Source organism: Cryptotermes secundus, unplaced genomic scaffold (assembly GCF_002891405.2).
Source record: "Cryptotermes secundus unplaced genomic scaffold, Csec_1.0 scaffold1904, whole genome shotgun sequence".
In the NCBI taxonomy this organism is placed as follows: Eukaryota; Metazoa; Arthropoda; class Insecta; order Blattodea; family Kalotermitidae; genus Cryptotermes; species Cryptotermes secundus.
Genome location: NW_019733871.1, coordinates 43,038 through 115,126, shown reverse-complemented (window position 1 = coordinate 115,126; position 72,089 = coordinate 43,038). Strand labels below are relative to the sequence as shown.

The 72,089-nt window shown below is 40.8% G+C and overlaps 1 long non-coding RNA gene across 3 annotated transcripts; it reads left to right on the top strand.

The window, feature by feature from the left end:
• The first annotated feature begins 17,014 nt into the window (after positions 1-17,014).
• LOC111868343 lies at positions 17,015-56,147 on the top strand. Of its 3 annotated transcripts, XR_004513426.1 has the most exons (5): positions 17,015-17,718; positions 17,987-18,098; positions 31,835-32,542; positions 32,647-32,745; positions 56,046-56,147. It is a non-coding gene; the product is annotated as an uncharacterized LOC111868343 (long non-coding RNA). The 3 variants fall into 3 exon arrangements; XR_004513425.1 differs by lacking the exon at positions 56,046-56,147 and having other exon boundaries at positions 17,015-17,650; positions 32,647-32,770; XR_002843494.2 differs by lacking the exon at positions 56,046-56,147 and having other exon boundaries at positions 32,647-32,770.
• The last annotated feature ends 15,942 nt before the right edge of the window (positions 56,148-72,089 follow it).

The following is a 72,089-nucleotide window of genomic DNA, read 5'->3' as shown; positions in this document are numbered from 1 at the left end:
TGATAAAATTCTATGTGAAAGATAGGTACCAAAGGGCAAGTCTATTTTACTCATTGGAGGAATAATTTAACTCCAATATTAATTAATGATCTTGGTCTGTTATATGCTGGATGCCTAGTAGTATACTTTTATGTTTCATTATTGTAGTCTTGTGTCATCAGTGTGCTGCATTCTTTCACATATATGTTTTAAAACTGTGTTAATGATTTACTCACTATGATTTGTCTTTGATAATATGTGTAATTGTTATGGGTTAAATATAATTAATTTATATTGTCACGTGTTGGGTGTATAACGTGACAAATAACTTCACGCCTTACTGGATATAGCGAATTTTATTTCACATTCGTACTTACAATCACCCAAATTACAGATTCACAATTACTGCTATCTGCAGTATCACAAATACTACACTGCAAATGCCAGAATACAACTGACTGGTTGCTGGCTAACTTGTTACTCTCCGCTGGCTAGATGGAGAACTGTTGATCACACACTGACTATGAATAGTCTTCGCTGATCCGTATCTAGCCTCGTTCCGGACAACTCAGAAAACAGCCACCTAATAGGCACCATTGTTGTCTGGCGCCGTGTTTACCGGTGTTACTGGTAATGCTATCGGGAGTTGTCTCTTGCAACCACTCCTTACCCGCATTGCATAGCGACCAGTGTGCTGGGACTCGGCTAACTTCGGCTCCTCTCGGCGCGTCACGGCTGGCGGGGGGGGGGGGGGGGGGGGCGTCATCCCTAGCGCAACACGTCACAATATCATTTATGGGACTTGGCCTGTTGCCTTAGACTATTACTATATCCACTGTTCCTCCAGCCGTGTAAGGATTAATGGAAAGTAAATAAATGAATGAATATCTGTTTTAGTACATGATGTAATGTAGCACCTACACCATGTTTGTAACGTTTACTGATGAATTATTTCAAGCTTTTGAGACAATATGTATTACTCTTACAGGGCTATGGTATGGGCAGGAAGAGTTGGGTTATCCTGTACTACTGATTCTGCTAGAATGCTGCACAATAAAGTTCTGTGCAGCAGACATTTCTCTGAAATTGATTTCACAACAGCTGAATGGGTACACCTTAACAGATGTGCAGTTCCATATGGCACAGATTCTGCTGCACAGTCACTCCCACAACCTCCTGATCATTCATTAAACACCCCTTCCTTTGATCCCTTGCCTTCAGGTTTAACTCCTGAATGTGAGCTTAATGTCCTACCACCCACCAGAACCTACAGCAAGAGACCTGTGCCCTCTGCTGTAGCACCTGTTCCTCTCCATGCAGACAGTCCTTCCACTTCCTTTCAGATGTCTGCAATCCAATCATCACCAACAGCAGGCAACGCTTCTTCAGCGAAAGAAACCTCCTATCTCTTAGGCTCTGGAAATATATATGCTTCTGATGGGGCACTCGGGCATATCAGTTGTCAAAGTTCCTCCTCAAAGCCGAGAGCAAGGCGTTCTCTGCTGAAAGAACTTAATTTGGCTTCGCTTTCTGAATTGACACCGAGGAAAAGGAAATTATATGCACAAATTCGGAATAAGGAGAGTGCACTCTGCAAACTGAAAAAGAAATACAAAGGAAAGAAGTTGGAAAATCTCTGTGATGTGGACAGTGATCCACTCATGGAGAGACTTTCATCCTCTCAGAGTAGAGGCTGCCAGATTATTGGCAGCAATTATTAGGAACAGCAGGCAGAGACCTCAGGGGAGGAGGTGCGATTTCGAAGAGAAAGTGTTGGCTCTGTCTCTCCTTAGGCGTAGTACCAAATCCTATATCCTTCTCCGCACACTACTCCCCCTCCCATCCAGACGATCCTTGCAGTCTGTCCTCGATACTGTTCCATTTAGGACAGGCATCAATGCTCATGTGTTTCATGCACTCGAACAGTCTCTGCAGAAAATGTCTGGTAGAGATCGATATTGTTGTCTCATGTTTGATGAAATGTCAATCAGAGAGAACTTGCATTTCAATCAGAAGTTTGACTGCATTGAGGGTTTTGAGGATTGTGGAAGTCAGGGCAGGACTTGCAGCATTGCAAATCATTCTCTGCTCTTCATGATCCGTGGCCTGCGGAGAAAATGGAAGCAGCCAGTGGCTTACTACTTTACTCGTGGAAGCACAAAGGCAGAGATGATTGTGCAATACTTCAAGGAGGTTCTTGACGCCTGTCAGAATGCTGGCCTGAAGGTGGTTGCCATTGTGTGTGACATGGGTGCCAACAATATCAAGGCCTTGAAACTGTTGTGTGCTTCCAAAAGGAAACCACTCTTCAGAGTTCGCAATCAAGAAATTGCAACAGTGTATGATCTACCCCACCTTCTGAAGTGCACCCAGAACTTTTTCCTGAAACATGATGTGCAGTTGAAGTCTGAACATGTGGGCACCCAACTTCCTATTATTGCTAAGTGGGTCCACATATTGAAACTGTATGAAATCGACAAAACCAGACCGTTTCTCCTGTTGTATAGGCTGACAGACACCCACCTGAACCCCACAGCACAGGGCTCAATGAATGTGTGCTTGGCTGCACAGGTCATGAGCCATACTGTTGCAGTAAGCCTCAATGCTCTAGTGGCTACAGGTAAACACTTGTATGTTTCTTTTATGAATGAAGTGACTAATAATGAGGACTACTTTTCAAAGTTACTGCCCCAGAACGTAGTTGTAATCAAACAAACGTCATTATCATCTGACTTGAATTGACTTCTGAAACTGTATATCAGTATACAAGTTATGTAGAATATGTCGCAAATACTGTTTTTAGGATAATTAAGAAATATTTGAAAAGCAGATGACACTATCAGTGATATAATTAAGGTGAATTAGGTGGCTAAGATTTTAATATGAGGAATAATGTAATGAAATATACAAGTTTTGTATAACATTAGGCCATTGTAAAGTAATGTGTTATTTTCCAATATAAAGAAACTGTAATTCACCACATAAGGAGACGCACTAACTTCTGTCCCTCCCCCCCTCCCCTATTCAGGTGGGTGCAGCAGCGAATACATGGTAACAGCTGTGTTTGTTGAGGAGGTTGACAACCTCTTTGATAGTTTCAGTGGTGGAACAAGTGTTGGCCAAGGGAAAACACTGCATTGCCCACTCAGTGACAACAGTCCCCAGTCTGGAAAAAGGCAAGTATGGGGATAAAGAGTTGGATCTTCCTTAAGGATGGTAAGCCTGCCTTTCTTCATCCTCCTCCTTCACAGAATGGGTGGCTGATTGACATCACTGCTGCCCAGAATGTGTGGAGGACACTGAAAGAGGCGGGTTTTGAGTACCTTCCACAAGTCATGACAAGGAAACCCCTGCTGGTGTGCCTGAGAGTTTCCATGTTGCTCAGTAAATACAGATGGACATGAGTCCTGCAGTACCTGCTGGTGACATGGAAGTGTTCTCAGTAGCTTACGTCAGTGGTTCCATTGCCAGACAGGTGCTTCATGGTGTCAGCTGTGATGCATGCAAGACATGCCTGACATCTTAGGTGCTGCTATCAGCCAATGTCTTAATATATTTCAAGGAGTGCAGTGATACAGAACAGTCTCTCACATATCCTTCTGAGAAGCTGGTGGAGACTATTGGTACTGCTGTAACTCTGATGGAGTCTATAATGACAGAGGCTGCCCACTTGAATTCAGTGGAGCAGCATATCACAGCTGCCATCAAGAGCACCATTGACTTCGAGTGGATTAGGTGTTCTGGCTGTTCGCTTCACCACCAACAAATAGTAGATAGTACTGTGAGATGTCTCACACGAATTTACATTCCTTGGTGGTGTAAACGAAGAAACAGGTTGATGACTGAAGCATCCAGGCAGAGGGCCACAGAGAGGATGATGAAGATACTGTCTGATCAGTAAGTCATTAGGAAAGTAATGCTTCTTCATTTTTCCCTTATAATGTCTTGCCCATACCAACCCTGGAAATTGACAGAAGTTATGAAATTACTGGAAGAATATCTGTGCCAACTAGTCACATGAGCATCATTAAATGTTTCATAAGTTGGAGAAAGTATCCCTGGTGACAAGCAGTTGCAGTGCAGCAACAGAAACTACTGTGCAGTGAATGATAACATCGGCATCCACAGTTCAGTTGCACACAAGAAACCTACCTTGAACTTGAACTCCATCTCTTTCCCACTTTGCAAACATGTTGCAGTGAATGATAACATGGGCAACCACAGTTTGATTACATACATGAAACTTATTTTGAACTTGAGCTTCATCTATTCCCCTCTTTGCAAACATGTTTCCTTTGTCTCAGAATATTAGAACTTCACTTGGTCAGAGTTCATTCTGGCCTTTATCTTAAGCAAATTATGTTTCAACCGAGAATTGTATGGGAAATTGTTTTCTGACACACATGGGTCTTGTTTATGTGTAGGTAAGAATGAAGAGGCATTACTTTATAATTGACTTGAAAATTCAGGTTATCCACCTCAGTGTGAAACTCTGAGAAGCAGAATCAGTATCAGGATTGAATGTGGGTAGGACTATTTATGTAATTTCTTTACTTGCTTCATTAAATGTATCCAATACTGAAGTGGAAAGGTTTATATCTTTCTATTACTGACCTGGAATATGAATAGATACCAGATTGTCAGTATTCATTACATTTTTTGTAAGCTATTTTACTTTTGCCATATAAACCTTTCCATTACTGAACTGGAATATGAACAGATACCAGATTGTCAGTATTCATTACATTTTTTGTAAGCTATTTTACTTTTGCCATATAAACCTTTCCATTACTGAACTGGAATATGAATGTATACCAGATTGTCAGTATTTATTACATTTATTTAAGATATGTTATTATTTCTGCCATTTTCAGTAAGCTATTGTGACTCTATTGTGACAGCATTCTGGCTGTTGTCCTCGTAGTGAACAGACGTGTTTTTGGTGAGCGAGGGAAATGGGTTGCTGCCTGGAAGGATACCGTTTTCAGGTGGGTACCTGGGCCGCGAGGTTCTCAGGGTGGTCAGCTGTAGGCCACGTTGATACAAGAGGAGGAAAGGCCTATATGGGGAAAATGATGCTATGTGCAACAGTGATAGCAACTTTATTAATAATTGGAGGAGTGGAGCTAAACCTTGGACTTGTAGACAACATTGTGCAAGTCACATGTAATGGCTGCAATAGAACTTTAAAGTCGGGAACTCAATGCGCCATGTGTGGCCAGTGGTATCACAACAGCTGTGGTAATGTTAAGTTCCAAGTTGCGGAGAGTGGAAAATGGAATTGTGCTAGCTGTAGTTTCGAGAGACTTCGAGTTCTGGAAGACAAACTGAAAGACGTTCAAATTCAAATCGAAGAGCTGAAACTGAAAAACGAGGTCGGGAGGAACAGCTACTACTGAGGAAAAACGGGAAGGATGCTGGTAAGCTGGACACCGAGAAGGTGGAGCCTGGAGATACAAAGTGTTTAGTGCTGGGTGACTCCATAGTAACGAACGTTGGAGCAGACAAAACAAATATGAGGGTTGAGTGTTTTCCGGGAATAAGAGCGAACCAGCTGCGTAGAGTAATAGAAAACAGAAATTTTGGATGCTCAGATACTGTTGTTATTCATGTGGGGACAAATGAACTCAGAAGATCTAGAAATTTGGACTACGTTATGGGAGAAGTGTACGACCTTGTGAACACGATAAAGGCAAAATTTAGGAACTCCAGATTAGTGCTCAGTGGTGTTTTGCGATGCAAGGGCGTGTCATGGCGACGTGTCGGTGCGGCAAATGACAGATTTGAATGGATTGCTAGAAATCTAGGAACTACCTTCATAGACCCGAACAGTTGGATTAGAGATGGCGACTTCAGTAGGGACGGACTGCACCTAAACAGAGGTGGAGCGAGACAACTTGGAGACCTCTACTGCAGAGTTTGTGGAAAAGGCGGCGAAGGTGAAAAGGTGAGAGGAAACTGACTACACAGTGCTGGGAGCGAGTTCAATGAGGAGACACCAGAGGGATCCGAAATCGAGACAAATCGACAGAATTCTACGTGTGATCTACGGGCGGAGAGGGCAAGAGAAAATGCGGAAGTAGGGGTGACGGATATTGCAGATAACTTGAGAAAAGGCAGTGCAAGGGACAAAATCCAAACGGTGGCACCCGAGTACATAAACGAGGCTAAGTCTCTGGTTTTGCTACAGGTAAATTGCAGAAGTATTTACAATAAAGCTTTAGATTTTTGGAATTTAGTTGATACCTATAATCCTGACATTATAATAGGCACGGAGTCATGGCTCAGGGAGGAAATAGGCAACAGCGAAATATTTAGGGCAGACTTCACGACTTTTAGAAGAGATAGGAATACCCGGGGTGGGGGAGTGTTTATCTGTGTTAAAAACAATATTACCTGCTCGGAACTATGGGTGGACGATGAGTTCGAGATATTAACAGTTAAGGTAAAAGGCAGAGACCCTAAATACGCTTGGGAAATCATAGGTATTTATAGAGCTCCAAATGAGGACATATGGGTAATTGAAAAGTTGGTAGCCAGAACCGGTTGTTCCATGAAGCAGAGCATTATAGGAGGCGATTTAAATTTACCCCAAGTGGACTGGAAGGGTGTCACGGAAGGCATGAGCGTCGCTCAGGCTTACATAAACAGATTGGTGTGGGATAACGGTTACACTCAGGTGGTTGAAAAACCGACCCGAGGTGATTCATTACTGGACGTTTACCTTGTTAGACCTGAAAGTGAACTTATATCTTGCGATACTATACATGGGATCAGTGATCATTAANCATCCAGTATCCTGCGTGCAGGTGTCCCAATAGCTTTTAAAAAATCACCCAGCAAAGCGAGTCGTTAATTAAAATTAAATTTAAAACCGTCCAAGTAAAATATTCAGGTTCCTTTTAGTGGATAGTCCCAATGGGGGAGGCGTCAGCACGGGGTTCCGTGGGCTTGTGGTCGGCTGTGTCCGACACGTAGTGTATAGTGTAGTGTAAAAAATAGTGACAAGAATATACTTTGTTACACTCGACGGAGGTTATATTGATAAGTGGTGATTGATAGTGTAACGGACCAAAATGAAACAATTCAAGATCAGTACCTGCTTACCACAAAACAAATGTAGGGCTACAAAGTTTTCTCTGGGATAAATTACCAATATGGGCAAGTAATGGTAGCTGCATAGAGGACATATGGAACAATTTCAAGGGCATAGTTTTTGAGGGTATCGAAAGTTTTGTTCCACATAAAATTCTGAAACAAAATCCTGATCCAGAATACTACAACAAGGAAGTAAAGCGTCTAAAATTTAAGGTCAGAAGAGCTTACAACAGGAGGAAATTAGGCGAGCGGTACCAAATGGAATGAAAAAGTCTATCGAAGAAATTGCTGACAGTGAAAAGAAGTGCACAGGAAATATTCTTGAGCTCAGTATTACAAAATGAAAGTAAATCCTGGACAGAGTTTTACAGATATGTAAATAGACGTAAACAAAACAAGGAAAATATTCCAACGATCAAAGACTGTAACGGAGGGCACATCAAAGATCCCGTAAGGAAGGCAAATCATTTAAACTATTATGCTTCTGTCTTCAGCTGCGAGCGGGACATCCCAGAAATTCATCCAACTTACTCGGAAAACCCTTTCACCATTAAAATTAGCATTAGTAGGATGCGGTTGGCAATGACAGGGAGGAAGAAATCAGTGGGGCCAGACTGTATTCCTGGTGAAATTCTGAAAATGGCTGGGGAAGCCATGATTCCGTACCTGGCACGATTGCTAGACGTAACGATTAGCAACGGAATTATACCAAGTGACTGGGAAAAGGCCATAGTGGTTCCTATTTACAAGGGAGGCGATCGTTCCATAGTCAAAAATTACAGGCCGGTCAGTTTAACCTCAGTGGTGTGCAAACAAATGGAACACATCATAGTGGGATATTTAAGAAAAGTGTGGGTAGAGAGTGATTGGCTGTACGAGGGGCAACACGGCTTCAGACCGGGATATTCGTGCGAGAGTCAAATAATCACAGTCTGTCAGGACATATCAGACACCCTAGATGAAACAGTTAGGCTGGACGCGATTATAATAGATTTTTTGAAAGCATTTGATGTTGTTCCTCATGACCGGCTTCTAAATAAAATTGCAGCATCGGGCGTGGACTCAAGGGTAGTCGTATGGATTAGGGAATTTCTGATAGGTCGTTGCCAGAGAGTTAAGAGTAGGGAGGCAATACTCAGAGCAAGTTAGAGTGACATCAGGTGTACCTCAAGGGAGCGTTCTGGGCCCACTTTTGTTCCTAGCTTATATAAACGATATATGGAGGAACATTGAATAAAAAATTAGACTTTTCGCAGATGACTGTATAGTATATAGGAAAATATTAAATGTCAAGGATACAGAAAAATTACAGACAGATCTGGATAGATTGGGAAACTGGGCAGTAGAAAATGAAATGAAAATAAATCCAAATAAAAGTAAGGCAGTAAGCTTCACGAGAGCACGGACGAAGGATCCATTAAATTACTTTCTTGGGGACCAAAATATTCCTGAAGCTAGCTTTTGCAAATATTTGGGAATTATCATACGAAGTGATTTAAGCTGGGCTGACCAGGTAAATTACACGGTCCGAAAAGCCTGGAGGGCACTACATTTCATAATGCGTATTATGAAAAGGGGTATTAAAAATACCAAAAGTTTAGCCTACACGTTGCTAGTACGTCCCATTCTCGAATATGGGGCGGCGTGCTGGGATCCATACAGGGAATGTCAGATCACTGCTTTAGACCGCGTTCAAAATGAAACTGCTAAATTTGCCCATTATACAGATGGCTCGGTCTGGGAATCTTTGGCGCAGCGTAGGATGATAGCACGGATGAGCTCACTTTATAAAGCATATAACGGTGACAGGGCATGGAAAGATATAAGGGACAGATTGCAGGCGCCATACTACATGAGTAGAGTCGATCACCTTAGGAAAATAAGAGCCAGAAAAATAAGAACATGTCGGGAAGTTTTCCTTTGTGAACAGGACCATTGCTGACTGGAACCAGTTACCTGAAGGGGTGATTGGGACTCACCCCGTTAAAGCGCATATATTTAGAAAGAAGGTTAGGAAAGCAAAATCAGTAGAGCAAGTGAAGTGAAGAGAAGAGAATGAAGTGTACTTGTATTAGGTCGTTGTACTTGTACTGTACTGTGAAAATTATTTCTTGAGACGTATGTGATGTATCTTTGTTGAATGTATGTCCGCTTTTGTAAACACTGCCACCGGGCATAAGCCCAATTGCAGTAAATAATAAATATATATATATTATTCTGCCCAGTACTGAACTAGTGAAGATGGATATATCACATTTTCTTATATCTTTAAATGCAGTCTTAATTTTGTTGACAAGGGTGTATTTCGCATTCCCGAATTCCATCATTCTAATGAAAATAATAATAAATGGGAACGTGAGTATTGTTGCTTGCAATATATGATTTTTAATACTCAAATGTGACCGGAAAAGTATGTTCTGTATGGCTCTCAAGTGTATGTTATGAGAAATTATGAGGTTTAATATATGTATCTCTGATGAAAACAGAATTTTCTTTCAAGTTTCCCCACCTTCAGCTTTGTTAAATACAACTATTCCATGTTTGTCACAGTTCACGATGTTCAGTGCCTTAGGTTAGAGAGGTGTTTCATGTGAAAGAAAGGTTATGATTTTCCAGGCACTGGTGAGAAACTTTCTCCAGATTTGCAACCTAATCTCTTGTACTCCAGAGCTTGCAGAGGCTCGTATTCTGCTGCTGCTGTTGTTTTTTTTTTTGGAAAGGTGGTGGGGTCCAAGTTTAATAGAACTTCACTCAAATCCAACCGAAAGGACGTGGGTGAAGTGATGTTAATCTTCCTTATGGAGCTGAGCCCTTCTTGAGAAGCTGCAAATTGTGCAGCCACTGAAAAATTTTCCAGCCTTTTGTAGAACCCAAAGTTCATTACTGTGTTCACAAGGGCCCTCCACTGGTCCCTATCCTGAGCCAGATCAATCCAATCCATACCATACCATCCTATCTCACTAGGATATATTTTAATATTGTCCACCCACCTACATTTTGGTCCTTCCAGCAGTCTCTTTCCTTCTGGCGTTCCCAGCAGTATCCTAAATGCATTCCTCGCCTCCCCCATTCGTGCTACATGCCCTGCCAACCTCATCCTCGACTAGTTATATTGAACACAATATCACTAGTCCGGGAGGATGAGGTTGGTAGGCCATGTACCACGAATGGGGGAAGCGAGGAATGCATATAGGATATTGGTGGGAAAGCCAGAAGGAAAGGGACTCGACAGTACAAGAGGTCTGGTTGTAAAAGTATTTAATGCTAGTAGCGAAAAAAGCATTTGAAAGGGCAGAGGGTGGAGCACTCAAAATAGTAAAGTAGCATACCTTCTTACCGATTGTGCTCTCGGCCCAAGAGGCCATTTTAAATTTAGTTCCTGTATGATAAACATAGATGGCAGTAGCATTGCACCGAGGTGTCATGGCGGCCATGTTGCCAACCAATAACATGGGAGTTTCAAGGGGCTGCCACAAAGGGCAGGGTTTGGCAACTGTAATAAAGGAAAGGGAAACACGGTAACTATTTAAGATTTGAGGCTTTCACGGCGGTGACTATGAAGAGAGTAGTCTTCTGGGATTTGGCACCGTGTATATGTGGTGTTAACCTCACATATACACGGTGCCAAATCCCAGTAGACTGCTTTCTTCACGGTAACTATTGCCTCTGCGAATGACTGCAGAAACTTCATGCAGGTCTCGACCAATCAGAGAACGTGCAGCTGGTTAATAAGGCTGACAACCTCACCGCCATCTGTGAGCCGACTCTCTATAACAATGGTCTACAAACTACGGCCCACGAAAGAATGCTGCAGAAATGCGCCAGTCGAACTGATTTTCCAATAAGTACTGGTAAATGTGATTCCGAGCTTATTGACCTGACATATTATACTGCAGTTAGCTGTGGAAAGGTTCTTATGCGCTTCTTTCACCTCAGGAATGAAATTGATATATTTCTTACCGAGATAAACCATCACGAACCACTTTTATCAGATACCGAGTCGCCTTGGAAATTAGCATTTTTGCTGATCTGGTGAACCATATGAACCATTTGAATTTAAAGTTGCAGGGTGAAAATAACTTAGTCTGTGATTTATTTGCACTTATCAAGGCATTCAGAGCAAACTACTTCTGGAAAGGCAAGTGAAAAGTGTAAATTTGTTCATATGATATACTGTGCAGAGTTGCATAAAAAGGGTGAAGCAGAATTTCCTTCCTCGTTTGCAAATTCAGTGATTTTAGATTTGAAAGAACAATTTCGGAAGCTATTTGCTGATTTGGATTCCAGTGCTCAGGAAATTAGATTGTTTCAAAAGAAACGTTTGACTGTGATGCTGCAGATGTCCCAAGTCAAATTCAAATGGAAATTATTGAACTTCAGGAAAATTATCATATTAAAGACAAATGCAAGGAAGGAAATTTGATCAAATTTTATAAATTTCTGAACTTTGAGCAATTTCCAAATTTAAAGAAATTTGCTTGTAAATTTATCTCCATTTTTGGGACGACATATCTGTGTGAACAAACTTTTTTCCCAAATGAAATCTATCAAGTTGACATACAGGGCAAATTGATCCAATGAACATTTAAAGTTGCTACTTGTGATTAGTGTTTCAAAATTTGAACCTCAATTTAATCAGATTTCAAGAATGCAAAAAGAGTTCCACCATTCACATTAATTTTTTTTATTATAATTTGTGTTGAAAATATGAGCATTTGCTGCCACTGTCTGTTGTAATTAATATATGATAATTTATTCTTGTGTACTTTGTATTTAGTTTATGAAATTCTGTGCTTTCAATAAAACTCATATACCTAGAGTTATGAATTTCTCATTTTATCCGGCCCGTTGAAAGTGCTGAATTATCTAATGTGGCCTGCGGCTCGAAAAGTTTGGAGACCCCTGCTCTAGAAGATGTGGGAGCCTCGACCTCTCATAACCCTATGGGCCTCCACAGCATGTTAACGGGGATACATTTACAGGAAATATCTGAAGGACAAAATTGATGAGCTTGTAACGAACAGTAAGAAGAAGAACATTATAGGCTTTTATAATGGAATAAATTAATTTAGGAGGGGTTTCCAATCTAGAAGTAACTTAGTGAAGGGTGAGATTTGTGATCTGCTTGCAAATTCCTACATCATTTTGAATAGGTGGAAGAAATAATTCTCTCAGTTATTGAATGTACATAGGGTGAGTGAAGTTCGGCAGATAGAAATACATACATCTGAGTTATTAGTGCCTGATCGTAGCCCTTTTGAGGTTGAAAAGATATAAATTTCCAGGTATTGATCAAATTCCAGCAGAACTGATTTAAGCGGCAGGTGAAATATTACATTCTGAGATCCATTAGCTAATTAATTCTATTTGGAATGAGGTAAAATTGCCTCATCACTGTAAGGAATCGATTATTGTACTAGTTCACAAGAAGGTTGTACTGGTTGTAGTAATTATCGTGGGATGTCACTGCTATTAACTTCATACTAGGCTGCACCATAGCCTAAGCAGTTAGTCGCTGGCTTCCCACCACTGTGGCCCGGGTTCAAACCCGTGTCTGATCAAGTGGGATTTGTGGTGGACAAAGTGGCGCTGAGGTAGGTTTTCTCCGAGTACTTCGGTTTCCCCTGCCAATCTTCATTCCACCAAATTTTCCATCATAATCACCCGGGGCAGGCTCAATAGGCTGATCAGTGACCGCCATGCCGAGTGGACCCAACTGGACTCCACCCCCTACAGTGCGAATTAAAATTTTTAATTTAACTTCATACAAAATTTTATCCAATAGTCTTCTCCCAGCATTTGTACAGATGAAATTTTGGGGGATCGTTGGTGTGGACAATATTGAGATGGATCTTGTAGAGATAGAATAGGATGGGATGTTATGGACTGGATTGATTTGGCTCAGGATAGGGACCAATGGATGGATCTTACAAACATGGTAATGACCCTTTGTGTTCCATAAAATGCTGGGAAGTTCTTGAGTAGCTGTTTCTCAAGAAGGGCTCAGCTTCATGAATGAGTGAGTGCATATGGATCTTCAGTGATTTATGTATTTACCGTGGTGTACCGCCCGAAAGCCAGATTGGTTGAAGAGCTCATGGTTAATTTCTAGGCAACGAGCAAAGTTCCCGCTACAACCCTACAATTGGAATGCATCCATTTCTATCCAGCGGCTGGCAATCTCACAGTGGAGTTTCCACCATTACACGCGAATTGTTGGAAACAGCTTTTGCATAGCAGCGGCCGATGTTAACCTGAGGTGGCACAACGAGGAGATGTCCCTAAGAAGGATGCTGAAATAATGCCTGTTGGAGGACTGAAGAAGAGGCGTAGGCACCGAAACCGCCAAAAGAAGAAGGAGCTCATCCACGGCAAAGGTGGGTGCCAAAGGAAGTTGGCTGTCACCTGCAGAGGGATGAGCCACCATGAGAAAGTGGCACCGCTCAAGAGACACAGGCTTCAGGGAAGCAGTCAAGAAGGACTGCCAGTTGAACAAGGACAGCAGAAGAATCGGACCAGAAACCAATCTGCAAGATGAATCCGGAAAGGACGGACTCCTGGATGGAGACCAGTGGTGTGTCAGGAAGGCACCAAGGAAACCAGGGATCAAGACTTCCAGAACCAGCTACGGCTTAGAAGCAAGAGGGAATTCAACGAGACACTCAGGAAGGCAAATTGATTGGAAATTGTAAAGCACCTTGCTGGATTTCCTTTCCAGTTGCAAAGAAGTAAACACCGGACACTTTGGAGACGGTGGACCACTTCCAAAATGAAAGAGATTTTTAAATAGTGCATAGAAGAGGAACTGGTAATGCAGAAGCACCTGCCTCACTGGCAGGAATTGAAAGCGAAAGATGACGAGAACATGGAGCTGCTCAGGACAAGCAACCTTGAAGGGGGTGGATGAAAGGAAGGGAAGTACCGTTAGGCTGTTTGGAACCACCACCTTTGGAAGGGAGAAATGTGGCATGCCACCAGAGAGCTAGAATGGCTGAGGAAATCCTGGTTGATTTCCTAGGCAATGAGCAATGTTCCAGCTACAATTGGAATGCATCCATTGCTATACAGCAGCTATCATTCTAAGAGTGAAGTTTCCACCATTACACACGAATTGTTGGAAACAGCTTTTGCATAGCAGCAGTTGAGGTTAACCCTTCGACATGGTATTCTTTATTGAGTTCGCATGCAAATTATAAAGGTCCAGCTTAGACGAGATGAGTAAAGTTCTTAGTGTAGCTCCAACTAGAGCAGAAGGAAGCTTGCAAGTTGGCAAATTGATAGCTCATTGGAGAACAAATCTAATATTTCTTGTTCTCCAATAGAACACTTTGCCTGCAACTGCTTTCGTCTCTCATCCATGTTGCACTGGTAACTTCCTGGTTCATACGTGGAAGCTTGGACTCGAACAAAGGCTTTTTTCTTTAGGGTGTGACAGGAAATGAGTGTGATCATGTTACTGGCTGAGCTAGCAAACATTCCTGAGGTCAGCTACGCAGTAGTTATGATGCAACGTGGCCACATAGCGAGATATAGTCGGTTGCAACATAACGCGTCAGAAAAGGGCCAATTGGCCCGCCAGTCCGCAATGCTATAGAAACGTAGAGGGCCAATTGGCCCCTCCGGTCCTGAATGTGTTAAGTACTATTTTCCATGCATTTTAATCTCCTTTTGTTGTTATAAAAACAGTGTGCTATATTATATATCAACACTAGATAACTCAACTTGAATATTCTCAGGTAATGTCTTTTTGTTTCCTGATGCTATTGAATTATTCTTACGTACTGTCTTGTCCATGATACTGTTATGCTGTTTTTCTGTCATTGTTACCTGAAACATAGTTTATCTTTTTAATTCAGTTGTACATGCATTGCTCAGATATATCCTAAATTTGTATTTTATTATTTATTAATGATATATTTTAACTATACCCCTTGATTTGTTAGTTGATATTACCATTTATAAGTTAAGTTTAATGTTTTGTAGGTGGCTTGTGATCTGGTGGGGCTAATTTTTATCGGCCAGGGCTGAGTTACATGCACATGAGAATTGTCTGTATAAGATTTTGGCACCACATGAAGTCATGAGGCTGAAACTGTTCAGAATTGTCAAGTCTGAGAGGTTCAGTTCCATGTTTGGCATAGTATCAAGTAGTTGTGTGTCATATTGTCCTCTTTATCAGTATGGCCAATAAGTCAGTTGTAGTCTTATATGTGATTCTTTCCTTAATAGCTCTTCCATTCCTGCTACAGAAGTAGTCCCTTATTGCTAATATTTTATCTCAGAATCCTGTTGTATTGGAGTATCACTCGTGCTTTCTCTTCTCTCTATAATGAAAAAGACTTCTTTATTTCAGATGATATCAAACTGACATTCACCTCACTAAGATGTCAGATAAATCATCTTGTTTGCTATGGCCCTCTTTACCAAGAAATGGAGAATATTTAGCACTGCCTTAATTTTGTCATGAATGATATGACTCTTGGGCAGGTGAAGATAAAATTTTCCCTTTGTTTAATTAAGCACCTTGCATGGAGATGTCCTGGGGATTGGAGGTATAGGTCCATTTTGGAAGTGGTTGGCTTTGCCTTAAGGGATAAGACCCCAGTGCCTACTGACTAGGGGGCTCCGTGGGCCCCAGAACTGGTCTGGATGCTGTGGAGCAGAAAAATCTGGAACTGAACCACAGCTGTCAGTCCCTCAGCCATCTGCTATTCTGGCTCCCATGGAATGTAGGATAAAGTATGCTTTTTACCATGTATCGGCAAAAATGTTGTACCATGTGATGAACATTCACCTGATCCCTTCATCTGTGGCAGTTCTACTGCAAGCAAACTGAGCAGCCCTAATTGGCTTGTGGCATGCAAAGGGTTGAATCAGGTGAAGAAAGATATAACATTGAGATGCAGATGCTGGGGTAACAGGAACTGAATTCAAGACTAAATGTGAGAAAATTTTAAATCAAGAATTATTGAAGTGGAGATTCCACTGTAGTTGACTTTTCTAAAGCCACAATCAAATTATTCTGAATGCACAGTACATAAAACTAAATTTTGCCAAGATTTTTAAGATACTGCCATATCTTCTGGGATATAGCACCATGTAGTACATTGAAAGTCTGCCGAAGTTTCAGAGGAACATTTGCCTCCATCTACATGGTCTGAGAATAGACCAAGCAAGAACCCTGCATCAAGCAGGCGGAGGCAACATATTCCTCTGAGACGTCAATTGAATTTCAACAGACTGCACAGTCTTATTATATTCCAGAAGACATAAGTCTTCTTAACCACCCTTGTGAGAACCTCAAATCCTTTACAAGAGACAACTTGGGCCATTACACTTCTTGATACATGAAGGAGTAGAAACGTCCATCAGTAGTGGCTGCAAGATGTAAAGGCAATCATTTGTGTTCTCGTATTAAATTTGTTGCACTAGATGGACCTTGCTACTTGTTCATGTTATGCAGTAAGTTTGTCCTTCTGTGATGCACATATTCTGTAGATTCGGCGTCTCCTGATTATTGCCTCTTCCAAAGACTAAAAGGCATCTTGGTTGGGTGTAGATTGTAGCCAGCAGAAAAGATTAATTGGCCTAAGATGACTACAGTTATGTGGCCGTTTTGTTTGTCACCTTAAAGCAATAATTGTATTCGATTTGTAAAGCGTGGTACTTAAGTCTAAGTTGCATTCAGAAGGCTGTCTTCGACCGCGTGAATAGAGATGTTTGCAAATTCCGGGGTTGACAGAGACAGAAGATGTCTCGTGATTATGAGTGTTGAGAATTTAGCCAATGGTGGCGTTCGCGCCTCTTTTTAATTTGAAGCTTTCCTGGCGAACAATTTTATTGGTTCAAAATTAACATAAGGATTTAGAGTGACCAATTGTGGTTTATTAAGAAAAAGCCTCCTGCCGGGTGCCACGGTCAGACGAGTGGGTGACGCTGTGGTGGTTGCGAAGAATGTGTTCCGTGTTAGTGACTGCGTGACTAGTTCGGTCATACTCCTGTACAGAGTGTTAAGTGCCACTCGGTTATATACTCCGAGATTTGGTGAAAATAGAGAATCGAACGCTGATTTGTAATAAAAATGAATAAATAACCTGTGTACAAAGGTGTTATATTGGTGTGTCAGTTGTATGCTCCAGTCTAAGAGAGGCCTGTGAAGACCTTGAGGTTTCTCATGCTCCAAAAAAAAAATCTTTAAGGCTGATAGGGCATTATTAACCTAGTGCCCAGTTACCAAGTGAGGACGGCGTAGGCCTGGCCGGTGAGCAGCAGAGCGCGGCGTGAGAGTATAACCGCAAAGGGTAACCAGCCGAACGAGTCGACACGAAGCGACACCGAGCAGAGCCGAAGTTGAGGACCAGAGACAAAACGACAATAGTTAAGAAAGTAATATGAGAATGCCTGCAGACATACTTGTAAGTGTGGCGTCTCCTAGGGTAGAAGTTTCTCAAAGAAGCTAACTGACATGACCCACTCCGACAGCAGGATGAAGTTCACAAACACTGACGAATTTTGGACAGTCAAAATATTCGATAAGTGAATGTTGAATGATTTGGAATGAAGCTGAAATGTGGTAATTACGGCTATCCTTGCACTTGCCTGGAGGGACTATAGAAAACCACAAGAGACTTGTTCAGAATGGTGGGTGTCTTGAGCACCCGAATGCAGTACTTGAGCATTCAAGCTACCCAAACCCCCTCAATACAGGCTACAAAAAAGTCTTAAGCATTCATTGTTAAAATGAAGGCAATAGAGAGACCGTTATTGGCAGATGGAAGTAGAGGCAGAATTAGTACTGTTTGCAGTCATGATCTTATTACTCTAAAGTTGCTTTTATAATGAATATGGATCCTCAGAGTGAAATGATTTGCTGACTGCTGTCGCCAATGGACTGCTGTGCTGTTCTCAGGTGCAGGAGGAAAGATTCTCCATCCACTGAATACCTTAATCATCTTTAGTAATGAATGGTGCAAGAAGTTGGCGACACTGGATCCCAAGGATGGGAATGAAGACACCTTGCGGTAATTAGCAACATTCGATGCAATTACATATGATAAGGAGCCAGGATAGCTTAGTTCTTGTAATGACAGGCTAATGGCTGAATGGCCAGGGTTTGATGCTGGGCAGGGGCAGCAGGTTTTTCTCTACTCCAAAATGTCCTGACTGCCTCTGGGGCCCACCACTTCCTCCTATCCAATGTGTAGTGGGGACTGTTTCCCCAGGAGGTAAAGCGGCCAGTGCGTGGAGCTGAACACTCACCTCTATCTAGTGCCAAGGCACTAGATAGAGGTGAGTGTAGAGGCAGTGTAGACCAACAGCTGAAATGTCCCTTTTAATTTCAGTTTTCTGGACCTTCCTAATGGCATATTCTACAGCAAAGTGAAAAGGAGTGGCACTAAAGCATCTCTCTGTTTTAGACAATTCTGGAGATGAAATTTATCAGACAAATGTTTACCGATACGGACTTTGCTATATGTTTCATTTAAACATATTTTAATCAGCCTAACCAGTTCCATGGGTATCTTAAACTCTATGAATCGCTGATGTACTGTCTCATTATACTCCCATTTTTTCTCCAGTATATGACAAATGCAAAAGATCTGATCTGTAGTTGATGTGTTACGTCCAAACACACACTGACGATCCCTAATAATTTCATCTGTATATGGACTTAACCATGGGAGAGGAATATTGGATAAAACACTGATATCCCCCCATAAACACTAGAGTCAGTTTTATCACCCTTCTTATGCACTGGTACAATAATAGGCTCCTTCCACTGATCAGGCAATTTTTCTTTATGCCAAATAGAAGTAATTAGCTTATGGATCTTAGAACATAATATTTCACCTCCTGCTTGAATAAGTTCTGGCGGAATTTGATCACTAACTGGCGATTCATACCATTTCGGTTTTGCAGTAGCACTTTCACCTTCAGAAGGACTAGGATCACATACTAATGGCTCAGATGTATGGTTTTCTGCATGCCTAACATCACTTACCCTATGTACATTCAATAACAGAGAGTAGGACGTCCTCCACCTTTTCAGTATGTTGTGAGAATCTGCAAGCAGATCACCATTCTAATCCTTCACTAAGTTTGTTTAGATCAGGCATGTCCAACTTCAAACAGGTTGTGGTCGACGTTTTAGTGTCAAAACTGCCAGTGATCTAGGACCCCCTCCTGTCATCGCACCTCGCTTTAAGCAAAAATGTTGGTAAAAGTAACACAACACATGATGTTTGTTGTAAAAGCAACATACATTGTAAGTACAGACTAAACTTGTTCGTTAGTGAGATGTCTGGGCCTGCATTTGGTCCACCAGCTGTTGGAAGTCAGGTGAGTATTGGGTGACAGCCAGTTTCAGGCAATCCTGGAGATGTTCATCTGTCATGTTGGAACATTGTTTACTCTTTATCATTTTTAGGTAAGAAAACACAGATTCGTATAAAATAAGTTGAAGCAAAACAGGAGTGTACAATATCACTGCATTTTCTTATGTTGGGAAATTTGTGTCTAGGCACTAACTTCCAAAACGATTCTTGTACAGCACAAGTCTTGAGAGAAATGTTATTTGAAGGGTTAATATTTCATTTTCAAGAGATGCCATGCTCAGTGGGTAATTTTCACAGATAATAGCTGCAGTTTCTTTAATGTTTAATTTTGATTTTTAACAGGAATGACAAGTCCTCTACAACTGTTCTAATTTTTTGGAAATTGCAGAATCTATTTCAGAGATCTTGGATAATAGAACAGATATTTGTCACGTACTTCTCTGTCTGAAAAACAAAATTAGGATATTTTTCAAGATGGTCCTGTATATTAGGAAAGTGATCAAAAGTATTGTTTGTAAGGTCAGTCGTCATCAGCTCGAATTTGCTTCTGTAGGATGAAACTGTACTCATCATCTCAGCAATGCATTTGTTTTTACCTTGTAGTTCAAGGTTCATATCACTTAGGTTACCTGTAAAATCAGCGAGAAATGCCAGATCAAATAACCACTTATTGTATTCTAACTCTGCTTCCTCATCTCCCCTCTCCTTCAAAAAACTGTTTATTTCACTCAGCAAACTACGAAATGTCTGCAAAAATTTGTACCTACTCAGCCACCTTACATCTGTGTGCAAAATGCTATGCGGTGTCCCTTCCTCAGGAGTTTGATTGAAAAACCGTTTTGAAGTGATTTTCCACAAACTGAATTTACAATATTAAAGTCTTATGTCCAGAACAGTCTTTGTATTGAGTCTCTTGCTTGCCAAAACTTGCTGGTGAATGATGCAGTGGTAAGAAAGGAAATCAGGGAAGTCGTCATGCTGTCTACAGAGGGCAATAAAATCATTAACCTGACCTGTCATTGATTTTGCCCCATCAGTAGTAATGGAAACAATTTTATGTAATGGAACATTAGACTTTGTGACAAAGGAATAAAATATTTCCTGACCCATAGTTCTCCCTTGTAAAGAAATCATACCAAGTAGTTCTTCTCTGATGCTGAAATCTTCAAAAACCATAAAAACTAGTAACTGGGCTGCCTCTCTGATGTCTATAGATTCATCCAGTTCGAGGGAGAAAGCAACACAATTCAAAACATCTTTCAACAACTGTTTGTTTCTACACATCATTTCTGTTTGCCGCACAGTGGTGTTTCTTGATAATTGAAGATCTTGAATAGTAGCTATGATCTCTTTCTTATGTCCATGATTTATTCCAGCCATCTTACAGTGCATACACTCAACCACTTCACTCTTCACTCCCGCACAAAGGTGCCATCTTCAGGTGCTTTTTGATTTACGTTAAACTACTTCACTGCATGCCTTGCCGTCATCATACTAAAATAACTAAAATATATGTTCATCATATATATTGATAAATATTAAATATTAAAAATATTAAAACTGTTCAGGATTTTTTATCCCTACGTCGAATCTCAATACGCTAGTCACACCTATCCTCTTCTCTCGGAGCACTCTTCCTATTTTCGTGTGTGTATTGTGCTTTGTGTTGTGTCTTGCTCTTGTGACTGCGTGTGTTACACTCTTTCTTATTTTTAAAGCGTTCAAAATGATTATCAGCTATTTCAAGAAGTAGAGAATAAGAATATCAATAAAGAATAAAGAATATCAAAAGAATTTCTTTTACAAATTCTCCTTCAGTGAAAGGTTTGCATTTTTTAACAATCAGATTGATGACCTTTGAGGATGATTTGGTTGCAGTGTTAGAAAGTGACCTGGGTTTTGCCGTCAGCTGTTGTTGAGCAGCTAATTTAGATTTAAGTCCTTTCAGATTAAGTTTATGAATTTCACCTTTGAGTGGAAAATCGGCATCATACTTACTGCTATGGAGAGCATTATAATGACATTCCAGATTACCCTTTTTTGGCAAGGATACTGAGGTGTTGCATTTTCCACTATATTGAGGTAACTGTTTTGTCTGCCACGCGCACAGAGATGCTTTCGAAATTAATAAAATAACGTGGGCAGAGCACTTACTGCCCCTCTGATTACACTGAGCTCATCACCAAACTGTTTCTTTAATGCAGTTAGTTCAACGTACAGGGATTCACAGTTGACTGGAGGGAGAGAACGAAGTGAATCACATGTTGTCTGTCACTCTTGCATCAGAACACGCAGCTGACGACGAGTGATGAAATAAGTTCACGTGATGAGAATGGAGTAGGGCAGTGGTTCCCAAACTGTGCGCCGCGAAATATTTTTTGGGCGCCTCGAAATATTAAAATATTATCACTGAAATGACACTGAGCCCATGTGGTTTTAGAATCGGACCATCGATGTGTTAATGTGATGATAGGATGGACATCTAACGTGCACTGTAAAAACCACTAAATGTTTTATTTTTCAATAGCAATACTAGATGGCGCTCGATGTCAGAATTTTAATAGAGTCTAATTAAACCCTGGATTGTTCTAGTGACTGCAGTGCTGAAGGCAGTTATTGCTCTGTGATCTCCAATGAAGTTGATTTCTCTTACACCGTAAAATCTGTTTTTGAAGAGCACCTATCACAGCTTATCAACTGGTTTGAAAAATACTTTCAAGAAGATAATATCGACAAGTTCGCATGGATTCAAGACCCATTCAGGGCCAAAGCTCCATCTGAATTTACTTCTGTAGAAGAAGAAAATCTTATTGAGCTGTCTTGCGACAATACACTGAAGACAAAATTTGGCAGCATGGAACTAACTGACTTTTGGATATCAGTAAAAGATGAATATCTGCTGCTAAGTGGTAAAGCTCAGTGAATCTTAATTCCATTTGCGACGTCATATTTGTGCGAAGCTGGGTTTTTGGTGGTCACTGTGATAAAAAGCAAGTATCGTGCGAAAATAAATGTGGGACAGGAAATGAGGGTGGCTGTGTCCAGTTTGATCCCAAGATTTGAGAAGATGTGCAGTGAACAACAGGCTCATCCGTCTCCTAATTATGATTTATTTATTCAATGATATGATTGTTCAAAATGAGTACTTATTTAATACTTTTTACATAAATTGTTTGTGAATTTGAAATACATGATTCATATATTTTTTTAACTTAACCAACCTAACTGCACACTGCAACTGTTAGGTAGGCCTATGTTCTGACTTTTGGCGCCTTGGAAAAATCCTGATACACTTAAGGGCATTGTGAACCGAAAAAGTTCGGGAACCACTGGAGTACGGACTTCCCCACAGTTCACTTAACACAAGTGTAAAGCAATTTTATCATAAGCTACATAAGAAAAGAAAACTAGTAATGACTAATATGTATTTTCCCTTAAAAGTCTGAATATAATCATATTATATTACAAGTGAATTTACATGATTTTCATGTATAATTTCCTTATAGGCCTATGAGGTCGACAAAAAATTGTCCTGCGATCAACACGTTGGACATGCCTGGTTTAGATTATACCCATTTATTTCTCTTGGATCTTGTAACCATTGCACTTTGGCTTGTTTTCTTTGGTCTAATAATTTTGAGCATCCTTCTTTGAACCATGGCTTATGCTTCTTCAATTCATAATAACCTGGACTTTCCTTGGCAGAAATTTTGGTATTCTGTCTAATAGTTTCCCGGGCTTTATTAACATCCAGCTCTGTATCCAAGTTTTCCACACAATACTGCTCCTTACCCTCTACCTTATTTAATTTCATGAGATTGAATCTCTCCATATGAACTCTGTGCATTTTCCTTTTTCCCCTCACTGCCAGTCTTTCCCTGACCGTTGCCACCACCAGGTAGTTGTCAGTATTACAGTCTGCTGCCCTGAATGATCAGACATCAAGTATACTTGAATGTCATCTCCTGTCTATCAAAATATGGTCTATTTGATTGTGTATCCTCCCATTAGTAGATGTCCAAGTGGTAACATTGTACTTTTGACAGTAAGATTTTTTGATGTGGCTAAGTTTACTACTCTAACTCCATTATCATTACTAATTTCATGCAGACTCTATTCCCAGTCTTGGTTTGAAAATGTCTTCTCTCCCTACTTTGCCATTGAAATCTCCTAGCAAAATTTACATAGCGTTCTTCAGGAATTTATCAAACACATGTTCTAGTTCTGTCTAGAACCTGTCCTTTATGTCATCAGTTTTATCTTCTGTTGGGGCGTGAACATGCATAATGATGGTATCACATCAGCGACCTTTTAGTATAATATAAGATATCCTATCACTAACGAACTCTACCCTCTTAACTGCTGATAAGATGCTCTTATGTATGAAAAAACTTTTACCTAATTCATGATTTTCATTCCCTTTTCCATAGAAAAATGTATAGTCTCCTGCTGGTTCAATGCCACCTCCATCCCATCTGACCTCCTGTACTCCTGCTAAATCTGACTTATATTTTAAGATTTATTCTGCCACTGCCCTGAGCGAACCTGCCCTATACATACATCTGACATTCCACGTACCTAATATGTCGCCACGGCATGGTGAGTCCTCAGGTTGTGGATGGAAGAGACACCCTCCATGTATGGAGGGAAGCTGAGAAAATATTGAATAAGCAGTCGTGGACAGCCGACAATGGGTGTTCCTCCAGCTTGCTGGTTGGGTGTGGGGCTAACAACGCCTCACCGTAAAATATAACTCTTTTATGAAAATGAACATAAAGCCTTGGACCTGGATAAATGACCTAGGCCAAAGAAAATGGACATTATGAGACTAATATGAGCTGGAAACCTGAATAAGCACAATGATATTTAGTGAAGGTCAGTCAGTCTCTCTATCTCCCTCCCACCCACTCACCTTCCCACTGGCTCTCAACTCTGCAGTACCCTGATTTGTCCAAGGAATTTAATATAGTCACTGATGCGTCAGACGAAGGTGCAGGGGTGATTCTGTCTTGGAGAGATAGGTAAAGACCAATTGCATATGGAAGTGACAGCTTCAACAGAGCCAGGAACTACATTATGGTAGCGTAGGAATTAGCAACATTTGCCTGAGGAATGAAATATTTCAGGCCCTATTTGTATGGTAGGAAGTTCAAGGCTGTGAGTGATCACAAACCCCTAACCTGGATCACAAGCATGAAAGACCCAGGTTTGAGGGTGGGACTCCGACTCTAAGAATAGGGCTGTGACAGTCTCTTCCAAAACAGTTCCTCCACTTAATGCGATCTAGAGCTTTCTCGTTCAAATGAGAATATCCTCTTCTGTCCCCAAGGTCATCTAGCATCTTCTTATGTCTTCTGGTCACTTCTATCTGCCCCTCTATCTTTCCTTCAATAACTTCTTTTACAAGGTCGTTACTGCGTAAGATGTGACCAATCCAATTAGCCTTCCGTTTTCTTATTTCGTGTAGTATATTCCTCTGCTCACTGACTCTAAATAACACTTCTTCATTTCTCACATAATTCGTTCAACTGATCTCCATCCTTCACCAACACCACATTTCGAAGCTTTCGAGGTGTTTCTGATCTACTGCCCTAAGTGTCCAAGTTTCAGCCCCATACAAAGCAATGCTCCAAATGTAGCATTTCACTAGTTTCTCAAATTCAAGTCCATTGGCCCAATATGAAAGAAAAAATTGAAGAGTAAATGAGAAAGTGTACTAAAAATATCAGTTGAGTAAAGAACTCAGAGAAAAAAAGGAAGTGCCTTTGGAAATAACCAAAACAGCCAGCCATACCTTTGAGAAGTGTTCCCAGGATATTGTGGGGCTGTTGGTAGAGAGTGAATCAGGAAATAATCAGGAATCAGGAACTAATGTTCCAGGATTAATTCAGCACACCTCTTCCTGCAGCATGATGGAGAAACTGTCGCTGAGGTGTTTGTATTGAATATTGTTTTGAAATTTGTGGTCCCTGCCAAAATTCTCACTGACCAAGGGTCAGACTTTCTTAGCAGAGTTTTCAAGAACATTTGTAAGTTAATAAGGACCAGAAAGATGAAGACCACAGCATCTCACCCAGAGTGCAATGTTGGTTTAGAGCAGCCATGTCAAACATGCAGCCCCCATAGCCACAAAGTGCGGTCCCTCAACTTTTAGAGCTAATTGATATTAAAATTTTAGTAGAAATATGTTTTGTAAAGATAATTTTCTAACAGACCAGAAGACAAGAAGTCTCATGCAGACATAAATTAGCAGGCTGCAGGAAAAGTGATTCTGAGAATTGCAGAAGGGTTGGTCCAACTAACGGTTTGTAACTTTCGTGAAGGACAAACTATTGTATTTCAGAAGGTTAATGCACTAAACTGCGCACAGCCTCACCACCCCAAGTATTTCCAAGAATCCCTTTTGGAGGCATACTAAGAATGCAAAGAGGGTGGCAACTGACAGACAAGTGCAAGGGATTTCTACCTTCAAAACTAGCTTGCAAACCCCAGCCATTGTATAATGGGCTGCTAGCAAACTTTGTCATTCAGTTCATTTTCAAACGGCGACAGGTGCTGATGTTACATTGTGATGAACGTGTATAAAGGTTATAATTAAACAGTAACAATGTCGCTTTCAAAAAATTCAAGTAGTAAAAGAGGAACTATTGAAAGTGAGCACTGTGTTTTTCAAGAAAAATGGGAAATTGCTTATTTTTGTTGTGAAATAGAAGGTAAAATTACATGTTTGATTTGTGGCCAAAATATGTGTTCCAAAAGAGTACAATGTAAGACGGCATTACGAAACCCATCGTGAAAAAATGACCAGTATAAAGAAAAGTCAAGGGAAGAAAAATTACGGGATTTTAAGGCTGCACTCGTCAAGCAACAGTCTTTGTTTACAAACGTGAAACGAGACAATGAAGCCGTTGTTAAAGCAGGCTATGTAATTGCAGAACTTATAGCAAAGAATTCTAAATGTTTTAGCGAAAGTGAATTTGTAAAAGAGTGTCTCGTAAAAACCGCAGAAATTGTATGTCCCGATAAGGTTCAAATTTTCAAAAACATTTCCTTGTCATGAAACACTGTTGTCGAAAGAGTTGATGATATTGCGACTAATTTAAGTGAACAGTTGTTGGAAAAAGTTAAAAGATTCACGGCATTTTCTATTGCAGTTGATGAAAGTGCAGATGTTAGTGGTGTGGCACAATTAGCTGTGTTTATCCAGGCCTGTGATACTTACTTACTTATAACTGAGGAGTTACTAGACATAATTTCTCTTAAAAACACAACAACTGGTGAGGATATCTTTAACGAAGTGTATGGGCTCTTAGAAAAGTACAATCTTCCGTTATCGAAACTTGTGTGTGTAGCAACGGATGGGGCTCCTATGATGGGGAAACAGAACAGATTTGTTGCTAAGTTAATGGCCAAGCAGAAAGAAGTCTGTCCTAGTTGTAAGTTTCACCATATTCACTGCATCATTCACCAAGAAGTTCTGTGCTCAAAAATCATAAAAATGAATCATGTGTTGCAATTTGTGAAGAAAGTAGTAAATTTTATTCGATCTCGGGGACTGAATCAATGTCAGTTTTCTTCTTTACTTAGTGACATTGGATGTGAATTTGAGAGTCTACCGTACTATGCAAAGTTCGCTGGCTTTCGTGTTATAGTGTTTTAAATCACCCTGCGGACCTGCATTTTTATACCTACTACCCTAACTTGTGCACTGTTCACTTTAAAAATTAATATAAAATCTCCTAATTAATTTTATGAGAACACTTACCAATGCTCCTAGAAGTGCTTGAGGGTGTGATATTTCTCGAAACATTCCCCTCTGTGAAGTGGCATTACACAAAACTTGCAAATGTAGGCAGTCCTCCTTTTCTTGTGAATTGCACAAACATGGCATTGCCTAGAAGGCTGCTTCCTTTTGAAATGTTCACTCTTCACAATTTTCGCGAGGGTATGTTTCCGCATATCACCCGAGAGTCGCCCAGGGGGGTCAAAATGAGGCCTGCGTGGGGTGGGAGTAGACGGCCCCGGTCGTACTAAGACTGTGCCTGCAGCCAGTTCTGCCCTGTATTTCAATTTTGAATGAGGGTTTAGATTTTTGAAAACCAAAAATGAATTGAAAATGTCACTATTTATATGCCACAAGGCAACTTTCTTTATCCACTTTACTGCTTTCTGAGGAAGAGAATAATGGGCCAAGTACTGATCGGCTCTATCAACTCCCTTCATGAACATAGTGTGACATGTTGACCCCTACCTCCCCAGCGGCACGTAGCGGTAACGTAGCGCTTGCGTAATAGGCGAGTCATCACTCCGCCACTCTCCCCACGGTGACGTCACGAGCGGAGCCGAAGTTAGCCTAGCCCCCGCAACCTGGTAGCTATGCAACGTGCAACATGCGGTGATGCAACACAGTGACGCGGAACCGCTTCCTACTGTGACGTGGCACGCAACAGGCAACACTGTGGCTATATAAGTGAGCTGCACAGCGGCTGCGAGTTAGTTGTAATGTGACAGTCGCCGAGTGTGTTATCAACAGTTCTCCAGTCAGCCGACTACAAGTTGTAGTATAGCAGCTGNAACAGTCTTCTTTACCTGTCCATGTCTCCTTTGAACATCAACCATGCTCGAATTGTGAATTGTGGAAATCATATTCACAACACAAGTATCCCTCCAGGACTGAAGAAGAATATCCCCCTTCCTCCTGAATGTGGTTTCACCACGTTTCAGGGATTTACATTCCTCTTTCAGATCTGGAGGAAGGCCTCTGTTTACCCTAATTGTTCCACAAACACGTACTTTTCTCGAAAATAGGTGTTCTGCAGTTGCCACAGTGTTATAATAATTGTCTTGATGGACATGGTAATTTTGATCAAGATAGGGTTCCAAAACGGAAAGAATAGTTTCTTGTAATTTCTTTCCTTCACCAGAATACATTTCTAAATTTCCAATATAGCCTGAAGTGCTTTCAGTAACTACACGAAAAAGTAGGCCGTACGTTGTAAGTTTCCCAGGATTATATGTTCGCATACGAAGCCTTCCCCTCCAAGGAATCACAGATTCATCCGAAGACAGTTGTTGGTTTGGCTTATAAACTGTCTGAAATTTCTGAATGAAAGAGTTCAATAAGGGCTGAATTTTGAAAAGCCTGCTTGTTGATTGTGGTTGCAGTTCATTATCATTGAAATGCAAACACCACCAAATTTGCTCAAATCTCTTACGGCTCATTAGTTTGCCGAAAATTGGAATTTCTAAAAATGGATCTGTTGACCAGTACTCTTTCAGATTATCCCTCCTTGTATGGCCCATTAGAAAGATAATTGCAAAAAATTTTCTCATTTCTGCTGAAGTGACATCCACCCACCTCAACGCCTTATAACTTCTGTCATAATGTTCACAGTGTTGGAGATAATATCTGTTTTAGTTTCCTGAAATAGCATGTCAGAAACTATCTCCAAAAAACAGTTCCGCTACTTCAGACACTTGCATTCGGTCCGATGGAATTTGCTTTGCCCCTGGATTTCCAGTAAACTGTCCCAAAGCAGGCATTTTGTCTACTACCTGCACATTCGTCGGAGCTACGGTCACTCTCACTTTCACTTTCACTGTCTGTGGTCACAATTTTTTGTTCGCCGCTACCACACCCACTATCAGATTGTGAGTCGCTATCACTAGCAGACTATCACTATCACGAGGGACGTCAGATAGCTCATCGGAGAAGAAGTCAGATATTTCTTGTTCTCCAAGAAATTGCTTGGGTGTCAACTGCTTTGGTCTTTGATCCATATTGAACTACTGACTGACAGCTTGCTACGTAAAGCTTGAAGAAATACATTTATTTTCCTTTGCAGGGGCATAGAGTTACAGCGAGGTCTAGTAACTGATTGGTGAGCAGACATTCCAGAGCCTTATAACGCAGCTGCAAGCAGCTATGTGCTAACTAGGTGGAGCCAGAGAGATGTATAGTGTGTTGCAACTTATTGTGTTTTAAAAACGTGTTAACACGCAAATGGTCCGCCATGTTTAAAAGCGAAAAACCTTTTAAAGGGTGCGTGGTCCGCAAAGTGTTTACATATCGGCATCAAAATATCAGGACTCGGAGAGTAGACACGATGCACTGATACAAGAGGCTTGCTGTTCCTATGTGATGAACTATGTCATGTGTCAGTGCCTGACAGTTTGTTTCTACATTAAACCCAAGTTTCATAATTGCTTATAAGTCTAATACCTGCAAAACTTTCTATATATAGGGAGAATGAATCAGATATTGAATTTCTCTTGCATAGCCCAAATTAAGTGAGACACAATAGCTTAGGTCTGTCTAGGAGTTTGGGTAAAACTGCATAATGAGGAGTTCCATTACTTACATTCCCCTAGCATAATTAGGATGGGTTAGTAAGAGCTTGAACATGCAGGGGAGAAAGGAGTAGTGCATATAGAATTTTTTTTGGAAAGCCAGAGGGCAAGAGACCACTAGAAAGACATTGACATTTTTGGGAGGATGCTATTAAATTTAATCTTAGGTAGAAAGGAGTGCTATAGACTGGGCCAATATGAGTCAGGTTAGCAACAAGTGAAGGGCTCTTGTGAACACTGTAATGAACCGTTGGGTTCCACGAAATGTTTGGAAATTCTTGAGTAGCTGAGTGACGGGCCTCTTGCCAAGGACCCAGCTCCAGTCTAAGAATACTTGCTTATCGGGTTGAGATTCAAAGCAGAATAATGAGTGAGATTGATCAGTTTTGATGCCAGATGGCAGCATATAATGCCGTTAATCAGATTTCTAACTCAAAGTTACATGAATTACCTAGGTAAGTAGTCAGTAAGTAAGTTACAAATGGATATACGATAGAACTTAAATAAGTAAGAGTACTGATTTGAGAAATGCTTTTATTTCTCAGCGTAATCTCCCTGTACATTGAGACACTTGTCCCATCATTTCACAAGCCCCTGAAAACCCCACAACACAAAATGCAAAGAATGGGTCTGACATTGCAGCATCTCAATCGCTACCACGATGAAGGACACATTGTGCTAGCCCGAGTTGTCACAAGTGATGAGTCAATGTTCACCATTACCAGCCCGAGACAAAGTGTGCGTCAATGCAGTGGAAACATCCTACATCGCCTGCCAAAATTGTTTAAGGTGACACCATCCTCCAAGATAGTGATGCTCACTGTTGTCTGGGATCACGAAGGCATACTGCTCACCACATTCCAGCCTCAAGAACAAACTGTAAATGCCGATTCCTACTGTAACATTCTCAGGAAACTTTGTAAGGCCATTCAACGGAAGTGCCCAGGACTCCTCAGCAAAGGCGTGTTGCTCTTGCATGACGTGTGTCCCCATACTACCAAGAAGACAAATGAGGTGCTGTGAAATTTCAAGTGGGAAGTCCTCGACCATCCTCCATATAGCCCCAACGTTGCTCCAAGTGACTTCTCTTTGTTCGGGCCTCTTAAAAATCTTTTCTCTGAACATTTTCCCGACAATGAAGCTGTAGAAAGGGAAGTCCCCGCCTGGTTCCGACAGCAGCCCAATGAATTTTATGCTGCTGGTTTTCAGGGGCTTGTGAAATGATGGGACAATTGCCTCAGTGTACAAGTAGATTATGTTGAGAAATAAAAGCATTTTTTAAATCAGCACTCTTATTTCTTTAAGTTCTATATCCATCTGTAGCTTGCTTATTGACTTGCCCTCGTACTTCGTATGGATTCTGGTTTTACTCTCATACACACATGAGAGGTCTCGAAGTGCTGGAAGTAAATGTTATGACTCTCTAAATGTTTATGATGACAGCTGATTTATTATATTACTGCTATATTAGTTGTTGTCCATTCAAATATATTATATAAATTGGAAGTTTCAGGAGTTTCCTGTGCTCCCATCTTCAGGTAATTGTCATTATAGGTCTAGAAACATATTTGTTATTAGCTTACTTTTTTTTTGGGGGGGGGCCTGTCAGACCTCCATGATGTCTGTGTGTGTCTGCCCCAGTTTGAGTACTGAACTAGCCATGTGGCATGCACAAGAGAGGTGAGATATGTTTACAGAATTTTAGTTGAAAAACATAAAGCAGAGACCTAACCTTAGATGAAATGTGGGAAATTTTGGCTGTCTGATTTGCTGCACGCTTCTCAAGATGGACTTGGCAATGCCATAGCTCAGGCGGTTAGTTATCGCCTTCAGAACTTGGCGTCATGGGTTTGATCCAAGGTCAGGTCATGTGGGATTTCTGGTGGACAATTGAGGGGGCGGGATTTTCTCTGGGCACTTAGTTTCTCCTGCCAATCTGTATTCCATCAGCCGCTCAGTATTGAGGGAGTACTGTGCTGTACATAGTTATCAAGTACCTAACTAATGATTAACAGGATGCTGTAATTCAGTTTTCTTTCCCCACATAATAGTAAATGGTGGATGTATTTCAGGTCTACAGTGTGGACAGGATGACCAACATTAACCATTAGATGAACTGTTCAGAAGCGGTCCATTTATTTCATGAGGAAGTCCCAGAAGCTGGTGCTCTGATAAACTATGGTGATTGTGTGGCCAGTAAGTCATCTCACATGCAATGGCCACTAAGGATTGGACCGTGGGCTGTGGCAGGATAATTCCTGATAATATGTTCACCTCCAGAGCAGAGTCTACATTTCACACCTTGTCCAGTTGTGGGCAGAGCCAGAAGACAACATATCATCACCTTCTGAGGATCCAACAACTACAAAATGAAGGAAACACAGGCTCACGAATTGGTTCTCCAAGCGATTACTATGGTCTCTTGAAGGTGTGGTGTAGCTGCTTTGCCAAATATACCTTTTAGAACAGCTATACACTGGCCCACTGTGACATCATCAGTGACCATTTCTGTGATGGCAGCAACCTTGTCTGCCACTAACACAAGAAGAATTGGAGCAAGATACAATTTCCAGAACAGCAACAGCTGACCCCTGCTTGGTGTTGTGCTGTCATTTCCAAATTAACTTTATTATTTATCTGATGTTGACTGTGTTCTTTCGTGAAGATGACATCAAATTGAAATCTTTTATACAGTTCTTGGGTATTCAAGCATGGGGACAGTCCTTGCCATTTCTCCAGCTGCCTCTCAAATAAGCTACAGATCAAAGATAATTTTTGAGGTAAGCTTTTGACAATATGATTTGAACGATACTTAGGATGATATAGGAATAGCAATTTGTTGCATGGTAATCAAAGGTAATTTTTTTTCCATGCATTGTTCCAGGGAAACTTCTGGGAAAAGTAATGGAAGCTGTGGTTAAAGCTTTACCATCCATAGCAGTGGTGTTGTGACAGTTGGGAGACATCTTGAATTTAACTAATGGTGAGTAGCGTATTGTCTTGTGTTAGTGACTAGACGTGTTTTCTTTGCTTATTGGATTAGTCTAATTTAATTTACATGCTTTAGAAGCAAATACGGCATGCACTAAATCTCAGTTTGTTATAGTCTTCACTGGTTGTTGATAGGTTACTTCAAAGTCACATTACGACCAATGGCCAATCAGTCTGTCTTGATGTCTAGTTAATATCCGACAGTTACAATTTTTTTCAATATAGGTAAGGTTACCATATTTTGAAACTTAAAAATGAGGACACCATACGAGGGTTACCATATTTTGAAACTTAAAAGTGAGGATACCATACATAAAAATCGAGCCATACCAGCGTCTATGTACTTTCTAACACATACAGTACACACAATGGTCAATGATACAAAGTCATTTACTTTCAAACAATTAATGTAAAGTCACTTACTTCATTATTTGATATAATAAACTTAATGCATAAAAACTTTAACAATACACTTAATTGTGCAATCAGATTTCAGTCACTACAATACATTTAGGCTTATAATTGTTCAATTGAAATCCAGTCACTATGTTCCAATCTTAAGAGACCATGAATATTTTTCTGTTGACTTAATTTCTTTTAAAATGTTAGGATATTTCAGCAAGTATGAATGAAATGCAACACAATTGAAATGATGAAAGTTTTATTTCACAATAGCTAGTCCTTTCACTGACTCCACAGCAAGACGATTCCTCTCCTTAGACCACTGCATTTGAATTAAAGAGAACAGCCTTTCCACATTAGCATTATGTGTGGGAATAGCAAAGGAGAGCTGTGCTATTTTCAGGAGCTCAGCATGACACTCAACACTTTTTGATGATTTGAAGTGCTGAGACCATTTTTCATGATATGGTGCTGACTTCGTTCCCTCATTATTATATGTAGCTATGAATGTTTTCAGATTGCAGAATTGGTTGAAACACTTGCTATATCAATGTCAGTTCTTTTATCCATCAGGTACTTGATGGATGATTCAATTTCTGTCCATGAAAAATGTTCAAGTTGCATCGATTTGAAACACGAAAACTCCTTATATGGTCAATCCACATATCCAAGTATTCCAAGCAACCATTGTACAGATTTCTGACGTCATTTAGAAAATGTTTACACTCTGCTTCCAAGCCTTCATTCTCTCTCTCTCTCTCTTGAAATAGAGCTTTCACCTTCAGTGACCTATAGTTTTGCATTTTTCTTTCTTGTAGGATGTTGTGCATATCAGATAAGATATTGAGGATTAAAAGCACAATTCTTTTCCCTTTCAATAGACTTATTTAATGGAATTATAATTATTACTATGGACTAGTTCCACATTTACCAATCATGGTGGCCGCACAGTCTGGGGCGTGGGCCATCTTTGCCCGCTTGAGTATTGGGATCGTGGGTTTGGGTCCCGCTCGCGGCATGGACATCTGTGTGCATTTATTCTGTGTTGCCCCTGTCGGAGGATTCGGGATGAAATGTATCCAAAATAAAAATTTATATACCGGAAAATAATTTTCATACTCAGTAGCAATGTCGACACCACAGTAACAGGTTCAATGCTTGTTGAGGCTAGCAGAGTTGCAATTTCCTACGGCCGTCCAGCGTTGTTTTATAACGTAATATGTAAGTCAACATCCTACATGGAAGAGCATTCGGTTCTGGGCCAAAAAAAAAAACTGAGGACTATAGGTTGTCTGTTGCGTGTAAAATCTCCCGGAAAGACATGGAACTCTGAAGAAAATGTCAGTTGCATTAAAGAGCCATTCCAGCGAAGTCCACGCAAATCAATTCATGCTGCTAGCTTGCAGTTACAAATTCCACGTTCAACGCTGCACGATGTGCTAGACAAAAGTCTGGCTCCTCCTAGGAGCGTAGGGTAAAGGTAAAGTTGTCCTACGCCATGAAGGCGTGTGGGGGAGTGGATGTATAGACTCAGGTTTTCTTGATCTCGGCGCTAGTTGGAGGTGAGTGGTTAGCTTCACGCCCCCGCCGCTTTACCCCCGGGGAATAAGCCCTTGGTTCCCATTGGATAGGAGGTTGGGTGGGCCCCGCACCCAGTCTGGACGCTGTAGAGAAGAGAACACTCTTGACCCTGCCGAGACTCATACTCTGACCGTCGGTCGTCCAGCCCGTAGAAAGTCGCTATATCCACTACGCTATCGCGGCACTTTCCTTGAAGGTAAACTGCAACTATTTAAAGTGGATAGGTCAGAAAGTGAAATCCCCCAAAAGGAGACTTGACCTTGCCTGACTGAACTACATTTTTTCTTTAATTCTGCCCACTGTCTAGCGACAGTAATGCTTGGTAAGTGAAGAGTTAGCTGTCAAGAAACTTACCGCTATTAAAACGATTACAATTGAAATGCCCGCCCAGGTCCATATGTGGCCGTGCTTTTCCTGCAACACATCAATATAAGAGTCACATAAGATTTGATCCTATTTGAAACTCGTCTACTGACTTGAGTTTCTGAAATTTACCTCTATATATTATTTACCAAATCCTGTTCAGGAAATTTGAGTGAATCTCTCTCTCTTAGAAAAAATTTCAGTACATCATTTAGATGAAAATATAATTCATGTTAAGGAGGGGGAATTTCTTTGCTGCTTTTGTGAAACTTACCACCATATTCTTAATGACGGTTATAATACCATCCAGTCCCTCCAGGAGGGCTGAAAAAAAGGATAAAACAACTTCTTTATGCTACACACATATTACACTTACAGTCTAATTCCTGGCTTGTCACCGTAATGTCAATTTGTTTCTGTTCCGAACACAACACTTTGAGTGTATGCACTCGTGGAGCAACACGTAACCATTCATTATTACCCAGCTGGGTCCACAGTGTTGCATTCAGTTCTCTTATATTCCGAGTAGAGCTGCTAGGTATGCTTTCAGTGGACTGAAGCATTTGGGCTTCATGTTCTTCATCTGAATGCTTTATTTGTGCAAGTCAATTTCGTTTGCACAGTCAATGGCTCTTTTCAGTTTACATTCCTTAAATTCGTCTACCCTTAACCTAGCGTAATACTGCTTAGCTATATATACTGAAAAACACTGACGTTCTGACAATATAAATGAGAAATTTAACTCAGTATTTCTTATCTTAATTGGTAAGGGCAAAACATGGTACACACTGTATTTCACATGATTTGATATAGGAAGACGAACTACACAAAATAACTTTCCTTTAAAAATACATCAATTTTACTAATTCTTAAAACTAAATTACGGTATTACGGAATTGGCAATGTCAGTCACTTGATTTAATTTCATCTGATTCATGATTTGGGCTTGTGCATATATTTTATCTTATCACAGTGTTCATTATTCGTCAACCCTTAAAATGGATCTTAGAGAGGTAGGATGGGATGGTATGGATTGGATTTATCTGGCTGAGGATAGGGACCAGTGTAGGGTTCTTGTGAACACGGTAATGAACCTTCGGGCTCCATAAAATTCTGGGAAATTCTTGAGTAGCTGCAGAATTGGCGGCTCCTCCAGAATGGCCCAGCCCCATAAGAGAGTAAGTATGTACGAGATTCATGTGATCGTGTGTATTAATTATCCATCTTGCAGGACCAGAGGTCGCCCTTAAGCTAAAATAGTTTCGGTGCTTCCCTGAAGACATTTTCTCAGTGGCTTCACCTCCTAGCGACTTCTCAGCCCGCCCTGGTAAGAACGTCCGTAAGGAGGAGTCTCTCCGGGCACCAACTGCAGACCACAGTATGCAGGTGGCAAGTCCAGCGTGAGATAAGCCATATTTACTAATGCTCAGAACTAGTCACATGAAGCACAAGAAAGCATACGGGCTATAAGAAGCAGCAGATAAGAAAATACAACACATGAACAGTTGGTTTTCGAACTTAACGAGTTTCGAGTTGATTAGGCCCCAGTGGAAGTATGGAATACAGCAGAATTAATACGTTATGCTAAATTTTCAAATGGAGAGTAGTGGTATCTTGGACGTGACACCGTGTAGTCGGACAGAAGTATACCCAAGTTTTGGAGAGAAACTTACCGTATCCATCTACAGCAGTGGTTTCGCAATATTTTGCTACTTGCATCCAACCGTCCATTCTGTCGCAGAATCAGCCTCTCGCCATTGCACAGGAAAAAAAAAGAACGTTTTAGGAAGTGAAATTTTACAGCTATGTCAATTTTAGTATTATACTAATCATTATTGGAAGCTTTTAAGAATCTGAGGATTGTATAATCTGTTATTTTTTTTCCTTGGCACTACAGCCCCAGTGGGCCTAGGCCTACCTCCATGAACGTCTCCGTTTACTTCGAATTTTATTGATCTTACACATTCGGTAGGACACCTTGGGCGGGTGATCAGCTCGTCGCAAGGCCTCTACCTGTACACAAACACAGAAAAACGCACACACACAAACTAAACATCCATGTTCTGAGTGGGATTCGAACCCACGATCCCGGTTTCCAAGCGAGCGAAGATAGTACGTGCCTTAAGCCGGGTCCAGGCTTGTTGCGTATCCCCGTATCGTATCAGTGTGGACGGTACCCCGTATCATCCTTCCGTTGGAAAATGATACGCAACGGGCTGTTCGCTCGCTTGGCGGTCTTTTCCCGTCGCATCAAAGGGACGACTCGGGTTGCAGTGGTGCCAGTCTGGACGTGTAGGCGGCTGCGTCGCGCTTTGCTTATCAGCTCCAGACAGTTGGAGTGTAGTCATCACCAGTGTGCGTTATTCTGTTTGTCATTCTCTGTTTATATACTCTGAATGGAGTGGAGTGGAGTGGAGATGCGCAACAAGTCTGGACGCAACATTTTGTCGCGTTGCATCGGACGATACGCAACAAGTCTTGACCCGGCTTTAGACCGCTCGGCTACCGTGACCGTCATAATCTGTCATTACTCTTATCAAAATCCGCAGTCCTCATAACGACAGGCTGCGGGCTGGACGACAGACTGGCTCTGGGGTTCACCCAGCCTCCTGTCCAGTGGGTCCCGGGGGTGGGGCGGCCGAGTCGTAAAGCTGACCATTAACTTCCAGCTAGTGCCGTGGTCAAGAAAATGTGGATCTATACATCCACTCCCCATACGCCTTCATGGCGTACTGCTTAATTAGTTGAGCACAGGGACAAATTTACCTCTACTGTGATGCAAATCAGTTTTAATTACGTATCCTTTAAGGTGGAAGGGGGCTAAAGATGGAGTTGAAATGTCCCTCTTGAACACTGCACGGCGATGTATACCAGAAGATAGAACCCTTCTATTTTGCTTTGTTGGCATAATTACGATTATGAAGTAGCATTAACGACAAGCGTGTGCATAGAGTTCAGGGAGGTTATGTGTGGGTGAATTTTGTTTCGATGGATTATTATTTTCGAGATCTCGCGTCCCACGGGTTGAGACACACTGATGTGCAGGTTCGTGCACGCAGCGAGCACGTGTTTGCTCTGAGCTCTCTTTGGACTTCGTCCATCGTTCGGTGTTCTAGAAACTAGAAAACACGACGTTTCGGGAACTGGAGCTGTTTCCGTTATGGTGAAGGGGGGGGGGAAGACACCTGCTCGGCTGGGTCCCATAGAATTAACTAACTTGAGGTCTCACTGTTNGTCCCAGATTCTTATGCAAAACTGTTATAAAATTCGCTGAAACGGAGAAGGCGGGCCGTCGATTTCCCTATTATGCGCTCATTTTATGCACTCTGTGAATTGGAAGGTTCCGTCAATCGAATAGTACAACTTCCCGTGATGTTAACATCTAATCCTCCATTGAAGGGCTGAAACTGCATTTTCGTCTGAGTAACTTAAATTTAATGTACGCGTCTCCCGTCCCGTCTCGCCAGACGCCGCTTGTTCAAGTGTCTGGGCGGCGTGTCGCTGATGACGTGGCGACGAGCAGACCCCCAACGCTGCAGGAGAGTTTTTGCAGTCTGGTGAATATCAGAGCTCTGCTTGCTCCCCGTTTCCAGTGTAACTGTATTGTGTGTCTCTCGTTTCAATGGAATTTCACAAACTTGACATCTGCAGTTTCCTGCAGCATAAGCTTCCATAATTATCACTAACCTTTAATTAATATCAGTTAAGAAAATGCTTCAAGGAACAGTAACAACATACGTAAAATGCACATAACTTCTAAACATTAAGATAACTACTCATAAACGGAAATTATTAAAATATGATTTCACAAATGTGGATAATCAATCCTGCCATTTTCTGTCAGCATAACATAGCCGTCACAAGCTTACACTTCTGAATTAGCCAAAATATTAACGCCAATATTCTACATGAAGTCAGAAACTTAATGAACTAAAGAATCCCTTAGTTACGTAGACATGATCCAATTAAAAAAAAAAAAACATTTCCTTTTCGTGAAATATACTACTCAGCACTAAGATGCGTTAACCCTACTTAACAGATCATAACACTGGCACACGTACAATATAAATTCTAAATTCACATTAGTCCAGTATCACCACATGTTTGGTCTTGTAGAAATTTGTTTGAAGAATTTTAAACAGTTTCAAAATTGTTGTTGCCAATAATTTGTGTTATTCGTATTCATGAATTCGTAATTTCTTCTAGTACTCTCCGTGTGAAATTGTAACCTAATTTGCTTTGTATTAACGTGCCGACATTAATATTAAAAATAATTCTAATTAAAATATTGTTATGTAGTGTAGTGTAAGTTTGATTTGTTTCATTTTATATTTGTAGTGTAGTGTAGTGTGATGTATGTAGTGTAATGTAGTATGATGTAGTATGGCATAGGTAACAAATAGGTAGTAGTTATAAGGGATAATTTGATTAATTTAGTTAACATGTACATGACAAGTTTCGTAATCTGAATATTTCTTAAACGCAGTAGACAGTAAGAAGTCAGTTATCTGTTGACCTCGACCTCTGAAAAGACCATCACAAAAACACATGTTATGACTAGACAGAAGGGTTGAGAAATATCTCGGCCCGGGTTCAAAAGATCATATGACCATATTAAAACTGCTCATTATATCCTTGTATGTTAAGAAATGATACCTTGAACTTAACTGTAAAATGTAAGTATGATATAAGAAGTAAGTTTTCGTGTGTGAAGTGGGAAGAGACCAACAACATCTGGACGAGTGTGCATCCATTGTACTTGAAGATTTACTTATTCTATTTCTGGAAAGTCCAATTAAACTATTTTCTACACTTAACTTTCTTCATCCTTCGAACTCCTTCGACTCTATTCAAGACAGAGCCCTTATCCTACGAATTAATTGAAACGTTGTATAAGAAGATAATTATACGACGTCTTGTGGTGATGCCCCGAAGAGATCACCTCGGCTACGCGACCTAAACTGGTGAGCAGCGGCGGGATCGAAGATTTCCTTGCTCTTCCATACTTCAAAAATTTTTCGGTGATCCACATCGAGGTGTTGGAGCATCATACTTCACTGGTCCTTCCACCTGAGGACTGGGAATGTCTTTTATTCCTCTAACTGGAGGCCGACGCAGCCCGTCCGTCTTCTGGCGTCAAGAGGTCGTCGACTGCTGTTCGAGTACCGGTTGGGGTCCTCGAGGGGACACCGCGCAACCCGACAACCTGCAACTATCCTTCTTCGCGGTGGTATCCGTTTCGCTAGTGGCTCCGAGGAGCGACCCTACTTCCTTCCATTTTTCAAGCAAGTCTTCACCTCTCATTGTTGCTTCTGGCGTTGTGTTAAATAGTAAACTATAGGTACATTAGATAGTTTGACATGCCTAATTTACAACAATCAAGTTCAAATAATGCAACAGAAATTTCTGAGGCTTATGATCAAGTCGTTCACGTTAATCACAGAATAGATTCTGTAGATACAGATGTTAAATTCTTGAAAACCACTTTTAGTGGCAATCCAAACGAACTACATGAGTTTATTGATAACGTGGAAAATGCCTTCAGCCTTCTGAACCCCGTGGATCATGCCATCTTTTGAAAATTTGTTTTGGCTCACATTAAGGGAGATGCAAAAACAGTATTAAGTTACCGTACTATTCCAGAGGAATTTCAGACATGGGAAACGGTCAAGGACAAATTAGAATTAAACTACGCTGTCCAGCGAACCCTTGACTTTTATGCTAACAAGCTGTTCACGAGCAGACAAATACAAGGTGAAAACGTAACAAAATGGGGAAACAGGATTGAGAAAATGACAACTGAATTAAATAGAGCTCTTAATAGGCAGATGGAACTTGGTCAATAGAAATGCAGGATGGGGGAAATAAAACAGTTTCATTATTGAGCCAATGCTGTTTCATTCAAGGACTTTATGATGATTCTATTAAAACAATTACACGGGTGAAAGCTGAGGAAAAACCATTGAAACAATTGATTGAAATAGCATTAGAAGAAAAAGTGCTAGGAAATCCAGAGAACAATTCAGAGCTTATAATGTAAATCTGGGCCGAACTAAGCATGTAAAATACGTATACAACCCACAAAATGTACGAAGTGTAGGTGGAACCCGTACCTCATCTGTTCAGGTAAATAGGAAACCAAGAGTAAATGCAACTGCAGCGGTTACTTGCTTCCGTTGTCAGAAGCCTGGTCATATGTCAAGGGATTGTAAGGGCAAACCTTTTTGTGAACTATGTAGTGAACATGGGCACGAAACAAGAGATGACAGGGGCAATCATGGAAACAGACTGTGGGGCTGTTTGAGCAACCCAGGTTCAGTCCCTTTCAAAAAGTTGAAGGTTGCAACTTTTTGCTGAATCAGATGATGATTTACCTCAAGGCTATGGCGAGGTGTTGATTGACACTGGGTCACAAGTTTCGTTAGTTAAACAAGACAGTTTAACACATGTTAAAATAAGACCTGAAAATATCTCTTTACAAACTGTAACTGGGGAACTATTTCCAGTAATAGGTGTTGTTGAATTGTGTGTTAATAATGTAAGACATGGAAAGAAGATGCAATTTTACATGGTGAAATCATTGTCACAAGATGTTGACATGCTACTTGGTCAGGACTGGTTAGAACTTCATGACGGTGAAATCAGAATTCCTTTGATACAGGACCTTGTAAATGTACCTCCTCTCAGAAAAACAGTTGTTCAGTTTGCAACAGCCGAACAAGGAATAAGATTTTGTCAAAATAAAATGATGGGTAAGAACCTTATTTGTGCTGATAGTATAGTTCAATGTGACCAAGGTAGATATAGTTGTTTCAAATAAATAATTGCAATGAAGAAGAGATGCTTGTAGAAAAAGTGCCTGAACTGACGGAGACAGAAAAAACGGAGGATCGTGTATATTTGTAAACAAAGAGTTGAAGACTAGAGAAATCACTTTTCTTAATGATTTGTGTTATGAAAATCATTTTGAGATATCTGTAGTGGAAATTGTAGAATACAAGTGGTTATTGGTGTGTATATATAGATCTCCTCATAGTGATGTGTATATGTTTTTGGACAAACTTGAAACACTTATTGACAGAGTTTATAAAAAAAAAAAAAAAACTTATAATTTGTGGAGATTGGAATATAAATTTACTCCAGGAGAATGAACAAGTTAGAATGCTTGGAAATATTTTGGCATCCTATGATCTAATAAATACAGTTACTATTCCAACAAGAGTTACAAGTAGTTCGGAATCCTTAATAGATTTAATGGTTATTAATAGACAGTTTAATAAGAATGATACAAAGGTTGTAGACTTGGGTTTTTCAGACCATTTGGCTCAGATTCTAAAGGTGTATGTAGACTTACGTAAGGTTGATTTAAAAAAGGTCTCGCGAAGAAAATACTCTAAAGAGAATGTAGATAAGTTCATAGATATCTTAAATAATGAATCATGGGAGGAAATTTATATGGAGAAGAATGTAAATGAACTTTATAAATTATTTATAAATAAGTTTTTATATCATTTTAATAGAGCATTTCCAGTGAAACTAATAATGAAGAAAAACAACAAGAATAATGCATGGATATCCAGAGGAATAAAGGTTTCCTGTCAAAAAATGCGGGTTTTAAATAAATTGAAACAAAGGATGTCACTTTCAAAGAATGCGCTGGGGTATATTAATAGATATCATAAAATTTATAAACGAGTTATTTCAGAAGCTAAAAAAAGACATAATGACAGACAGATAGTAAATGCTGCTAACCCAAATAAAGTGATGTGGCAAATTATTAATAAAAAAATGGGAAAATCAGGGAAAACTAATCAGGATATTTGGTTGCAAATTAATTCAAAGATGATATATCACCCGCAGAAGGTGGCAGATAATTTGAATGCCTATTTTATTGACAAGGTAGAAGAACTAGTGGAAAAGAATAGGAGTAAAGGTAGTGGAAGATCAGTACAAAAAGTCGTAGTAGACAATTCAAAGTCTATGTATTTTTTTCCAACTTCTGAAGAAGAAATAGTCTCAGTAACATCTAAATTGAAAGGAAAAGCCTCTTCAGGGGTAGATGAAGTCCCAGATTTTTTAGTAAAAGCATGCGTTACATGTATAAAAAAACCTCTTAGGTTTATATTTAATGAATCTATAAATCAAGGGGTATTTCCTGATCTTTTGAAAATAGCTAAAATTAGACCGGTCTTTAAGAAGGGTAATAGACAAGAAATTAGTAACTATAGACCTATATCGGTTATATCAATATTCTCTAAAATTTTAGAAAAAATAGTGTATAATAGACTGGTATCTTTTATTAGTAAATTTGAGATTTTAACGGTAAATCAGTATGGGTTTCAAAAAAATAAGTCGACTATATCGGCGTGTCAGACATTTATTGGTAATATACAAGAAGCTCTGGATAGGAGGTTAACTGCAGTTGGTATATTTTTCGATCTTTCAAAAGCGTATGATGTTATAGATCATGATATTCTGCTAAAAAAACTTGATCATTATGGAATAAGAGGAAAAATTAATGATTGGTTAAAATCCTATCTGAAAATGCGTTCTCAGTATGTTGAAATAACATCTAATGATAATAGGTACTCGAGAAATCGGTTTAGCTCGATAAGGAGGAATATAAAATTTGGAATACCGCAAGGGTCTACATTGGGCCCGCTTTTGTTTCTTTTATACATAAATGATTTACCCCAACATATAACAAATGGGGAGGTTGTTCTCTTTGCAGACGATACAAATATATTGGTTATTGATAAAGATAAAAGCATCCTTCAAGATAAAATAAAGAGAATTATGATCCAACTGGAATCTTGGTTTTCAAAAAACAATATGATTATAAATAATGATAAGACTAAAGCTATGTTATTCCAGTTAAAGAAACCGCATGACATCTCAGGGCCAGATATTATTTTTAATAATATAAAAATTAAGTATACATCTCAGTTTAGATTTTTAGGTATTAATATAACTCAAAATCTCAAATGGAGTGTACATATTCAGTCCTTGTGTTCAAAATTGAATAAAGTATGTTATATTATTAAATCTTTGAAAGATGAGGTAAGTTTACATATACTCAGGAATATATACTTTGCCAAATTTCAATCGTTGGTAAGTTATGGGTTGATTTTTTGGGGAGGAGAAAATGAAAGTTTTAAAGTCTTTAAATTACAAAAAAGGATGCTTCGTTTCATGAAAGGTGTAAATCACAGAGTGTCATGCAGACCTTTATTTAAAGAATTGAAGATTTTAACTATTACGTCCTTGTACATCATAGAGGTGTTGTGTTATTTTAAGAGATATAATATATACACTACAAGAAATACTGATTTATACGAGTATAATACTAGGAGGAAAGATGATCTTCATGTACAACAATGTAACACATCAGTTTTTAAGAAAAGTGTTATTAATGTGGGCATTAAATTATATAATATACTTCCTTTGGAAGTTAAAAAGTCAAAGGGATGTAACGAATTTAAGCATAAATTAAAATTATTTTTATTTGATCGTCCTTTCTATACATTGAATGAGTTTCTTCAACAGGGACATGAGGAAGCATAGCATTTGTAATAGTTATTGTTATATTTTAAAATTTTTATTGATGTTGTAAGGCAAGTACAGTTTTATTTTTAGTCTAATATATTCTAGGATTATAGAGCTTTTAACAGTGATGTATTTAGTGAGTTGACATGTTCAAGTGTTGCAGTTGTAACAGTATGAATGCAAATAAAATGAATATGAATATGAATATTAGCTTGAAAGAAAACACTCGCTTAGCTACACTACAGGGTCTCCTTTGCAAGGCAACAAAACAGGCGAATCTTCTTGCTGGTTTGCTGCACCTGTGAACAGAAACAAATACCTGTTAATATTCTCGAGTTATTGTAAGATTTACAAGACAACTGTAATTATCATATCATCTCCCTGTTACCATGAAGAATTCGCATGTTGATTGGAATGTACATCAGAGAATGTAACAGTTATCTGAGGGAATATCCCAGCATTTGTTCGGAGGAAGCGAATAACCGAGTTAAATCTTTGTGGTTTTATCAGTCCGTTTCGAGGATGGTGTCAAATTCGTCATTCAAATACAGTGAATTCTGTAAAGTCCAAATTGCCAAATATTGCCTCCCGTGTGCGGACGAGCTATACAACATTTCGAGTGTCTGAGAAGAGAAGGATTTAAATGAAATATCCGTATTGGTAAATATTTGTCTGATCGGAAGAAGAAGTAGATACAGATGGGAACGGACCATATATTTTACAAAGTGAGGTGGAAAAGCTATCAAGGAAATGAGGAATGGAAAGGATACAGGAGATGATGATGTACCTGGAGATGTGCTTAAGTTACTGGGAGAAGGAGGTTTGAAAACACTGACAAAACAAATAAACACCATATATGAAACTGGAGAGTGGCCCAAGGACTTTACAGAAGTTACAATGATTGCCTTAAAGAAAAAGACAAAAGCTACAAAATGCAGCGACCATCGCACAATAAGCCTTATTGCACATACAGCAAAGATAATAGGAAAGATACTTAAAAGAAGAATTGAAAGGAAAATGGAGGATACGAGTATACTTGGAGAAGATCAGTTTGGATATAGAAGAGGAAAAGAAACCAGGGATGCAATTGGGATGATGAGAATTATAGCAGAACGAACTTTGGAGATAGATGAAGAACTGTGTGTTTGCTTCATAGACTGGCAGAAGGCATCTGACCGTGTAAACTGAACCAAATTAATGCAGATCCTAAAGGAAACAGGTATCGACTGGCGTGAAAGACGATTGATTAGCAAAGTGTACATGGATCAGAAAGTTAGAGTACGACTGGACAGAGGGGAGACAAGAAGTGTGCAGAGTTCGACAAGGATGCTGTTTATCACCAATTCTGTTCAGCTTGTACGGAGAATGCCTTACCAAGGAAGCTGTTGTGGATGGGCTCAGAGACATCAAATTAGGAGGGCAAATTATTCAAACTGTGAAATATGCAGATGACCTTGTGTTAATGGCTAAGGAAGAAACTGTGCTAAAGGATATGATTGATAGACTAATCGAAAATGGAAGGTGCTATGGAATGGAAATGAATGTGGAAAAAACAAAAGTAATGAAAATTTTGAGACAACCAACCCCAGTCGTAATAAAGACAGACCAAAAATAACTGAAGAATTTGAAATGTTTTAAATATTTGGGTAGCTTGTTAAAAAATGATGGAAGGTGTAAATCTAGGATTGCTATGGCAAAAGCTGCATTTAGCAAAAATGGACTTAAATTTGGGAAAGAAACTAGTGAAATGCTACATTTGGAGCATGGCTTTGTATGAGGCTGAAATTTGGACATTTAGGGCAGTAGGTCAGAAACACCTGGAAGGCTTCGAAATGTGGTGTTGGAGAAGGATGGAGAAGATCAGTTGGACCGATTTTGTGAGAAGAAAGAGGTGTTATTTAGAGTCAGTGAGCAGAGGATTATCCTACACGAAATAAGAAAACGGAAGGCTAATTGGATTGGTCATATCTTACACAGTAACTGCCTTCTAAAAGAGGTTATTGAAAGAAAGACAGAATGGCGGATAGAAGTGACCAGGACGACGAGGAAGAAGACGTAAGAAGATGCTGGATGACCTTGGGGACAGAAGAGGATATTCTCATTTGAAGGAGAAAGCTCTAGATCGCATTAAGTGGAGGAACTGTTTTGGAGGAGACTGTGGACCTGTCTTCTTGAAAGATTACTGATGAATAAATGAATGAATGAATGAATTTTCTTACTTAAATGGTCTAAAACAAGGAGATGCTTTAACGCTATTGCTTTTCAAATTTCCTTGAGATTATGACATTGGGAAGGTTAAAAAAAAGATGGGACATCACCTGCTAGACTATACTGATGACTGATTTGGTGGGTGATAACATAGATACCTCACATGAAACAAAGAAGCTTTAACTGATGCTACTAAGGAGGTTGGTCTAGAAGTAAACGCAGAGAGAACTGGGTATATGTTACTGCCTCGTCACCAGAATGCAGGGAAAAATCATGACATAAAGAAAGGTAACAGTTGTTTTGAAAATGTGGCACAGTTCGGATATTTGGGAAGAACTGTAACAAATCAAAACCTGATTCAGGAGCAAGTTAAGAGGAGACTGAGTTCGGGTAATGCTTGCTACCATTCAGTCCAGAATATTTTGTCTTCTCGTCTGCTGTCTAAAAGCATAAAATTTAGGATATACTAAATTATAATTTTGCCTGTGGTTCTGTCTGTGTGTGAAACTTGGTCTCTGTCATAAGGGAGGAACACAGACTGAGGGTTTTTGAAAACAGGGTGTTGAAGATAATATTTGGACCGAAGAGAGATGAAGTGACAGGAGGTTGAAGAGATCTGCATAATGAGAAGCTTCATAACTTGCACTCTTCTCCAAATATAATTAGAAAGATCAAGTCAAGGAGGATGAGATGGGAAGGACAAGTAGCTCGAAGGGGGGAGAAGAGGAATGCTTATAGGATACTGGTGTGAAAGCCAGAAGGAACCCTTGGAAAAAAGAAAAACAGGTAGTACGCCTGTAGGATATTTGGGACGAATAACCTTAAGTTGGGAGCAATGTTACATGTACACCCATTGCTGGCAATGAGTTGCTAAACTAGCTACAGCGAAGGCAAGATTCTTGGTAAACAGATCATTGCTATGTTACGCAACAATAGAGGAGGCCGTGTTTTTTGTAGATCCCATCGACGCGTCAGTAGACTGGTTGGATAGCGATCACGTGATATGTGTTTACTGTAGGTCCGTGTCTGTGCCGAAATTTTATACGGGAGAGTGAAGCTCGTTTGCAGTCAGTCGTAGCTGAGAGTCCGAGTCAAGGACACAAAGCCGTTATGGAAAGGAGTTGTGAGGATTGAGCTGTGAAATGTTAATAGACATTGAAGACTTTATGCGTCCTGTAGTGCAGTGATATCTGGAGTGTGATAGTGCTAGTTCCTGTGTTTACCTGCGTTACCAGGAGAGGACTACTGTGTGTGTGTAACAGGGAAGTATAAAGTGTAAATCACTGAAAGCACTCTACTAATTGTAATTAAGATAACTTGTAACCGAAGTGCGACCGCCTCTGTGGTCAAGTGGTCAGCGTTCCTGCCTCGATTCCCGGAGTTAACAGATCTTTTCTGAGAAGTAGTGGGTCTGGAACAGGGTGCACTCAGCCTCGTGACGATAATTGAGGAGCTATTTCAAGGAAAGAGCGGCTCCGGTCTAGAAAGCCGAAATTAACGGTCGGCAGTATTCGTTGCGCTGACCACGTGACACCCTCTATCCGCAAAATTTGCCACTAAACTTCGTCGACAAGCGGCGGTCGCTGGGTCGGTATAGCTCGCTTGCGGACTAAAATCACGGAGTTTGTTTTTTGTAACCGAAGTGCTAATGAATCCTATCATCCAACTAGAACCCGTTATTTTCGTCACGCGTACTACCCTACACGTGACAATATAATATATAGGTTAAAATCTGTCTTTCAACAAGGCCATGACAGCAATATTAAAACTAATTATCAACTCGTAATCCGTTATTGCCTTCTCATCTCAATCAACGGCACACATCCACAGCAGTTGATACAGCGTCATTTGCGTGAGAATCAAACCCACCAAGTGCTTGTTTCTATCAATTGTATTGACTTTGAGAGTTCAGGTATGAACTATTTATACATAATAAGGAACTCCCTTCCAACTCGCCTAAATTCTTCTTTACTTAATTTAACTTAGTGCAAAACAGAACTGCCAACATCTAACACGATTAAGCATTCAAACACAGCCATTTGAAATGTGAAGTCTGTCGGGTTTTAATGTGAGCAGACGTTTAGGTCTGGACTAAGCCATAAATAAATATTTCTAAACCATTCTGAAACCCACAGCTACATTAAAGTAAGCTTACATTGAAAATAACGACGATAATGACGGCACGAACAACAAAAGAAATAGGCTAATAATAACTGCATGAACTGCAGGAGGACAGTCTATAGACTTAGTGCATTTAAGTTGGACAACTTGATAAAAGTCTGCAACGTTATGACTCTGGATTTGTACATACCGTTTGCAGGTTGTCCCCGATTACGGCGATTTCTTTCCTGTGAACAGAAATAAATGTCTGCTAATATTCTCAAGTTACTGCAACATTTACAGGATAAGTGTAATTATATATATACACACTCCATTACCATAAAGAATTCGTATAGTTGGAATGTACATCAAAGGAAGTAATCACTTCCTAATTGAGGAATATCCTGGTATTTGCCTGAGGAAAACAACTATACTAACTAAAGTATTTGCGGTTTCTATCAGTCCCTCCGGCATTCTGTCGAATTCGTGATTAAACAACAGTAAATTCTGTAAAGTCAAAATTGTCAAATATTGGCTCCCGTGTGCGAGCGAGCTTATATTATCGCTATTCAATAATTCGAGTATCTGAGAAGAGAAGGATTTAAATGAAAGAAAGTAAAGTCCGTATAGGTAAATATTTGTCTCATACATTTTCCTATCCAAAATGGTCTAAAACAAGGAGATGCTTTCACTCAGAATTTTCGGCTAAGAGACAGGAAATGACAAAGATTAATAACAATCGAAAAACTTATTATCGCCGACTGCGATGTGAATTAGTCCATCCTATGAAGGGACAGTTGACCAGGTGATTCTCCAAAACTCCCTAGTGTAAAGTTCACTTCTGTTCTAATATTCTGAAATTTGAGACACCTTTATGAAGCGTTTCTGGCTTTCCCTCATTAGTCGTTGAAATTATAGGGTCGGTGTTTTAATTTTATTCTTTTGAAAACTCGAATTCTCCGTTATTTATTGGTCGGAAGAATTTTTATGTCGTGTTTCGGTCGCCGATCAGAGTGGCCACACGGTGTAAGGCATGAACTGTCTTGGCTTGCTCGAACGCTGGGATCGTGGGTTCGAATCCCACTCGAGGCATGGATGTTTGTGTTCTGTATATAGGTATAGGACCTGCGACCGGCTGATCTCCCTGCAAGGGATCCTACCGACTGTGTAAAAAGGTCAAGAACCTGGAAAGCGGCCAAGACCTAAAATAGAACTCCAGAGGCATAAATAGGTATTTAGGTAGGGTGGGTGTGTCGTTGTTGTTTGGTGTCTGCTTAAATACTTCAGCCTTTCAAATCTGAGTACATTCACCAGAAGTCACAAAGTTACTCGTACTTGTAAGATTTGAGGCTTTCACGGCGGTGACTATGAAGAAAGCAGTCTTCTGGGATTTTGCTTGCAGATTTCTTATATATTTTTTCTTCTACCCTGAAGATGGAGGCGATACGTTCCTCCGAAACGTCGGTTAACACCACATATACACGGTGCAAAATCCCAGAAGACTGCTTTCTTCTTACTCGTACTTGTTTTTCACCATTCCTGAAACCGGTGCGTCTCTCCCGAACAGTAATTCTCTGCTCTAAGAAAGGTACATAATTAACCGACGCAGCACGCAGATTCAGGGGTCTAAGTCATCGTTTTGGAAGCAACACAAATAGACTTAGGAAACAGTCCGGACATTAGTGACTGTGCGACAGGAACTTTCACTGAAAACGAAATAGTCTCACCGTACAGATGTTCGGGCTCAGCTCAATAGTCGTGAAGCTTTTGCAGCCTATTTCTCTCCATCTTTTCAAAAAGTAAAAGAATGCTTATGAGAGAAGTTCCTATACCAGTATATCCAACAATAACATAAACATATACAGGCATGTAACAGTTCGTCTGAATGCCGGAATATTGCAGTGCACGGTTGTCAGTCGTCCTCTCTACGTAACCTGTGGTCCGACAGCACCGCCTCCAAGCTACTGTGTTGTGAGCCTGCTTTCAGTATGTGTTCATATGAACTGTCATCGTTGCCAAGCAACGGATTGATAAACACGTTTCCGCGGCGAGGGATACTCACCTAACAATGCAAGAGTTTATGGACGCAATGTTTTCTATCAAAAGAGATAGGCGATCAGTTCTTCCCAGAATTCGTTCTTAGTATACATTTCCTCACTTTTGCTCCTTAACTTAAATTCAGATCATGCGTGCACAGTTGACTTGTACGATGTGTGCACTCGATTTTCCAGATGTCCACTACCTCCTCCTGTCTGGGTGACTTCACGACACTTGAATTATCGCATACTGCATACTGGCCAAAGTTAGGGAAGTAGGTGAATGACGAATTGGAGAGGATTAGGAATGAGACGGCAGTATCTGAGGTACTATTCCGGCATATGCATTGAGGGTGCGAAGAATATGAGTCAGAGTGCTGGCGTCGCAACTGGGATTTGAACCCATAACTTCCGAGAATACGAGTCTGGAACTCAAGTCTCTTCGGTTACGAAGCCACAGTGCTTCCGACTTGTATTGGGACTGCCCGATTCGATTCTTGACCGTGACATTGACTATCCTGACCGAGAAATTCGTAACTTTCCTGCCACAGTCCAAGCAAATGACGGAACTGAAAAAATCAGTCAACAGGAGCATCCTTTCCCGTGTTGACAGATTCAGAATTCACTAGTCGTGGTACCACGTGGCGCTATATAGTCTGAGTTGCTTACAGATGCGATAATGAACCGCAAAAGAGCAAGTGAAATGAGCCTGCCCAGGAGAACTCCTCACACCAGTTCGAGGAGCCACTAATTCACTAACCGTGGTACCACGTGGCGCTATATAGTCTGAGTTGCTTACAGATGCGATAATGAAACGCAAAGAAGCAAGTGAAATGATGAGCCTGCCCAGGAGCCCTCCTCACACCAGTTCGAGGAGCCACTAATACGGACCGCACAGGTCCTCACGCCCGGTCTTCGCAGTGTGAATAATGGAAAAATCCCTGACATTGCCAGGAAATGAACCGCATATTTTTCTTTAATTTGGCCCATTGCCTAGAGAGTGTGATGCTTGAAAAGTAAAGAATCAGTTGTCAAGGAACTTACCCAATAATAAATCGCCGCATACACCGCTCCGGCAGCAACTGTGTATGCAAGTTTTTCCCACTGCAACACAAACCAGTACAAGGAATATATAAGAATTAATTCTATTTGGAACTCATCTACTGATCAAGTGACTGAGTTTCTGAAAGAGCCTTTTTAAATATATGGCAATTTTTTTATCTTCCAAATCCCTTCGAAGAAATTTGAATGAATCTCTCTCTCTCCCAGAAAACATTTGAATACATCATTTAAACAAAATTATTATTGCTTAGTACTGAGCTACTTAGAGACTAACTAGAGGCTATGCATATATTATTGCTTTGATGAAACTTACGTTCATTTGCCATGTGCCATAAAACGTCTCAACGGCGTAAGTGATGGCTGAAAAAAAAAAGACATGAGAATGCTACACAGATGCATATTCACACTCCAAATATCTCACTTGTTACAGTAATGCTAATTTCCTCATTTCAGAAGAGCAGGGCAAGCCCAGGTAATTTCACAGCAGGACAGCCCATAAAACCCACAGTGTTATTTCAGTGCCTGTTTAGATCAGTGCAATCAAAAGTAACTGCACGTACTGGCTCCTGAATAGACGTAAAATCGGATATTCATTCAGAAAAGCTAGCGGAAATTCTCTGAAATATAGAGCAGGTGTGTGGCAGATGGTGGAATGAGAACTGGTAGGAGAAACTGGAGCACACAGAGAAAACCCTGCCCAGTGCCAATTTTTCCGTCACAGATATTAAGAGGCATTTTCTGGGATGGAACCCAGTGAAAGAAGATGGGTGAGCTACTAACCACCTGTGCTATAACACGGACTACTCTAACCCATGTTTAATATCAAGTTATGTATACTAGCAACTGTGGATCCATTGTGTTGACGCCTAGAATTACAGTATAAACAGTGTGCATTCATCTACTGATGGTCTCACTGATGAAAGGGGGTATCATATCGGTGGGTTATGAATCACACATGACAATACGCGCAACATGTTACACTTTAATGTAACTCGACTATTAAGACGGGATATTCCCCAGTTCAATGGAAAGTCACGCTGATCACATGGTTCCGGAATCTGGTAGACCGTGGCGGAAGCCAGCTCATATAGACCTTTGGGCCTACTTCCAGTAATGAGCAAAGTCTTCGGAAGAGCAGTACTCAAGAGATTGCGCCAGGGAGTAGAAGAAATCCGACTCCTCCCGGACAGAAACACTACCACAGAACAAGTACTCCGAATTGCACAGATAATAAGAGGAACTGTACTGCTCTGCGGTGTTCCCAGTTAGCACACAAGCGCATGATAAACTATGGTACCCAGGCCTCTTGGTCAGGATCAGAGAAACCTTCCCTATGCAGACTACTGAATATTGGAATCACATTTAAGGGGCGCATACACGTACGAGTCTGGCTCGCGAGTCCGACTCGGCTCCAGTTCCAATGAGCCAAACTCGTCCGTATGAGTGTCGCAAAGTTTGGAGTCAGCTCATGCGTTTATGGTGAAATTAATCCGAGCCCGGCTCTCGAGTCAAGCTCGCCGAGCCAGACTCGTACGTGTATGGACCCCTTAACGGACAGACTCTCTCAAGTAAAATTCGAAGACGAAACCACAAACTTAAGGAAAACAGAAGCAGACGTACCGCAAGGAAGTGTCTCAGGACCTGTCCTATACTTTATCTATGCAAGCAACCTCCCGACGTCAGACAACTCAACAACTGCTACCTTCGCGGATGTTACAGCAATCTTAGCCACACATGAAGGTCCAGCGATAGCCTCAGTGAATCTCCAAGCCACCATGAATAAACTTGATTAGTCTAAGAAATGGAGAATTAAAATAAATCGAAGCAAATCTACTCATATTACATTCACCCTACGCAAGCAACCCTGTCCGACAGAGCAAATGGACCATGTTGAACCACCCCAGGAAGAAGTGAAATATCCGGGCATGCATCTCGACAGAAGACTGAGATGGGCAAAGCACATCAAAACCAAAAGAAAACAGCTCAACCAATGAAATCCTCCAGCGCTTTCAGTCCAAGACCCTCCGACCCATCAGAACGCGCCTTGGTACACAAACAACCGCAGGATCCATGAAGATCTCCAAATGAAAACAGCGCTCAGTGAAGTAGAAAAAGTGGAATACCAAATTCTTAAGAACATTAGAAAAGCACACAAATGCACTAGCAGTGAACATGTTAGACAAAAGTGAACTACACATAGACTGAAAAGATACACCGTCCTAACTCTACAAGATAGACCTGAGTAAAACCCCAATACAAGCATTCAAATGCTATCTAATTGGAAACAAAAACGGCACTGGGCATAACTCATTCACGAGCCAGTACTTACTGAACATATATATTTACAGCACTCTGCAGATTATGTATAATAAAGGTGTGAAAAAGATGGGATCTTAGCTCGGGAATACAGGACTTCCCAGCTACTCTATGTACGTTATTATATCATGTACTATACACGTAAACCTGCAAACAATCAGAATATACTGACAATAGACGGACAATGACTTCGACAAATGTGAGATCTGTCCTCTCGTCAGAGAGGCCGACCCATATCAACAAAACCGTAACTGTCTGTCAGTAACTAAGACCTGGTCATGAACCCCAGAGGGGGCCTGACACCAAGACGGACGGACTGACCGATCGTCGGTCGCGATGTGACTTGGCTTTGGTGTCACCTAGCAACGACAAGTGAAGACTATAACAAAGTGCAAAGCATTGTGCGTGCCGTATTTATTTGTAGAGTGTGTAAATTAACGAGACTATTATAATCATTTGTAGTTATGAGTCATAACTGTTCAGTAAATCCAGTAATAAATCCAAAACTAGTGTCTAGTCACTAACACGTGACACTATGTTACTTAGCAGCGAAGAGGCCAAAAACACACTCAGTATATTTTATGACGTCCAGAATCGGCTTTCTTCCTGAAACAATGAATGGAAAAATTAGATTTTTCTTTTATTACTTACCAGGCAACAAATTGAGATTCTTCCGTCATTTTGCCTGTAAGTATGTGGAATCGTGAGAAATTATTTTCCATTTTCAGCTCAGGTGTTACTAAGAAATACAAATTACCTTCACCAAGANAGCCGTATTTATTTGTAGAGTGTGTATATTAGCGAGACTATTATAATCATTTGTAGTTACGAGTCATAACTGTTCAGTACATGCAGTAATCAATCCAAACCCAGTGTCTAGTCACTAGTAACATGTGATAATATGTTACTTACCAACAAAGAGGCCGCATGCACATTCCACGGTCTCTATGAGAAAAGCTGGCATTTCTCCTGAAACAATATATGGATAAATGAGATTTATCTTTTATTACCAGGCAACAAATGGAGATTCTTCCATCATTTTGCCTGTAAGTATGTGCAATCGTGAGAAATTGTTTTCCATTTTCAGCTCACTTACCAGGCCTTTGCAGAAATGGCCGAGAATGACTCCATATATGATTATGCGAGAACCGTATAAAGGAATTCAATTTGATATCTGTCATTTTCGCCCAGAAAACGTGGTCAACACCAGACGAATAAGTAGGTTCATTTGGAGGTGTCACGAACAAATAAAAATTATACATTCACCAAGAGTTTTAAGAGCAGGTTAAATTCGGAGAATATTTCGAGAAGTCGGCACTAATCGGTTTGGTAATGTCGGCAGCACAACTGCAAGCAGGGGACAGCTGTTTCTGTTCTGGAACTTGTATCGAGCACCAGTTTTTCTTGTATTAGAGGCGGAGGAGGTTATTTCCATCATGGATAAGGTGGCTGACGATGTTGCAGTGGGTCGGTGTATAGCCGTACTCAAGGGTATATTCGACAAAGCAGCTGTGCCGCACCTTCCAGAGACTTTAGTGATTCTCTGGAGAACCAATTCGTGAGCCTATGTTTCCCTCCCCTTTGTGGTCGTGAGATCCGCTGAGGGTTACGATACGTTTTCTTGTTGCTGTATCCACCACATCTGGAAAAGGTGTGAAGTGTAGACATTGCTTTGCAGGTGAACATACCATCAGCAATTATCCTACCACAGCCCCATGGTCCACTGGTGATTTCGTACGAAGTCCGCAAGTTTCACCAGAGGTACCAGTTTTAGCAAGTGACTGAGTTGCGCTCTAGGGAGCTGTCCCGTAGACAATACAGAAATTGAAGAAAGCAGTCTTCTGGGATTTGGCACCGTGTATATGTGGTGTTAACCGACGTTTCGGAGAAACAGAAATTGGCTGTAAACAAACTCCTACCTTCTATGCAGCTGAAGTGTCTGGAATTATGTAAACACAAATGGACATACATAATGTGACATGACGCCTGAAGGCCGGAATAGTTCATTGCTGGGCAACCGCTCGGTGTACAGGTTCCCGTAGAAGTGAACACGCACGCAACAATAAGAGAACCCATTTCTAAGAAACGGGCAGGTAAATACACAACAACAGGATTATTTATGGTAAAGGTGTCTTCTGTTCGAGCCTTGCAAACTGGTTATGAAGGAGAGTTCAGTTCAGATTTCAGTGTGGATCGTTAACCAGAAGGCAACAACACGGCCACGGAAGCTGAAGAATCTCCATTGTTAAGATTTGTTACCAGGAAAGGCCTAGTGAAAACACTGTAGAGGAATGGCTATTGTTGAGAACTGTTAATGTTGAGTGAGGCACTATGATATGAGCCGGAAGGTCCCGAGTTCGATTCCCAATTAGGTTATTGGATTTTTCAACTGACCTAATCTTTCAGACCCATTATGGCCGTGGGTTTGCCTCGGCCCCAAACAAATTAATATCAGGAATCTACTTGGGAGGTAAGGGGAGGTCGGCGCCTAAGTCTGACGACCTCATCGCCATCTGTGAGCCCATTGTCGAGAAAATATGGGAGCCTCGACGTCTCATAACCCTATGTATCTCCACGGCTTGTTACAGACATAGTTTTACCTTTTCTTTCACCTTACTAAATGACGACTTTTGAAAGAAGACTGAGAAGACTAGGTGAGGAGAGATTTGTTGTGCAGAAATCAGCAACAGTGTTAGTTATTTTTAGTCACAACCCCTAAGTGGTCAATACATCTATTCAACAAAAGCCCCCTCTATAATCAGCAATAAATGTGACAATGTAATTGTTTTTATAATATGTGAATTGTAATTTTTATAATTTATTCTGAGGGAGCTATGTAACCGATTATAACACATTCGTATACTATTTCCCACTATTAAATATCAGTACAAACATCTATCAGAAGTTGCTTGCAGCAGAGGTATGTTACGTAGCCTGCATTCGTTTGTGAGTTTGAGAAATGGACCGCTAGAGTTCGTATCACATGTTCTTGCGAATTTCTAACCGTAATATATATTCAACCCATGTTAGGTGGGTCCCTTGTCACCACGGAATGCGCGTCCTCAGGCTGCGGATGGAGGTGATGCCCTCCAGTGTTGGAGAGAAGAAGCGAATATATTGAATAACCAGTCGCGGACAGCCGAAAAGGGGTGGTCCTCCAGCTGGAGGGTTGGGCTTGGGTCTAACAACTCCTCACCGTAAAAATAATTATATGTTACGAAAATTAACACAAAGCCTCGGACCTGGACGGAGTCCTTGGATAAACGACCTAAGATAAAGAAAATGGACATGAGAGTCGGAACGTGGAATGTACGAAGTTTGTATAGCGCAGGTTCGCTCAGGGCAGAGGCAGAAGAAATCTTAAAATATAAGTTACATTTAACGGGAGTACAGGAGGTCAGACGGAATGGAGGTGGCATCGCACCAGCAGGAGACTATACATTTTTCTTTGGAAAAGGGAATGAAAATCATGAATTAGATACAGGTTTTTTCGTACATAAGAGAATCGTATCAGCAGTTAAGAGGATAGAGTTCGTTAGTCATAGGATATCATATATAACACTAAAAGGTTGCTGGTTATTGTTATGAAAGTTCGCGCCCCAACAGAAGATAAAATTGATGACATAAAGGACAGGTTCTATGAAGAACTAGAACATGTATTTGATAAATTCCTGAAGTAACCTATGAAAATTTTGCTAGGAGATTTCAATGCGAAAGTAAGGAGGGAAGACATTTTCAAACCAACAGTTGGGAATGAGAGTTTGCATGAAATTAGTAATGATAATAGAGTTAGAGTAGTAAGCTTTGCCACATCAAAATCTTACTGTCAAAAGTACAATGTTCCCACATCGTAACATCCATAAATTTAATTGGACATATCCTGATGGGAAGATACACAATTAAATAGACCATATTTTGATAGATAGGAGACGGCACTCAAGTATACTTGATGTCCGATCATTCAGGGCAGCAGATTGTGATACTGACCACTACCTGGTGGTGGCAGTGGTTAGGGAAAGACTGGCAGTGAGTAAACAAACAACACACAGAGTGCATATGGAGAGGTTCAATCTCAAGAAATAAATGAGGTAGAGGGCAAAGAGCAGTATTGTGTTGAAATCTCAAATTTGTTCGCGGCTTTGCACAATTTGGACACTGAGGTTGAAGTTAATAAAGCTTGGGAAACTATGAGAGAGAATATAAAAATGTCTGCCAAAGAGAGTCTAGATTAGTATGAACTGAAGATGCGTAAGTCATGGATCGATGAAGGATGCTCAAAATTATTAGACGAAGGAAGCAGGCCAAATTGCAGTGGTTACAGGATCCAAGCGAGTTAAATGGGGATAATCTGAATATTAGATGTGAAACCAGCAGGCATTTTAGGAACAAAAAGGGGGAATATCTGAAAGACAAAATTGATGAATTTGCAATGAACAGTAAGAACAAGAATATTATAGACCTGTATAAAGGAATTAATTACTTTCAGAGGGGTTACCAACCTAGCAGTAACTTAGTGAAGGATGAGAATGGTGATCTACTTGCAAATTCCCAAAATATTTTGAATAGGTGGAGGAACTATTTCTCTGTTATTGAATGTACATAGGGTCAATGATGATAGGCAGATAGAAATCCACACAGCTGAGCCGTTAATACCTGATCCTAGCCATTTTGATTTTGAAAGTGCTATTGCAAAATTGAAAAGTATAAATCGCCAGGTAGTGATCAAATTCCGGCAGAATTTATTCAAGGAGGAGGCGAAATATTACGTTCTGCGAACCACAAGCTAATTACTTCTATTTGGCATAAGGAAAAATTGCCTGATCAGTGGAAGGAGTCTATTATTGTACCAGTTCACAGGAAGGGTGATAAAACTGACTGTAGAAATTATCGGGGGATATCACTGCTATCAGCTTCATAGAAAATTTTATCCCATGTTCTTCTTTCAAGGTTCAGTCCATATATAGATGAAATTACTGGGGATCATCAGTGTGGGCTTCCACGTGACAGATCAACTACAGACAGGATATTTTGCATTTGTCAGATATTGGGGGAGAGGAATGTGAGTACAATGAGAGAGTTCATCAGCTATTCATAGACTTCAAGAGAGCCTATGATTCAGTTAGGAAGGAAGTATTGTACAATATTCTGATAGAGTTTGGGATACCCATGACACTACACGTAGTTAGGTTAATTAAAATATGTTTAAACGAAACGTATAGTAAATTCCGTGTAGGTAAACATTTGTCTGATAATTGTCTACCGCACTTCCTAGTGCTATTGACCTCAAGGTTCCTGGATTCTCTGGCCGATTCTCCCCCATAACTTAGCACACTACATCATATTGCCTTTATCGCTCACAACAATCTCGACAGACATGGTAGCATCTCTTCCCTCAAGAGAATCCAACTAGCCACACCAGTTCTTCGTCATGTCATTGACGTCAATAGCCTGTCCCCAACCTACCGGTTCTTCTTGTCTACAGCACTTCCTAGTGCTATTGACCTCAAGGTTCATGGATTCTCTGGCCCTCCCTTAATCAACACAACACCATGTATGGTCTTAATCGCTCCCCACTGCTCCCATTGGTCCGTTCTCCCTAACCACCCCCCCTGCCTACTTCGTATATAAGCAGCACCTTTCACATCCAATCACCACAGCTACTGCTCTCCGCATTCCAAGCCATTCAACTGCTCTGAAGATGGAGGCGCTACGTTCCTCCGAAACGTCGGCCAAAACGAAGAATACACGGTGCCTAAACCCAGAAGACGACTTTCTTCATTTGTCTGATAACACTCCTATCCAGAATGGTCTAAAACAAGGAGATGCTTTATCGCCACTCCTTTTCAACTCTGCCTTAGAATATGCAATTAGGAACGTCCAGGGAAACCAGGTGGGACTGAAATTAAACGGGACACATCAGCTGTTGGTTTATGCCGATGATGTGAATCTACTGGGTGATAATGTAGATACCACAAAGAAAAACACACAAACTTTATTTGACGCAAGTAAAGAGGTTGGTATAGAACTAAACACAGAGAAACTAAGTATATGTTACTGTCTCGTCACCAAAATGCAGGGTAAAATTATGATATGAAGATAGGAAACAGATGTTTTGAAAATGTGGCACAGTTCAGATATTTCGGAAGGACGACAACAAATCAAAACCTGATTCAGAAGAAAATTAAGAGGAGATTGAACTTGGGTAATGCTTGCTACCATTCAGTCTAGAACCTTTTGTCTTCTCGTCTGCTGTCCAAAAACATAAGAACTAGAATATACAAAACTATAATTTTGCCCGTGGTTCTGTATGGGCGTGAAAATTTGTCTCTGACAATAGGGGAGGAATATAGACTGAGGATGTTTGAGAACAGGGTGTTCAGAATATCGCTCTGACCTGCCCTCTCATTGACCAGTTGCCTCTGCGCCCTTCATCACTCTGATTATTGTTGTTAACGTCAGGATCCACGAGCTCCGATCGGAGGTTGATCAGCTACGAAACAACGCCAATACACAACCAACCTGTCCCCGAAATCGACTGGTCGAAGATTACCCAATCCAGACAATAAGAGGTTGTCCACAGTTCGAAGTTTATATTTGCCAGAATCGCCAAGAGTTAAAATTCAGACACTGTAGCGCCGAGTTTGCATAGTAATGCTCCCCGTTCAATATAAACTGGTGTGAGAAGCACATAAGGTCGAACTTACACACGACGATATAAACAGTTGATGTGAGCAGGACCGACAAACTGAAATGCTTCGTCGATACGGGTGCAGATATTTCTGTCGTCAGAGGCTTGAGTTTAAAGCCCGGATGCGACTTCAAACCCCGTTAATGTAATAGAAATTAAAGGAATTCTAAATGGAGTCATGTAAAGTAAGGGCACAGTAAATTTGAGGTTACTTACAGATACACAGGAAACCACCCGCGATTTCCATGTAAGGGGAGACAGTTTTCAGTTACAAGGGCACTTTAGGATGTAAGTTTTAACAAAGCAAGAAGGAAGTCATTTGTTACTGTAACTATGAAGTCCTATTGGAAGATGTCTTAATTAAATCGATGCTGAAGACAGTGGTGCGAAGGACAAAGTTGTGAATGTTAATAATGGAAGCCAGACCCACTACATGTACAGGACAGGGCTCGATAACAGGAGGGAAATCATACGAGGAATATACACGTACATGGCAGAACCCCTTGCTGCGGAAATCGAAGGCGCCTGGGTAACGAGTAGAGTGAATACATTGCAATAAGACGTCACAATTGAAGCGCCCCTTGTTTATCTAGAGGAAATAGAGGGACCCATTCAATCAGAAGCCATGATATTTGCTGCAAAATTAGTAGACAACGAAGCCAGGTTGTCAAAATTGTGTTAGGAATTACGGACGGACCACTTAAAGACTGAGGAAAGGGTGACGTTAAGTAGAATCTGTGAAGAGCATAATGGCGCGTTTCGTTTGCCAGGCGATAAGCTAACCTTCACCACTGTAGCTGAGCATGCCATAGCCCCGACTACAATAGATGGAACCAGAGGGATAAATACCAAGCCTTACAGAATTCCGGAAACTCATAAAGGGGAAGTTAACAGGCAGATGGAACAGACGTAACGCGACGATATCAGTCCACCATGCACTAGTCCCTGGTATTTGCCCATTCTTGTAGTGCCTAAGAAGCAAACGCATCAGGAAACTTAATGACGCCATTATATGACACATTTTACACATTCCCGTGATTTCGGAAACATTAGACGCTCTGTAGCATCCTGTATAGCCACAGGAAACAAGACTTTATTTTTTGGTGAAATCCCTATACGTAACCTCAGCATTTCTGCATCACTGAGATCCTTATATGTAACCTTTGTATTTTCTGTACCACTGTATTCAGTAGAGTATTGTAGTTCGTTAGCATGGCATTGAGTAGATGTCTCTAAGCTTTCCTCTCTGGGTTGTCGCATTATATTGATAACTTATGTATCCGGCAGTCTCATGGACAGCACACCTGCAGGATTGTTTATCAGGGGGTGCAGTGACAGCTAAATACTTCTTACATTAAAGATTTCGGAAACGAACCTTAGATTTGGTAACTGCATCCCACGCTGTCCGACTGTCGCTAGAGTTGAGATAGAATTTATGGTTTTTGTAGCTAGATATTCACGTCGTGGGAACTGGCCACAGGAGAGAGGACACAGTATCACCCTCCTTTGTGTGTGGGTCTTTATAAGCCCGGTGTTGGACGCCGGCAGAGGGACATCTTTCGCGAAACCAGTCGAGGGCAGCCTCCATGTCGGTCTGCTCTAGGAAGGAATCTTAGAAATTTCTCAACAGTGCTGTGGCCTGGCCTACACATCATCTTGCATCCAGTGTAACTTGTTTGAATTAAATAAATCTACATATACCTAACTTGGTTGAAGTACTGCTCTGTTTGTTGAAGTACTGCTCTGTTTGTTTACACTTTGACGGCGCCCCCGCAACCCAAGATGAAGAAGAATCTACCGCTCGGCTACTTCCAGCGTCCTCCCGCAGCAGCAAGGGGAACCCCCATCTGGGAGCGCAGGATGTGACAGCTCTAGTAATTTCAAAGTAACTTTCGACCATAAACTGCGCGAGTGGTTTTCACGAAATTTTTGTTAAGGCTGAAGACCAACCGAAGACGGCATTTAGTATGTCACAAGGGCACTACAAGCACAAAAGAATGCCTTTTGGTATAAAGGAAACTCCATCCGCTTTTGGTAGGTTGACGTCGACTGTACTCGTCGGGATGCAGGGAATGAAATGTTTGGCTTGTTCAGAAGACATTGAAAATTTCAGAGAAACTCTTCAAGTTCACAATGAGAAATTAAGAGAAGTTTTGTTTAAGATGAGAAAATATGACCTAGAACTGCAACCTGACGAATGTGAAGTAGCATTTTCATAACGTAACTAAAAACGGTGTAAAACTTAATGAGAAAAAATTAGAAGCTGTCAGGAATTTCCCAGTTCCCACATCAACATGGACGCTAAAAGCTTCTTAGGTTTGGCAGGCTACTGCAGACGGTTTTTGCCCAATTTTAGCAAATAGCTAAACCGTTGACACAATTGTTGGAAAAGAACACGCCTTATGTGTGGGGTGATAAAACGGATATGGCTTTCAGTACCTTAAAGGAATGCCTAATAACTGAGCCGTTGCTTCAGTACTCTGATTTCACGCGACCTTTTTTGCTAACTACAGATGTAAATAATGAAGACTTTGGAGCAGTATTAAGTCTAGGATCCACAGACAGGACGTTCCATAGCTTATCCTTATGCTAGTAGAACTTTGAATAGTGCAGAAAGGAATTACCCAGCAGTAGTAAAGGAATTGTTATCAATTGTTTGGGGATGCAAACACTTTCGACAAAATCTGTATGGCAGGAATTTTACCATAGTCACAGTTCACCGTTCCGTTACATGGATATCTAGTTTGAAGGACCCGAGTTCGAGACTCTTAAGATGGAACTTAAAGCTTGAAGAACACTATTATGAAGTGATTTATAAGAAAAGTACAGAAAAGAAAAATGCAGGCTCACTCAGCAGAATACATGTTACTACACCAGTTTCGAAAAACGTAGGTAACAAAGCAAGAGTCAGCCAAGAAGATAAGGCGAGGATTATCGTAGAAATGCATGAAAACCCGACAGGCCCTCATTTAGGAATGAATAGGCCCTATATAAGAATAAAGCTCTTTGTATCTTGGCCAGGTATGAAACGAGAAATCAAAGATTACTTTAAATGGTGTGAAATTTGTCAGAAAACGTTTTTAAACAGTATTAAATTAGGATTTTTATTGCATTAAATGTTCCTTGTACATTAAAATTGAATATTTGATGAAACGTAACTATATGTACAGTATATCATCATTTATTGAAATTACCCAAAGCGTTCAGTTTGTAGTTACATGGGCGAGTTTGCTGAGGAGCTCGGTGACTGGTTGTGCTTCAGGTAGGTCTGTCATGGCTAAAGTAGGAAACGTAGTTCATGCAGGATCAACTGTCCACATTTCGTGCAAGAGAAACCGAAATAGCGAAGTCGACGTAAACGTCCATTACCATTATGGCTGGGTAAATATCGTTCCCACAGTGAAGTCACCCATCGCACGTCACTCCACAGGTTTTACGCCGCGTGAGGCAATGTTCGGCAAGAAGCCGAATATACCTGGCGCATTCAGAAGGAAGCCCCAGGCATGCCTTATACGTATGATAACTACGTAAGGGAATTACAGTCTAGGCTCAGACCAGTTATGAATTAGCTAAGGGCAATCTGATAGCTAAGATGGAACGAAGTAAGGAACAGCAAGACAAAACTGTAAACATTCCTTTGTTTTCAGTTTGGGCTAAATAAAGTAATACTTTCTGAGGAAAGGGTTAGGAGAGGTAAGTCATTGAAACTCTCCCCCCTTGGATAGGACCTAACGAAGTATCAGCCGTCGGCGGCGTAAACATTACATTAAAATTTCCAAGGAACAAAACTATCAAGGTTCATGGCAACAGCCTGACACTGTTCTTTGTCTGATTGCAGTGCCATGCCTGCCAGACTGCGGACCCTCTGCAGCATACTGTGTTGTTAAACAGACCGCTTCTTTTGACGTCACCACAGAGAAGTACACTGAATCCCCAGGCTTATATTATGAATACGCAGGTACCGCACAGCCGTACAATCCGGAATGGAAGGATTCACGTATGTAAATCTGGAAGAGGGTAATCAAAATTTGGAAATGGTAAAGAAGTATGCTTGTTTATCGACACGTTTTTGCAAGGCGCACGAGCACGTGTTCTGGACCAATTTCTCTGTCTATGAAAACCATGAGGTATTTGGATAGACAGATTGAGGAAGTAGAAAACATGAAACTACTTGTAAAACAGTTAACCAGAATCGACGAAGAGGCGATTCAATTGCGTTTTAACTCTACTGGTGGAATTAGCAAAATCTTGTTTCTTACTATGGACAGTGAAGATGCATCATATTGCACAGACAAAATTTCGGACTTAGAGAGGGAACAGGCTAATTTTTTTAAACTTTCCGAAGAACAGATAACAGTGGTAACATCGACGTTAAGATCTATGAATACGACATTACAGGGCGTATATGCAAACGAGAGAACACTACCAAAAGGGCTGGAGAACATGGCCAGACACGTTACTGAACACGACGGTGAGATAAAGGGAATGTTTACTTCTACCTCCATGCTGTTTGCTGTAAATGAGCATTCGGCACAAGTACACAGAGCTTTGGGCGAATGTAGACGGGATTAGGAAATTTTAATTGAAGCCATTATAAGGGCTCAGAAGGGCATACTCCAGCCACATGTCAATACATGGCGCCGTCCATGAATCAGATCACATAAATCAAGCTGACATCTCGAGTGACCTGACACTGCTAATTCCGTTGAGTGCAGCCTAATATAAGTTAGTTTGAGAATTAGTGAAGTTGATGTACTTTTTAAAGTCTATTATTTTGATTATGTAATTAGACTACCGCTAACTAATCATGTGCAACATAGTGTGCACCATGTTTTGTCGCTACCAAATAAGACAGGGAATACTGAATACATGACCAGAACGCGAGAATTTGTTAATGAATATAACTAAGCAGTTGTATGCTAGGTTAGGGGTAGACAAATTCAAGGGACGTAAACTGGTAACGGCCGGTCACGCTAGCCCAGCGGTCTAAGGCATGTACTCTCTTCGCTCGCTTGGAAACCGGGATCGTGGGTTTGAATCCCACTCAGGGCATGGATGTTAATTTGTGTGTGTGCGTTTTTCTGTGTTTGTGTACAGGTAGATGCCTTGCGACCAGCTGATCACCCGCCCAAGGCATCCTACCGAATGTGTAAGATCTAGAGGAACCGAAGTGAACGGAGAAATTCATGGAGGTAGGCCTAGGCCCACTGGGGCTGTAGTGCCAAGGAAAAATTAAAAAAAAATGGTAACAGCCATCGACTGTGCAAACAAAATTACCCTGTGCAAGTAAAGCATTTAGACGAAGAGCGTGAAGCCTAACTGCTTCAGCCAATTGGAAGCATACCTAGTAGTTGCTCTCAGAGAACAGTAGCACTAAACCAAACACTATGGACCCAGTTAAATACTGTGTTGCTCCACGAGTGGATACACTCACTGTGCTGTGTTCGGGACAGGAACCTACGGATGTTGAGATACAAGGTACAGGAAAGCTCAAGTTTCACAGCATGTGAAAGGGATGAGGGAGCAAGGTTCCCATTCAGGCCCAGGTAACCATAACTTCCAACAATACAGGAAAGGACATTATTTCGTCCCTATCCCTTCAATATAACTGTTGCTTGCCTGAAGAAAGAAATACGTAATAAAGTCAACAAAATTCATTTGGATTTACCTACAAAAATTGTGGTCAGTCATCTTGATGACTTAAAATTAGCAAGAGACCGAGAAACTCATATCTGAGCAAGAACTAAAACTAAAGCACTCCAATGTAGATCATCATCTGTCCTTTCTGTCCTATGTAGGAACGATTACTAAGTTGTAGATGTTTAATTTTGTTACTGTTGTTGCTGCAGATGTTTCGTTAGATCCCCTAAAGTTGAGTTAAAAAAGTTAAAAAGCTACCCATGTAACAGGCCAAGGAGGCCCATACTGTTGAGTGACGTCGAGGCTACCACCTTCTGTGTAGACAATCGGGTCACAGATGGCAGCGAGGTTGTAAGCCTTACGCGCCGGCCGCCCTTTATCCACCTGGAAGATTCATGGTACTCACTTCTGTTAGAGGCTGAGTCGACCCCAGGGTCATAGTGCGGCTGGAAATATTGGGTAAATTAAACAATTAAATACACCCGAGGGATGGAGTAACTGTTAGCTTTTGAATGGAGAGACGGCGCTAAACCCAGCGACTTCGAGCAGCTAGCCAACTACCCACAACGTGTGGGACAGCAAGCAAACTACCCACAGCGTGTGGGACAACTTGGGCTACAGGTAATGTATAAGAAAGTGTAAAACTTCATAGTCATCTTACCGGAAGGTCTACCATTTTGTAATAAACTGGCATACAACGCGTGACTGATGAAGGAGTCAAACCAGTGCTCAGTTTAGTTACAAGAGAGGATGAACATTTTCCTTCATAAAATGTTTTGAGCAGCTTTTATGACTGCTGGTTCCAGCTAAGTAAATTAAGAAGGGACAATGACATATACTTACGTTTGAGTTTGGTGTGGTTTTGAAATTTATTACAGTATTTCCTGTACTTGCATAACCGAGATTAACGGCGGCGTGGATCCGTTGCTCTGACCACGTGACACCCATATCCGTAAAAATTGGCACTAACTTCGCCCTTCAAGCGGCGGTCACCCGGTCGGTGACTGTCGCCCAGTTGGAGGCGAACTGTTAGTATCACCTCTTTAACGGTTAATTATAACAAATTAAAACATTTGTCACGTTTACATTGTTTGCTGTTAAACACTTGAAAGTGAAACGCGACATAGGTAAGAAAAGGTAAAGCTATCCTATAACAGACTGCGGAGGCCCATAGGGTTGTGAGACGTTGAGGCTCCCACATTTTCTGGTCGGCTCACGCATGGCGCCCAAGAACACTCCTGGTACTCATTTCTGTTAGCGGTTGAGTCAATCGCAAGACGCCACAGTGTAGCTGCAAGGTTTTAAGTCAACTGATAAATCCAATGATCTCATCGGGAACTGAACCTGCAACCTTCCAGCTTGTAGCATACGGAACACTGTAAATTTCAGGCGTACAAAATAGGTAAAATTTAACAGATTTTTGCGTGGAACCAGCAGCAGAGAACGTAAACATAAAATGTTAATTGAAGTTTCACTAATTTCACTCCAATCTATCTGCAACTATCTGGCTCTCCCAAAGGCATTCTGCATTAACACGTGTTGTCTACATTATTATTCCGACCTGAATGCCCCGACTTCGGGCAAGGAATTACCGAGGTGTATTTTACATCAGTAAACTACCCAGACAGTATTTTGATGCTTTTACCTGGCATAGTTAGCTGAAGGTGACCTTGTAGGCTACATATTATTTCAATGACTTTCAAGTCTGAAGGCATGTAATACGTGTATATAAATCCTGTACGCGGTAGCGTAGTTGGCTGAGGCATTATGCTACAAGCCGGAAGGTCGTGGGATCGAATCCCGATGAGTTCATTGGATTTTTCAACTAACCTAATCCCTCCAGCCGCACTATGGCTCTGGGGTCGACTTAGCCTCTAACAGAAATGAGTAGCAGGAATATTTCTGGGGGTAAAGTGCGGCCGGCGCGCAAGGCTGACAAATTTACCGCCATCTGTGAGCCGATTGTCAAGAAAATGTGTGAGCCTCAACGTCTCAAAACTTCCACGGCCTGTTACAGGGAAGATTTTACTTATTTTTTTTACCATCCTAGGATTCAGTAGGATAGTTCAGAAAAAATGGAACATGAACTGAAGTAATGTACACCTTAAGATGAGAACGTAAAATACGTACTGCATTATAGTACTTAAATTTTCTACACATGGTTCAACCAACCCCTAGTCAATTACAGCGACTGAAACTGAAACATCACTTTCAAGTCTGAAGGCATGTAATACCTTTACCATCCTAGAATGCAGTAGGATAATGCAGAAGAAACTAAAATGAACTGAGATAATATATGGGCCATTCCAAATTACTGTCACGGAGGGTTTCCTTGGCCTATAATTTTCAAACTTTACGTGCCACAAAATGCCTGTATGTTGCAAGTTCTGTGCTGCAGCATTTATTCGGAAAGCAAAACCTCTTCAGTTATACTTTCATATTCTATTTCATTGCTTAGTGTTTGATCATTAGAGGCCAAGGAAACCCCGACAATAATTGAGAATCACAGAGATGGGAAATACGTAATATATTGTGAGGTGGATGGCGGAACAGCAAGTAGAGGTCGCGTGAACTCTGCGTTCTCGCGTGGGACATCACATACCCTCACTCCTTTAATCATTACGCAAAACTTGGTAAACACACTCTCCCAGCGGTAACGTAACAGCATAGGAGCCGCTGCTACGGTAACAGGGCTGTAAACACTGCGCCCCCACCCCGTGGTACCTAACAGCACTTCCCACTGTGACGTAACTGATGTCACCACTTTTAACGCGGGGCAACAGGAAACGGTATAAAAGACCGGCTGAAGACAACTCTTAACTTGTGGGGAGACCACTGCATTGTCCACTTGTCTTTCGTGCTCCTATTCACGTGCATGGTGCAATGCTTAATTAGTTAAGCACAGGGACAACGTTACAACTTTAATGCCATATTCTGTGGTCTATTGGTCAGAGTTCCTGGCTACAGATCCTGAGGTCCCGGGTTCGATTATCGGCGCTACAAGATTTTCTGATAAGTAATGAATCTAGATCGGAGTCCACTCAGCCTCGTGTGGATAATTGACGAGCTATTTCAAGGAAATAGCGGCTCCGGTCTAGAAAACAGATTAACGGCCGTGGGAACTGCTCTGACCACGTGACACCCTCTATCCGCAAAAGTTGGCACTAAGTTAGCCGACAAGTGGCGGTCGCTCTGGCGGTATATTTTACTTGCGGACTACAGACAACTTTTTTATATTAATTTTCTATTTCAGTGACTTGTATGAGTTTTGTAAAAGCGCATTACGAGTATGTTTTAGTTTCAGTCACTGTAATTGACTAGGGGGTTTACACATGGAGACTGTGTAAGTTAGCAGTTCAAGAAGTACAGGGAAAAGATCTTTGCTCTTCGCCAAGTACAATTAATTAGAAAGATCAAGTCAAGGATTATGAGATGGGCAGGGTATGTAGCACGCACGGAAAGAAGCCGAATGTATATAGGATTATGGTGCGAAAGCCAGAAAGAAAGACGCCACTAGGAAGACCTAGTCACGGGTGGAAGGATAAGATTAAAATAGGTCTTAGGGAGATAGGATTAGATGGTATAGAATGGATTGATCTGGCTCAGGATATCAGTGGATTATCATAAGCTGACAACGACGTCGGCCATTTTGTGATTTGTATTGATTTGGTTGCTAGTCGATCCATAATACACAGGATGTTACACGACTTTAGGGCATAACTGCAGGAGGTGATTTCCTAGGTCTTTGTGATTAAAAAAGTTCATAAAAATATTTGTCCGAGTTTGGACGGTTACAGAGTTATGGCCGTTTTAAACTGAGAATAGAAGGTAACGATTACTGACAATAAACGGAACAAAATAATAAACCAGCATAATACATGATACATTTAAATTATGAATGTAAAGTTAACTTCGTGATTTACTTTTAATTTGAATTTATTGATGCTTAAAGCTGATTTTTGAAAATGTCATCACTGGCAGCAACACAGGCTGCCGCTCGGTTGTGAACCGCGCCGGACATACCAACCCACCACGCCTTAGGTACCTCTCAAGTGTCGAGATAACGAGAACTCTGTCTGTAGCTGGCTAAAAATAGCGACCCGCCAGATGGTAGACGCGGTTCACACGAGGGCGTGTACGGGAATGAAAAAACGGTCATTACTCCGTAACCGTCCAAAATCGGACACATGTTTATATGAATTTTTTGATCTCAAAGACCTAGGATATCACCTCCTGCAGTTATGCCCTAAAGTTGTGAAACACCCTGTATATACTTTTTTTTCCCCCTTGGCCCTACAGCCCCAGTGCGCCTAGGCCTACCTCCATGAACTTCTCCGTTCACTTCGGTTTTTCTAGCTCTTACACATGCCGTAGGACTCCTTGGGCGAGTGATCAGCTCGTCGCAAGGCCTCTATCTGTACACAAACATAAAAACGTACACAAATATCCATGCCCTGAGTGGGATTCGAACCCACGATCCCGGTTTTCGAGCGAACGAAGACAGTGCATGCCTTAGACCGCTCGGCTACCCTGACCGGCTTGTATATACATTGTTGTACAGAAAATATTTTCAAATGGACATTAAACCCCCTAGTCAATTACAATGACTGAAATTAAAACATACTCGTAATGCACTTTTACAAACCTCATACAAGTCACTGAAACAAAAATTCTTTCATTGCAAAGAAAATGGTTCGAGACTTGTGCTGCATACCTCATATTTTAATAGCAACATTAATCATGAATTCCCTTTTTTTTTAAGACATGAAAAATAATGCAAAATCTATCTGCAGAGTTAAAACTCACCATTAAAAAAAGCTGGAAATACTGCAAGAGGAACAAATATATTATGGATGGACTAGCATTCAAATCAATACAAATCACAAAATGGCCAACGTCGTTGTCAGCTTATGATAATCCACTGATATCCTGAGCCAGATCAATCCGTTCTATACCATCTCATCCTATCTCCCTAAGACCTATTGTAATCTTATCCTTCCACCCATGACTAGGTCTTCCTAGTGGCGTCTTTCTTTCTGGCTTTCCCATCATAATCCTATATACATTCGGCTTCTTCCCGTGCGTGCTACATGCCCTGCCAATCTCATAATCCTTGACTTGATCTTTCTAATCAATTGTACTTGGCGACGAGCAAAGTTCTTTCCCTGTAACTTCTTGAGCTGCTCACTTACACAGTCCTCCATGTTGTTATGTCCAGTGCACTTCAGACGTATGTAGGTCTTTCCTTATAGCGGGAGAGTACAGTCCAGACGTATCTGTTTCTGCTCTGTATACCCTGACCTTCCGAGCTCCAGAATGTAGAACAGACGAGAGGGGTCGAAGGCTTGAGCCCTCACCTGGCACAGGCTAAATGGAAGCAATATATTGCCTCGA